At 38.4% G+C, this 72,089-nt stretch overlaps 2 protein-coding genes, 1 long non-coding RNA gene and 2 pseudogenes across 4 annotated transcripts; 3 read left to right on the top strand and 2 right to left on the bottom strand.

Moving 5' to 3' along the window:
* Positions 1-12,156: 12,156 nt before the first annotated feature.
* LOC101146458 (putative tripartite motif-containing protein 49B) lies at positions 12,157-50,147 on the bottom strand. 2 transcript variants are annotated; one of them, XM_031016354.2, is made up of 6 exons: positions 49,733-50,143; positions 49,372-49,467; positions 47,369-47,599; positions 14,381-14,403; positions 13,756-13,853; positions 12,157-12,638 (listed from the first exon to the last, which is right to left on the bottom strand). In XM_031016354.2, exons 1-6 carry the CDS (start codon positions 50,141-50,143, stop codon positions 12,157-12,159), a joined length of 1,341 nt encoding a protein of 446 aa, XP_030872214.2. The 2 variants fall into 2 exon arrangements, with proteins under 2 accessions (XP_030872214.2, XP_055210928.2); XM_055354953.2 differs by lacking the exons at positions 12,157-12,638; positions 13,756-13,853; positions 14,381-14,403 and adding exons at positions 43,659-44,332; positions 45,411-45,508; positions 46,634-46,656 and having other exon boundaries at positions 49,733-50,147.
* LOC115936245 (tripartite motif-containing protein 64C-like) lies at positions 22,532-28,092 on the top strand. Its single transcript, XM_055354954.2, is given in 7 exon segments — positions 22,532-22,943; positions 23,649-23,743; positions 24,442-24,672; positions 25,433-25,455; positions 26,408-26,505; positions 27,600-27,851; positions 27,854-28,092. Coding segments are annotated over 7 exon segments (1,350 nt in total).
* LOC129525299 (uncharacterized) lies at positions 25,245-26,722 on the bottom strand. The gene is made up of 3 exons (XR_008669489.1): positions 26,692-26,722; positions 25,539-25,626; positions 25,245-25,309 (listed from the first exon to the last, which is right to left on the bottom strand). It is a non-coding gene; the product is annotated as an uncharacterized lncRNA (long non-coding RNA).
* On the top strand, positions 31,644-33,535 carry LOC129525298 (ankyrin repeat domain-containing protein 33B-like; annotated as a pseudogene).
* Positions 50,148-65,829: 15,682 nt separating the features above from the next.
* Positions 65,830-71,516, top strand: LOC101146106 (putative tripartite motif-containing protein 64B; annotated as a pseudogene).
* Positions 71,517-72,089: the final 573 nt, after the last annotated feature.

Raw genomic sequence — 72,089 nt, 5'->3', positions numbered from 1 at the left:
GGGCCGGGAATGAATGCTTTCTAAGAACCATACTGCTTCTCCTTTTAAATATCAAGGATTTAATGACAATTATAAAACACTTCAGTTTTATTTGGTTAATTGTTCATCATATTTAAGCCTCAGTAAAAGTTTGGCTTCCTCCAGAAACTCCCTCCAGAATACCTGCCATTTTTCATTACAGAACTTGAAAACATGGCAGATCTGATGACTATTCTTTTTTTTTTTTTTTTTTTTAAGCAATTTTGTCTTGCCTGAAGTAATTCTTCTGGTACGTGATTTCTGGATTCACTCTCGAAATTCTCATAACTCTTTCACTAGTCTTTTTAGGATAATCTTCTATTCTAAGACTAAGCCTCACATAAGTAAAATTGTGTATAAATACATACAACATTAAATAAAACCGAATCTTAAATGGAGGGTGAATAAGGAGTGTAACAATGGGCCTTCAGGGGGAAAATATGCATCAGAAGGGAAAGAGAACAGAGCTAAGATATTGGTAGAAGTTGAAATTCTGAGAATGAGTTCTGAATATCTGAGAATAATATTTTTGAGAACTATTTTTAATTCTCAGTAGAGTATAGGAGGATGTAGCCTTTGAATGACATTAAAAATTCACTAGAAGTGTAAAGAATAATAGTCATAATATCACGTAAGTCACAAATGTCTCAAAACATAGATTAAAATGTTCCGAAATATTGGAATATAATTAAAGCCCATATTTGAGATAGAAGAGAAAATAAATAATAGCTTATATATCAAATTTATAATGTGAAAAAGACTTTTGGGAAGTTGTTCCATAATAAATGAAGATATAAATAACAATAATTAAAATTTACCAAAAAAAGCATTAAAATAACTGTGACAAACTTAAAAGAATGTAAAATTAAAAGTTATTAAATTTTTAATCTCAAAAATCATAAAAAAGTCATTTCATCAATGTCCTATGAAAATTAAAATAAAATAAACTTAGTAATGTAACAAATAAAAAGAGTAATTAAGAAAAAAGTAACTTTCACAAATGAAAGTTAAAAAAAAGAAAAAAGAATGGATTCCATACTTTGTGTTTAAGATCAGAACATCGTCTCAAATGGTTCAGAAATAAAAAATGTCAAACTTCCAAATATATTGTGGTGATTATAAATAACAAAAATAAATAAATATAAGATGTATTCTAACTCAGAAAAAAGGGAAATCACATAGAATTGACATTAGAAAAGAGGTGTGAAATATTCAGAATCTGAATTTAGGAAAAAAGAAGTACCATCTTCCCAATTGTAAAAGTTAGGGTGATGCGTGTAAAGCAGTGGAAATAAAAATACAGTTGTGTTTTTGTTGTTATGTGGCTGTTTTGTGAGCCAGGCAGGCATTTTTTTCAAATTGCCAGTTAAAGAGTGGCCCCCCGAAATACATGTCTAAGTCCTAACCCCTGAAACCTGTGAATATGGGCTTTCGAAAATAGGATCTTTGCAGATGTAGCTACCTTGGTAATCTCCCAACGAGATTAGTCTGGGTTTAGGGTGGGACCTAAGTCCAATGACTGGTATCCTTATAGAAGAAATAAAAGGAAGATCTGAGACACAGAGACAGCCATGTGGAGACAGAGGCAGAGACAGAGCTCACTAGAGCTATGCTGCCACAAGCCAATGAAAGCCAAGGATTCCCATCACCCACCAGAAGCTAGCAGAGAGGCAGGAGGTGGATTTCCCCTCAGAATTTCCAAAGGGAACCACTCTATCAACATGTTGATTTTAAATGTTAGGCATTCAGAAATGTGAGAGAGCAAATTATTGTTTTATCTGTGATAGTTTATTACAGCAGCCCCAGGAACCTAATATGCAAATGTTTTACATTTATTATTAATATCTTATTTTTCTCCTTAAAACTCTGTGAGCTCATTTTATGCTTGCTGTTCCATTACATATATGATGAAACTGTGACCAGGCATGGTGACTCATGCCTGTAATCCCAGCACTTTTGGAGCCTAAGATGGGAGGGTCGTTTGAACTCAGGAGTTTGAAACAAGCCTGGGCAACAAAGTGAGAGACCCCAGTCAAAAAAAACAAAAAACAAAAACAAAAAAAAAAAACAAGAAAGACAGACAGAAAGAAAGAAAGAAAAAGAAAGAAAGAAAAGAAAAAGAAAGAAAGGAAAGAAAGAGAAAGAAAAAAGAAAGAAAGAAAGAAAGAAAGAAAGAAAGAAAGAAAGAAAGAAAGAAAGAAAGAAAGAAAGAAGGAAGGAAGGGATGGAGGGAGGGAAGAAAGGAAGGAAGGAAGGAAGGAAGAAAGAAAGAAAGAAAGAAAGAAAGAAAGAAAGAAAGAAAGAAAGAAAGAAAGAGAAAAGGAAAGAAGGAAAGAAAGACAGAAAGAAAAGAAAGAAAGAAGGAAGGAAAGAAAGAAACTGGGAAAACTAAGAATTTATATAGGGCTAGGCACAGTGGCTCTTGCCTGTAATTTCAACATTTTTGGAGGCTGAAGCAGGAAGATTGCTTGAGTTCAGGAGTTCCAGACCAGACTGGGCAACATGGAGAGACCCCATGTCTACAAAAACATAAATTTAGCCAGGCCCACACTTGTAGTGCCGGTAGTCCCAACTACTCTGGAGGCTGAGGTGAGAGGATGGCTTGAGCACAGGAGGTCAAGACTTCAGTGAGCCTTGATTGTATCACTGCACTTCAGACTAGGCAACAGAGTGAGACTCTGTCTCAAAAAAATTGACCTTGTCAATGTTGTGTGATTTTCCCTTTTCTGTGTTATAATCCATCTAATTTTTATTTTTCATTTTTTATCATAATCACTTACGAAATGCTTAGAAGTTTAAGACATCATTTTATTCCTGAACCATTTGAGAGTAAGTTTTGATCTTAAACAAAATGTATGAACTCCTGTGACTTTATGAAGCTGCATGAATTGTTAATTTTTTAAATTTCTGTAACATAAAAGATAAATATTTGGCCAGGCACAGAGCCTCACGCCTGTAATCCCAGCACTTTGGGAGGCTGAGGCAGGCAGATCACGAGGTCAAGAGATCAAGACCATCCTGGCTGACATGGTGAAACCCCATCTCTACTAAAATACAAAAATTAGCTGGGCATGGTGGTGCACCCCTGTAGTCCCAGCTACTTGGGAGGCTGAGACAGGAGAATCCCTTGAACCTGGGAGGTGGAGGTTGCAGTGAGCCGAGATCACGCCACTGCACTCCAGCCTGGTGACAGAGTGAGACTGCATCTCAAAAAAGGAAAATAAAAATGAAATAAAATAAAATAAACTTTTATATAGTAGCTTCACAAAGTCACACGTATGATATTTATTATCAAATTATATTAAATATAATAAAAATATCAAAAAATAACAAGAGGCTTTAAAAAGAGGATTCAAACAACAAAATAGATTTTGTAAAATAAAAATACCATTACAGAAATAAAAACTTCAGTGGAATATTAGGAAAATAAAAAAGTGCCTTTGAGCACTTTAAAAACTTTGCAGATGACCAAGGCTGCATTCAACCTGAAGTCAGAGACAACATAGAAATTTTCATATTCTACAATAAAGGTTTCCAATTAAATTCTAGATATCATGCTATAGATAAAACTGTATAATATCTAGGACTTTCCCTCCAGCAGTTCACAATTTGTATAAACAAGGAACAAAAAATTAAAGGAAATACTCACCTGAATATTCTATAACTGGTCTGAACAGTGTTTGCAGGAAAGTTCATGCGTTTGGCTCGGGAGTTCTGTGTCCTCTGGGCTTTCTGGACAACAGATGTTATTTTCTGAGGTTTCCACAGTCTAGCAAATTCCAAATGCCTCTAAAATAATAAGACTTGCTTTTTGGATGCCAGTATATTATAGGATTCTTAAAGCCCCTCCCTGATTAGGTTTCTGCAGTACAAAGTATCAATAAAAGGATTTACCTTTCAACCGTTGATTAAATTAACTCCATTTGTAATCTCTGTAAATAACCCTCTACAAACACCCTCTAGTGCTGGTTTATATTGTCATTGATTTTTAAATAACACCCACGTGGAAAATTCATGTTTGATTTTTCTGGGGCAACAAGTCTACTTTCATTTCTGTTCCCACATCTGACAGTATTTTTATATGATATTTGAATATACACCATTCCATTCTTTGATAATTTCTGCCCTTTCTTCACTGAAATCTAGGATCTGCTACCATCTCACCTTCCTCCTGGACATGTAATTCCCTTCAGCACTGATCAATTCCTACCAGCCTTTAGACTTGGAGATCAAAATGCTAATGATGATGGTGGATGGTTTTGGAAAAAGAGAAGTAGAAGCTTGATGTCTGGCATCTCTGGCTGATTTAATTTTAAATTTAGGGAAACAAAATAGGTACTGCCTCCCAAAAAAATTCAGATAATTTTGTTTTTGATCAAATTCAAACTAATCAAAAAGATACCTTTATTTAAATGACAACTTATTTGAACAAATTTTAAAATTGTTATTTTTAATCAATATATAAAAATTGCACATATTTTTATAATGTACAATATAGTATTTTGATACATGTATAAATTGTGCATTGATCAAATTAGGGTTTGACAATATGAGGTTTCAGAATTTATAAAACAGGTTTCTGCCCTTTAAACATTTTATATCTAAAGTTGCCAATTAGTAATTAACTGAACGTATGAAATAACAAGATATTATTTGAAAAAGCCTAAATTAATAAAATGTTTAAATACATTTTTAGCTTTAAAATACAATAAATATAACTTATTTTGAAAAAAATTTTTAAAATTATAGACAAAGATGGATATAGACAAAAACATGTACAGAAAAATATCAGAAGGATTAAACTCCTTGGAGATTTTAATGGTAAAAACTTGCTGATATTATTTTTAAAAATTATCTTTTTTTCTTTATATTTTATGGTTGTTAATGAGAATAAACTTCTATTGAAAAAGAAGCCTTTACTCCTGTAAGAATATACTCTCAGACATGTATCTCTTATATTACTCACATAAATAATTATTTAGACATTGTAGTTACAATTAGTTTTATATGGTGGGGTTTAGGAATATCTATAATAATAAGCCCTGTGGATAATTCTGACACATGCTAGAGTTTGAGGATATAAGCTCAAACTGTCACCCATGTCGTGACTTAAAACTTGTCTTCTACTCTACACCACAACACACACATATATGTGCACAAGCAAATATATGCAAATAAAACATTGTGGTGAAATAAAATACCTTTTTTGTTTGTTTGTTCTGAGAAAAGCTCTAGTTCTGTTGCCCAGAATGGGATGCAGTGGAACAGTCATGGCTCACTGCAGCTTCAAACTCCAAGGTTCAAGTGATCCTCCCACCTCAGCCTCCCACGTAGCTGCAACCACAGACTTGTGCCACCATGCTGCTAATTTTTTGAAAAATTATTTTTATAGAAATAGAGTATCTGGGGCCGGACCCAGTGGCTCATGCCTGTAATCCCAGCACTTTGGGAGGCTGAGGCGGGCGGATCACTTGAGGCCTGGAGTTTGAGACCAACCTGGGCAACATGGTGAAACACCATCTCTACTAAAAATATGGAAAAAAAAAAAAAGTAGCTGGGCATCTTAGTGCGTGCCTTTAATTCCAGCTTCTCGAAAGGCTGAGGCATGAGAATTGCTTGAACCCTGGAGGCAGAGGTTGAAGTGAGCCCAGATCGCGCCACTGCACTCCAGCCTGGGCGACAGAGCAAGACTCCGTTTCAAAAAAAGGAAAAGAAAAGAAAAGAAATAGCTTATCTCAATGTTGTCCAGGCTCATCTTGAACTCCTGGATTCAAGCATTCCTCCTGCCCAGCCTCCCAAAGTGCTGAGATTAAAGGCATAAGGCCCTATGCCTGGCCTTGAAAGGAATTTTTATTCAATCTCATCCAGATGTTTTTGCTTTATTCTGGCGCTAGTCCTAAGAAAATTAAGAAGTCCTAAGAAAACTCTTCCCAACAGGTTAAAGATGCATTAGTTAGTTATTATGGCAATATATCCTGCATGAGTAATTTTGGTGATAAGCTTCTGTCTCATCATTTCTAGAAAAATATTTTATTTCTGTCATAACCTCTAATGCTTAGTAAAAAGGCTCTTACTTTGTGTGTTGATCTTCTTCTTGCAAATTAGACACTCAGTATTAGCTAGTATTTCATTGTTGAGGACCAGCCCTGTGCCCTGTATACATGAGAATTTTGTTTTCAGGGCTGCTACTTATCGTGGTAGCTGATGGCTGTGGTCTTTCTCTGTTCCTTGCTTCACTTCACTCCACAGTATCTCACACAGGACAAAAAGCAGAGCAAATATCTTCAGATCCTCTGATGCTAATTGAGGCGACTTTGCTTTTCAAGAAATACAAAATGTGGTTCAAAAGCATCCATCCAGATTGTATACAGAGTCTAGGGACCTCTCCAATATGACCTCATGCTTTAACAGAATCAGTTCAGGTTCTGGATATTTTTACAAACTCAAGTTAGCTTTAACTGCTCCAGTTCTCATAAACTCAGATACAAAATCATTCACTTTCTTTGATTTCAACAATAAGAATCACAAAACAAGATCTTGCATACAAGTACACCTCACTAAATTGGGGGGGTTGGTAAATAAATTAAATTAAATGTGATTATTATCTATTGCTATTCATATCTTTCCCCCTAACCATTTCCAATCTTGGTGCCCATCTCTCATCAGATGGTGCTTGGCCCTTCTTTGTGCAAATGCCTCTTCCTCTATTTCTTCAAAGGCAACATGCTGCTTCCTGTATGTAGGAATACTATCAACTTGTTGTTACTGTTGTCATTACTTCATAGTCACCTACTCAAATGTACAGCTTCTAAACTAAATATGCCAAGGAATTTTACTCAGTGAAGACAATTCCATGTGGAATTTAAGTCGTGTTTCTTTTTCCACACCTCAGAAAACTGTGGCTTAGAGAAAATGGGAACACATTAGACACATTAGATATGTTTTTTTTTTTTTTCAGATGGAGTCTCACTCTGTTGCCCAGGCTGGAGTGCACTGACGCAACCTCAGCTCACTGCAACCTCTGCCTCCCGGATTCAAGTGATTCTCCTGCCTCAGCCTCCCGAGTAGCTGGGATTACAGGCTAATTTTTGTGTTTTTAGTAGAGACGGGGTTTTGCTGTGTTGGCCAGGCTGGTCTTACTGCTGACCTCAGGTGATCCACTGCTCTCAACCTCTCAAAGTGCTGGGATTACAGGCGTGAGCCACCACGCCCGGCCTAGGTAAGTATTTTTGAGGGATTAGATGGTAATACCTGAAATATTTGGCTAGAGATGGTCTTTATACTGTTTTTACTTCTATCTCTCTGTCTGTTACTTGTATCCTATACTGACAATCAAGAATCCTTTTGATGGAAATTATTTTAATCTCTTAGCTGTTGCCTCTTTCTGCCTATAGAACATCTTGCACACCACTACCTGACCAGTTTTTATAACTCAGCATTCAAGTGAAGCTCCTATCATAGTCTAAACTCTTCCTTATGGTATCCTTGCTTTTCAATACTAATCTGAGATACTCCTGCTGCTTTTCTTCAGAACAAATAACTCTTATTAGCTTTATTTTGCCACACACAATTTTTTTCTTTTCTTTCTTTCTTTTTTTTTTTTTTTGAGACGTAGTCTTGCTCTGTCACCCAGGCTGGAGTGCAGTGGCGCGATCTCAGCTCACTGCAACCTCTGCCTCCCGGGTTCAAGCAATTCTCCTGCCTCAGCCTCCTGAGTGGCTGGGATTACAGGTGTGCACCATGCCCAGCTAATTTTTGTATTTTTAGTAGAAACGGGCTTTCATCATCTTGGTCAGGCTGGTCTCAAACTCCTGACCTCATGAATCACCCACCTCGGCCTCCCAAAGTGCTGGGATTACAGGCGTGAGGGACCATGTCTGGCATTCTTTTTTTTTTTTTTAAGATGGATTCTCACTCTGTCACCCAGGGTGAAGTGCAGTAGCACAATCTCAGCTCACTGCAGCCTGCACCTTCTGGGTTCAAGCAAGTCTCCTGCCTCAGTGTCTCAACTAGCTGGGATTACAGGTGCCCACCACCATGTCTGGATAATTTTTGTAATTTTGGTAGAGACAGGCTTTCACCATGTTGGCCAGGCTTGTCTTAAACTCCTAACCCCAAGTTATCTGCCCGCCTCAGCCTCCCAACATGTAATTTTCTTTTTTTAACTACATGGGTAAACACATCTTAGTTTCTTCCTGGTCTCAAGTTCCTCAATGTTACCTTTATGCTATCACTTTCCCACAATTTCATCACAGACAATGATCTCTTCTCATTTTGTATACTCTTCCTTTTACAATTTCATCTAATCTCTCTGGTTTGAACTACACACATGCTATGTCTCCACATCAGTTTTTAACTTTTAATTTTATTTCTTTTTTCTTTTTTTGGCATTTTTACTTTTATATGTGGATTCTTTTTTTTTTGTTTTAATTATACTTTAAGTTTTAGGGTACATGTGCACATTGTGCAGGTTAGTTACATATGTATACATGTGCCATTCTGGTGCGCTGCACCCACTAACTCGTCATCTAGCATTAGGTATATCTCCAAATGCTATCCCTCCCCCCTCCCCCCACCCCACCACAGTCCCCAGAGTGTGATATTCCCCTTCCTGTGTCCATGTGATCTCATTGTTCAATTCCCACCTATGAGTGAGAATATGCGGTGTTTGGTTTTTTGTTCTTGCGATAGTTTACTGAGAATGATGGTTTCCAATTTCATCCATGTCCCTACAAAGGACATGAACTCATCATTTTTTATGGCTGCATAGTATTCCATGGTGTATATGTGCCTTTATTTCTGTGAAGAATTTAACTTCTGTCCCACAAAATGTGACAAGGCAAATGGATCAATAAACTCTTCAGGAGGTGAGGAGTCCTAGATTTCTGATATAACTGGCAAGGCTCCCAGTAGTTTCACCTTAATTTTATTTCTCAATTTTAGGAATGTCCCAGATGATAATAATTCTAATAGAAGTTATCAAAACAGAAGAATGTAACAAGTTTTTGGTTTAATGGCTAAGAAAATTTACCAAACTAATACGCACCTTCCCTTCTTCCAAAATTAAAGTAATATCTTAAATGTCTACAGTAGCTAATACCAACTGTATGTACAAGTAAATCTAAGCTAAATACGATTAGCTATAAAATTTTATTTGAATAAGTGACAAACAAAATTGGTAACAAGATAATATTGAGAGTGTAATACCAGTTGCTTATAGAAATTTTTAGTGTCAATAGAGAAAGCTCAGAAACTTTAGGTGAAAATAAAAAGGAGAATTGGGTTGAAAGCCCAGAAGGCAAAATTCTATAATCTGAGATCAGTTGGAGAGACACAAATCATCAGAAGGTGATAGACTTTTCCTGTTCCCTAGGAAAGTGCTGCAAATAAGTGTGTAGGAGGAGAAGAGAGAAAGTTAACTAAGGAGTCTAGGTAGTACAGACAGAAAGAATAAGGAAGCATTGCTAATAAGCGTTTTCATAATTTGTATGATCACCTTGAGTTAGTGATCAATTTAAGAGATTAAAAGACACATAAGAGCCTTCTTGCCATATGACCCTTAATTAGCCAGTTGCTGAATGGGGAAACACTGGACACTTCGACAGTGGTGAAAAGCAGAGTTTACTTATTCCTGAATACCCATTCCCGGTTCTAAATAAAAGCAACTCTTTAGTAAAGGATCCCCTGATTTTCATTGAACACAAGCTCTTGGGCATTTCTTCTGCTGTGCTGTCATTTAATTTTCTTTTTCTTCTAAATCAAAGAAAAGAAGAAAAAGAAAGAAAAGGCCAGACACGGGTGGCACATGCCTCTAATCCCAGTGCTTTGGGCAGTTGAGGAGGGTGGGTTGCTTGAGGTCAGGAATTTGAGACCAAAAAAAGAAAAGACCAGACACAGAGGCACATGCCTCTAATCCTAGTGCTTTGGGCAGTTCAGGCGGGAGAGCTGCTTGAGGTCAGGAGTTCGAGACCACCATGGGCAACATAGCGAGACCTTGTCTGTAGCAAAAGAAATAAAAATAAAATAAAATAAAGGAAATAAAAATAAACATTTTAGTGTGTATTCAGCATTTCCGGATACATCTTGCAGTTCAGTGTGCTGTATACCTAAGCTTGAAGCAATAGGATAGGAACAGAAGTACTGAGGAAAACGCCAGGTCATTTCCTTACATTCAGGTCCTCTTGCTCAGGATGTTTTTTCAGCTTTCTCACTGAACAGGAGATGGCAACAGATTGCACTTTCTTGCACATAGAGAGGAAATCCAGTTGATGAAAGTGTCAATCTTCGTTTTGATTACCTCCTCTATTTGGATAAGTACGTGAGAAAAACATAGCCTCCCATTTATTTAAAATTGGAATCTTGCTGCTCAACATTACCAGAGCCTGCAATCTGTGGGATCAGTCGAATATGGGTATTCAGCATGATGTGTCAGAAGAAAATTGCTTCTCGCATGATTGAATGCCTAAGGAGTAACTTTATATATGCCTCATATTTGAGTAAAGAAGAAATTTCTTTCTCAGATCCCACTCCTGATGGAAAACTGTTTGCAACAGAGTACTGTGGCACTGGTCAGTTTCTGGTGTATAATTTTATAAATTGACAGAATAGCATGTAAAACAAATTCTTGCCTACACAACTAGAAGACATCTATTGAGGAAAATGGATTGGTTGCTGACTTTAACCAGGAACTAGGGCCATTTTTGTTACAATGAACTCAAGACTAGCAACAACCATATATTTGTTCCATTTTCATAAAATTGGAAATAATGCAGTAATAGCTTATTGTTTTGTTTTTAAAGAAGATATTTTATCTTTTGCAGAAATTTATGATTGATGTATTTTATCTATAGTTATTTAGACATGTTTACATGCAGCAGATAATTGTTCATAGCGGACTGAAAACTAATGCAAGGATTATGCTCTCAGCAATGAGGATATTGTGAAGTTCTCAAAATGGAAATATACCAGTGTAGCTTCGTACTGTATTTTTTATATTGATCTGCTGATACCAGTTATAGGCTTAAAGATTGTATTTTCACAGAGTGGAAATGAGTTTTTTTTAGTTATTGTTCAAGGAGGGTGCAACATTAAGTGTTTTGGAATTCGAAGCTATTTTTTTTTTTTTTTTGAGATGGAGTCTCGCTGTGTCACCAGACTGGAGTGCAGTGGCACGATCTCAGCTCACTGCAGCCTCTGCCTCCCAGGTTCACACGTTTTTCCTGCCTCAGCCTCCTGAGTTGCTGGGACTCTAGGTTAACAATGAGAATTCACAATCCGTGTGAATGGGAAGTATAAACACGTTTTAAACTAGACAGTCTGCTCATTTGTTTATTTTTCCCTGGGTGATGCTGTTTGCTTTATTAAACAGCTACAGAATTCAATGTGGGTTAAACCCTTTTGGTTCCTGCTCAGACATTGCTAGCAATTTCTCAGAGAAGCAATAGGCTGTACCATTTAGCTTATATCTGTAGATGGATATTCTATCTAGGTTTTTATGTGTGTTCATTGCTAGCAACTTCTCAGAGAAGCAATAGGCTGTACCATTTAGCTTATATCTGTAGATGGATATTCTATCTAGGTTTTTATGTGTGTTCTAATGTTCACACAATGATAAAATCGCCTAGTAATGCCTTTCTCAGAATGTGTTTTTGTTGCCATAGGATGCACGACTGTTAAATTCCTATTCTGGCCCAAAGATTCAGTGAAAACTTCTGTGTAAAATAAATTTTTCCGCCTAAAGTGATGAGGTGTAGAATTTACTGTATTAATAGGAGAGAGCTCTCACACTTACAAGTGCATTGTACAAAATCCTGTCTGTCCATGATGTGCAAATTTTGTTCCTGCATGGGATCATTAAGTGGGAATCATACACCCAAATATTTCCAGAATTCCATCCAATAAATTCACAAACACTTGAAAATCACAATACATATTTTAGGTAATGAGCCATAAGAGATTATTTTAATTGTAAGAAAATGTACAAAAATGTTTTGCATTTTACATATCTTCTATTTAATACCAATAAAATGAAGTGACACTAAAGTAGAAAAAAGCCTGAACAGTATGATTTCTTTGCATCAACAGTGAAGGGCTCCCTTGTATATGGAGTTCCCGAACAGTCAGGTTTCTTAATCCTGGTCATCTGTGGCCAGTGTAAAAGAAAGTCCTGACAGGAAAATTTAAGGAGCCAGCCAGGTAACTCCATATGAGGGAACTCTTTGTGACATTCAAAAAACTCACACTTCCACTTTCAAAATCAAGAAACACACCAACCCGGCCCAGAGGTTTCTCTACATAGTGAGGAAACATTGGGGAGGTGGTCAAGAGACTGAAATGATTATCCATCTTCACACATAAAAGAAGAAATATGTCCTTAGATTTAACCATTGTACTATTTTTCCTTATCCAGGAGTCCTTACAGACTCCCAGAGCCCAGTCCCAAGAGTTGTCCACATCCAGCTCCCAGTAGTGTTTGCCAGAGGAGAAGTCCCAGGCTCCCCATGCAGCAAAATTGTCAGATCTGTCAGAATTCAAAGATCCATGTCTAAACATCAAACTTCTCACATCCTCAAACAGTCTGATATTGTAATTGGTTACTTCCCAAGTGAAGAAAGTTTCCACTGTAGAAAAAAGAGAATGTTCCAGTGAAAAGCAGTTTATAAATTCTTATGTTCAGATAAGAAAGAGATTCTCACTAGAAAACACAGGTCAAGATTAGAAAGAAACTTCTGCCTGGAAAAATGTTGGAATCAAAGGGTGTTAGGATACCTGCACAAGTAAATGGCTCAACTTCAATGATCACAATTTCTATAAACTCAAAAAGTATAAAGGGGAGGAAGGTCATGTCTATGTCTAGTTAGCGACCTTTCATAACAACTGAAAAACTGGAAGCTCTTGCACTGCAGCCAAGTCCACAGCAATAAAATTAACCTCCATTGCCTCTTCTCTGTCAGGGCAGAGCAGGAGGCTGGGGACCGGAGATGAGGTGGGGATCCATTCTTAGACCCAAATAAAAAAGTTATCACTTTCCAGAAATATTATATAATCTTCCACTTAAACTAGCAAATTCATACTTAAAGAGAAAATCTGAATCTGCCTTCTGAAAAGTGCAGATTCCTTGCAAGAATTATCTGACTTTCATGCCAGATTCAGGCACAGACTTCTTTTATTTGCTGGATTTATCATGATCTATCCTGGAGTTCTATCTAAGGCCTCATCAACCACCAAAACACGTTCCTATTGTTCACAGATTCTCAGTGTTTGCATTGTTATATAAGTTACTCATGTATGCTTTAGTTGATTAAAATGCACATGATTAAAATTATAAATGCTATGAAACTTCACCTGAAATGTATTTTAAAAAACACTGTCACTCAAATCAGTCATTAACTACACTGAATTTGAAATTGAAATGTCCTGAATTAATTCAGTTCTGTATACTTCATGTAATAATTGTATACATGAAATTGTATCACGGTTGAACCATACATGAATGGTTCTACATCCTAAAGAGCCCCTCTGCATATTTTACTTTTCCAAGAAATTTGTTATATGGCTGATTCCACCATCTTTTATTTAGTTTTGTCTGTTTGATAATAGTGAAACTATAAATATAAATACCTATTCACAGACTATTCTCTTCTTCTAGATGAAAAATCATTACACTGGGAAGGCTGCCCATAGAAAACCATAATTGAAGGCATTGCATGTTGATTCCACCAACAGGGCCACACTCACCTCGGAAGTGGTTGAGCCTGTCCACCGGTCCTGTGATGGGCCCTATAGTGAGCTCTGGATTCACAGGCTGGGGCATGTGCAGCAGCACGGATTCACTCCTGCAAGGAAGTAGGTTGAGTTGGTTAAGTTTCTGACGTCTGTGTTTAAGAAATAGATTCCAACAGAAAATGCTTCATTCAAACCCACTTCTGATATTGTAATGTACCTCCACAATCCTAGGATGGGTTTGTGGCCCTTAGGGAATCTTTCTAACTCTTCACTCCATTTCTAACCTACTGCCACTGAAAGATAAATGCCTCTCTCCCTATCTGTCACCAAATAGTTGATCTCTAATTATGATTCTGAATCCTAAAAAGAGGCAATTATATTCTAGCAACTTCTGCATTGAACTCTTCAAAACATAACCCCCTGAGTCAGTTGGAAAAGTAAGAAAATTTAATGTCTGATAAAAGGCATAGGTAACATTCAACATACCACACAAACACATAAGTACACACACATACACACACAATCACACTGACACATTATGGTGTTAGTAAATTATGTTTTCCCTTTGTTGGAAACAACTTGATGTTTTTCATAGCATGCCTTGTGCTCCAGCTTGCATTGATGGCCAATAACATACCTTGCCACCATGTCTCCCAAATCCTGTAGAGAGAAAGAGAGAGAGAGAGAAAAAAAAAACAAACGACTTATTTAGAAAGTTGTTATTCTTGTTGGGTGAGTTGGCTCACACCTGTAATCCCAGCACTTTGGGAGGCCAAGGTGGGTGGATCACCTGAGGTCAGGATTTCCAGACTAGCCTGGACAACATGGCAAATCCCCATCCCTATTAAAAATACAAAAAAATTAGCCAGGTGTGGTGGTGCATGCTTTTAGTCTCAGCTACTAGGGAGGCTGAGGCAGGAGAATAGCTTGAACCAAGGAGGCAGAAGTTGCAGTGAGCTGAGATTGGGCCACTGGACTTCAGCCTGGTTGACAGAAGACTCTGTCTCAAAACAGACAAACAAAGAATCAAAGAAACAAACAAGTTGTTATTCTGCCCATCTGCTCTTTAGGTTTTGAAAACTTCAGAATTACCACATACTATCGCTGCAACACTTTTAAAATGTGTTCTCATCTCTAACACTTATACCAGTAAGACCTATTGACAGAATCTATTTCTGACAAAGTAATGATGGCAGGGCTTCATCTGAATGCATTTATTCTACTGCTCATGGAAAGGAGTGTCATGCCATATTAGACACATGAGAACATTCTCTGTCTAGTTACCAGTGGCTCCAGATCTTCATGCAGTTATGGAAACCCATGTTGCAGATTCTGGAGAAGCAGCTCAGACCTCATGCAGACAAGTGTTCTTCAAGAACCACCTTGACTATGCAAAGACTATCAGGCCCAGCAACAGTCTGAGCTGGATGAGAGATGGAGCAAAGCTCCCAGGAGCAGCAGAAGCTGTAAGGGAGGGAAAAGGGAAGGAAGAAACCCTAGATTTCAGGATATCCCCTTTACATCTGTGAGAATATCAGCACCCACAAGGCCACCATTCCTTTGTCTGACTCCTCTTGGATCCAGGAGTTTTCCTGAGTTAAGCCATCCAGGGATAGGACAGGAGATGCCATTTGGCTCTAGGAGCAGAGGAGAGAAACTCAGCAGGAAGAGTGTCTCTATGGGAGGAAAATTCAGTTGAGCACATTTGTAGGGTCACAGGGATGGATATGGGTAGAGTCTAGTGTACATGTTTAGAAGCCACAGTTCCCCCACATCTTCTGATTCTAACAAGTACACAGAGCCAATAAAATGAAGGAGGGGGTGGGTCAAGGGAATTCAGGGACAAGGGGAATGAGGGATGATTAGTTGCAGGAGGATGCTGTCGAGGTCAATAGGCAGACGTTCTCCCCTCCTCTGATACTGAGAAACAAGTAATGAAGCTTAAAAGTGTTGCTTGTGCTCTGCGCCAAAGGCAGCAGAGCACTTGTCTCTGGTCTCCATATACACTTGACATATTTACTTTCAGTATTCTGAGTAAGATTTTGATTCATTTCACACTGAATAACACTCACCTACCATGCTTAAATTACCATACATATTATGAGACTTTATTGATCATAAATAAGTTACTCTCAACCTTGAGATCTGGCTTCAATTTTCTGTATTCTCATTCCTTCTCCTTTATATCAGAAGCTTCATAATAGACAATGGGGGCAAACATGGTGTGGAGAAATAATCAGTTTATATTTAGATATTTTTAATGTAGTTATCGCTTCCTAAAAAGCTAGGAAAAAGCTGAAATACATGAAATAGCCACGCACCTTCGTTTCTAGCCTCCTTTAGGTATCTGCCCAAATATATTCTATACTATGTCTTGTCTGATCATGATATTAAAAATTCAATTTTGGGCCGGGTGCGGTGGCTCACGCCTGTAATCCCAGCACTTTGGGAGGCCGAGGCGGGCAGATCACGAGGTCAGGAGATCGAGACCATCCTGGCTAACACAGTGAAACCCTATCTCTACTAATAATACAAAAAAAAATTAGCTGGGCGTGGTGGTGAGCGCCTGTAGTCCCAGCTACTCGGGAGGCTGAGGCAGGAGAATGGCGTGAACCTGGGAAGCAGAGCTTGCAGTGAGCCAAGATTGCGCCACTGCACTCCAGCCTGGGTGACAGAGCGAGACTCTGTCTCAAAAACAAAACAAAAATCAATTTTTGTCTATTAGTCTTTATTTTCCTTTCCTGCTGTATTTTTCTCTAAAGCACTTATCACAATGCGTCACTCTATCAATTTTGTTTTCTTTTCGAAACAGGGTCTTGCTCTGTCATCCAGGCTTAAGCGTGGTGCAATACCAGCTCAATGCAGCCTTGACTTCCCAGGTTCAAGAAATCCTCTCACCTAAGCCAGTGTCTGAGAATACAGGGACATGCCACAACCCCAGCTAATTTTGTTTATCTTTTCTTAGAGAAAAGAGCTCTCACTTTGTTGGTGAGGCTGGTCTTGAACTGCTAAGCACAAGTGATCCTCCTGCTTCAGAATCCTGAAGTGCTGGTATTACAGGCCAGAGCCACTGTGCCAGCTTCACTTTTTGAATGTTGTATTTTGACTTATTGACTTGTGTTTCTCACCCCGCAACCTCATTAGTTCTTTAGGTGCAAGAAAATCTGTCTCATTTGTTCATTTCTGCATTGGCTTAGAATGTTTATTAAGACATAGTAGGCACTTGATATTTTGAAGAAAAAAGTATTGTAAGTACTATCCTTAAGGATATCACCTTTAAAGAATCAAGATGACTTATAATATAAATAATTAAGCCCATGATATCTCTCTCACACAGAGCCAATTTCTTTCTTAGTGCTTAGGAGTGTCTTTAATATTATTTGTTTTACTTTTCCATCAGGAAATCTTTACTTCTTTCAGAATGTATATGTAATTTCATTTCATCTCTTCTCTTCACAGTATTCATTTTATGTTTGAATCAGTAAATGATCAATACAGCCATGCATCTAGGCCCCATCTTGAACTACCCTATGCTACGTTTTCTGCTACATCTCTAAGCACTACCTCTCTCATCATATATGTGTTAATCACATATGTGAAGTATGTGGAAATCCAATAGTACAATGGTTTATCTAGTATATAGTTTCCAGCACCCCCGCCCCAATTTACCTGTCTGAAATTCCAAGAAATTTCCTATTAAATTTTTTTATGTAATGTAGTTTAATTTTATTTAGAAAATCAGAGAATATAGTTTTAAAGCTTTTGACCTATATATACTGTTGACCCTTGAATGACATTGGTTGGAACTATGTGAGTCACTTATAATTGGAGTTTCTTCTGCTTCTGACACCCCTGAGACAGCAAGACCAACCCCTCCTCTTTCTCCTCCTTCTCTGATTACTCAACATGAAAATGATGAGGATGAAAACCCTTATAATGATCCATTTCCACTAATTATATTTAGTATTCCGTTGATGAATATTAAATGTATTTTTCTTTTTATTTTCTTAATATTTTATTTCCTTTAGCTAACTTTAGTGTAAAAATACAGTATACATATATAAAATATGCGTTAATCAACTGTGAATATTATCATTAAGGCTTCTAGTCAACATTAAGCTATTGATAGCTAAGTTTTGAGGAAGACAAACTTTATACGCTGATTTCTGACTACACGGGATCTTGACACCCCAACCACCATGGTGTTCAAGGGTCAACTCTAAGTTTATTAAATATCATTCAAATAATCTGAGAATCTCTTTGTGAACATTCAAAGACTTTATCTTTCTGTGAAACCCTGTGTTTATCTCATGCACTAATTATGGCATTTCATAATGATAGTGTATTTTATCATGCTTATTGATATTTTATATCATTTCCCAGGAAATAAAATTTTTAGCTGAATATTTTGATATTAGCAAGAAATCCTAACAAAAAGTTTGCTTCCATGTTGAAATGATTAGATGGAACCCTTTTGCTATTGTTCTGCTGCTCACAGTAGCATAACAATTGACACCTTGGTTGTGCCCATTGCTCTGTCTGGTACACTGAAGCATACGCTCTCCATGGATTTCTGATAATATTGTGAATTGTATTAATCTTTTTGAAAGTAATAGTTATATATTGCTAAAGTGTCCAAGAACTGTCACAAAGTTCTATATTTTGTCATAGTATTTTCATTTCTTGAATTATTTCTTAAGAAAAAGTCTCCAATTTGGAAAAGAAAAACTGGTTTGAAAAAGACTTGAAGTCTAAAATGATAATAGTGGATCACCTGAGGTCAGGAGTTCGAGTCCAGCCTGGCCAACTTGGTGAAACCTTATCTCTACTAAAAATACCAAAATTAGCCAGTCACGGTGGCAGACACCTGTAATCCCAGCTACTCGGAAGGCTGAGGCAGGAGAATCACTTGAACCTCGGAGGCACAGGTTGCAGTGAGCTGAGATCATGCCATTGCACTCCAGCCTGGGTGACAGAGGGAGACTGCATCTCAAAAAAGAAGTAATAATAATTATTATTATTGTGTAAATAATTATTATATACTTTTAAAAATATGAATACATAACATTGTTATAGTTATGTACATATATATGTAAAGCATCACTTTTAAAATTATTCAAAAATGTGGATGAATAAAAAATAGATTTTATTTTCATATAAAACAATCATTAGGAAATAGTCATAAAATAGATTGTAAGACATAAAATAGCCATAAAATAGACTATAAGACAAACAGGCTGATACAACTAATTCTATCAACCGTTATATATACAATTATGTGAAACACAATTGAGTTCCTTGCTATACTTTTTTAAACAAGAAAGTTACACAGCACAGACGTGTTGATAATCCCAGTTAATGTTTTATCTTCAAACGTATTCAGATAAATAACGGCTAGGCACATAAGCAACTATAATTTTAAAACAGAGTGAGAAACAAAATTTTAAAGTTAGCATGTGGCCCAGTGCAGTGGCTCACGCTTGTAATCCCAGCACTTTGGGAGGCCAAGGTGGGCAGATCAGATGAAGTCAGGAGTTCGAGACCAGCTTAAGCAATATGGTGAAACCCTGTCTCTACTAAAAATACAAAATTAGCTGGGCTTAGTGGCAGGTGCCTGTAATCCCAGCTACTTGGGAGGCTGAGGCAGGAGAATCACTTGAACTCGAGAGGCAGAGGTTGCAGTGAGCTAAGATCGAGCCATGGCACTCCAGCCTGGGCGACAGAGCGAGATACTGTCTCAAAAGAAAAAGAAAAGTTAGCAAGTGATAATATTTAATGAAATAATTGTAGTATTTAAAATATTTCTTTTTTTTTTTTTCTTTTGAGACAGAGTCGTGCTCTGTCACCCAGGCTGGAGTGCAGTGGTGCTATCTTGGCTCAGTGTAAACTCTGCCTCCCAGGTTCAAGTGATTCTCATGCCTCAGCCTCCCAAGTAGCTGGGATTACTAGCGCCTGCCACCAAACTCGGCTAAGTTTTTGTATTTTTAGTACAGATGGAGTTTCACTATCTTGGCCTGGCTGGTCTTGAACTCCTGACCTCGTGATCCACCCTCCTGGGCCTCCCACAATGCTGGGATTACAGGCATGAGCCACCTCGCCCAGCTACTTAAAATATTGCTTTGAATAAACTGTGTTAAGTCAACTTTCTTGCATCTCATTCCAAACCTGTCTGTTGAGCTTTGAGCCCTCAAGTCTGGGTTTCAGTACTTTATAAACCTAATCAGCCAATTTACCCATTTCTATGCAATCTAATCAATCTCAGGAAGTGGGTGTGGTCTTTCGTGGGCCCATACACTTTAAAAGGATGCTTGTCCATAGATTTCTCTCTCCTTCAGTGTGGACTCCCTGGATTTGTGGCTGCTGGGCTTTGAAGAGCCAGCAATTACTTCTAATCTGGATATCTACAGAGATTCTAGACTGAGACTATTCATACTAGCCTTGTGAGTATAAAATTTGCAGTAACTCATCATGCTCAATTTTTCTCTTAAAAATACTTTAAATTTACCTGGCAGCATGCTTGGGTCTTTTCTAAGCAAACAAGTAACTGTCTTAGTGATTTTACAGAAAATCAATATAAAGTATCTTCAATTTGTAAGATATGGTTTGTGTTCCCTTGCTATTTGATTCTTTCTATGTGACTGTTTTCTGTATTGATAGATTTTTCTTAAGTGTGAAAAGATATATTTCCATAGTTTCATGCAATGAAAGAACCCATAAAATACCTAAAATGTTCACTAGAATGTGGGCATGTAGTAATGGTTGTAACGTACACCAAAGTGAATGTTAAAAATATTGAATTACTTTGAAAATTCTTGTTGCAAAGTTCTTATTTGCTGTGTCTTCAAAATATGCAGTTTGCAGTCTAGATTTGAAAGCTGTTGAAAATAGATGTAATCGGCCGGGCATGATGGCTCATGTTTGCAGCGTAGCACTTTGAGAGGCCAAGGCAAGCAGATCGCTTGAGGTCTGGAGTTAGACACCAGCCTGGCCAACATGGTGAAACCAGGTCTCTACTAAAAATACAAAAAAATTATCCTGGTATGGTGGCAGGTGCCTGTAATACCAGCTACTCGGGAGGCCTCGGCTGGAGAGTTGCTCGAACCTGGGAGGCGGAGGTTGCAGTAAGCTGAAATCCCGCCACTGCACTCCAGCCTGAAGTCAGAGCGAGACTGCATCTCAACAACAACAACAACAACAACAACAACCAAAAAAAAAAAAAGATAGAAAGAAAGAAAGAAAATAGATCAATAGATCTAATCAACTGGCAAGAGCTCCCAAGAGGCTGCAACTTCTAAGTCACTAAGGGGAAAGGTGAATTGGTGGCCATGCTTCCATTAACTGCATTCCTGGATTTTCTAGTATTGAGTGGAAAACCTAATACATATCTTCACTTTTTTTGTTATTTTAGAAGATAATTAATTGCTGATTAATTCCTGTTAATTATTATGTTGAAATATTGGCTGTTTCAGAATGTGAAAGTGTTCTCTCTAATCATCTGAATTGACAATGGGAAAAAACTTTCCTAAATTAAATATAATAGATATTAATTACATTTAATGTATTGAAAGGAAGAGTTTTGATATTAAAGTTAAAAGGACAAATTTAATGATTGATAATTTTAGGAGTTGACAGTCCACTCTGATTACTCAATCTTAGATAAAAGCTACTTTATTTATAATTGTCTGAGCAAACTTCATAGGTGAGTTTGGAGGCAGGGAGTATAGAATAATACCATAGATACTAAGTGTGTTTTGTATATTATCATCATGGAATCATTGAGAGAGATAGAATGACAGAGACAGGATGACATTCAGAATGTGCTTCTTCGTTAATTAGCTTATGTAAGTGACTCAGAAATCATCTCAGCTTTTACCCTCCACCCAGGTTTTAAGCTTGTCTAAGTAACTGGGAATGATTGAGAGCACGGATTGTTTAACAAAAATGCCATGAGGACTCTCGTCTCATTTTCTCATTTGAATCACAGTTTTTCATATCCATGTTTCATACCCGTGGATTCAACTAATCTCAGATAAAAAATATTTACAGGAAGAAAAAAGCAGCTGTACTGAACATGTACTTTTTTTTCTTTTTTTTTGAGACAGAGTCTCATTCTATCACCCATGCTGGAGTGCAGTGGCGCGATCTCAGCTCACTGCAACCTCCACCTCCTGAGTTCAAGTGATTCTCCTGCGTCAGCCTCCCGAATAGCTGGGACTACAGGCATGTGCCACCACGCCCTGTTAATTTTTTGTATTTTTAGTAGAAATGGGGTTTCACCGTGTTAGCCAGGATGGTCTTGATCTGATCTCGTGATCCGCCCGCCTCGGCCTCCCGAAGTGCTGGGATTACAGGCATGAGTGACCGCACCCTGCCAAACTTGTACATATTTTTAATCTTCTTGCTGTTCCTAAACAGTATGGCATTACAAGTATTTACACAGCATTTACATTGTATTAGGCATTCAAAGTAATCTAGAGATAAAGTATTCAGGAGATGGGTTTAGGTTACATGCAAATCCCACACCATTTACTAATAAGAGACTTGAACATCTTAGGTTCTCAGGGAGTCCTGGACCGAATCTTCAACGGCTATTGAGGGAAAACTTTATAAATCCAGCATGTTTGCATTTACTCTGTCTCAGTTTGTGCTGGAGCTAACTTATTAGACATATTGGACAGAGCTCAGGTAGAAAGGAAAATTGTCCACTGGGCTTTTTTTCCTTTTCATCGGGGCAAATAAAAATAAGAGAAAGAAATTCTTACTTTTTTTTTTTTTAATTTCCAGAAACATGGATTCAGACACCCTGCGAGTCTTCCAGAATGAGCTCATTTGCTGCATTTGCGTGAACTACTTCATAGACCCGGTCACCACTGACTGTGGGCACAGCTTTTGCAGGCCCTGCCTCTGCCTCTGCTCAGAAGAAGGCAGAGCACCAATGTGCTGCCCTTTGTGCAGAAAAATCTCAGAGAAGCCCAACTTCAACACCAATGTGGCACTCAAAAAGCTGGCTTCCCTAGCCAGGCAGACCAGACCTCAGAACATCAACAGCTCAGACAATATCTGTGTGCTCCATGAGGAGACTAAGGAGCTCTTCTGTGAGGCTGACAAGAGATTGCTCTGTGGGCCCTGCTCTGAGTCATCAGAGCACATGGCTCACAGCCACAGCCCAATAGGATGGGCTGCTGAGGAATGCAGGGTACGTGATGCCTCTAAGGCAGTTTGAATTATACAGAATATCAAATAAGAATGATGAGGGTCTCGTGGTGGCGGGCGCCTATAGTCCCAGCTACTCGGGAGGCTGAGGCAGGAGAATGGCGTGAACCTGGGAGGCGGAGCTTGCAGTGAGCCGAGATTGCGCCACTGCACTCCAGCCTGGGTGACAAAGCGAGACTCCGTCTCAAAAAAAAAAAAAAAAAAAAGAATGATGAGGGTCTGTGATAATGATGGTGATGAGAATGCAGATAGTGGAGGTGGTGATTATTCCATGTCAATCATAACACATAAATGTGTCCTTTCAATGTTGCTGACTAATTTGGCACTCTAATCATAGCTGTGTTGAGACTTCACTAAAGGAGGTTTCCTTAGAAACATTGTTCAAACATATAGGATGGAGCTGTGGAGCTGGTGGCCAGCACCAAGAACACTTATCAAAGTCAGGTTATGTAAAACCCAGTTTCTCAGAAAATTGATGATATTATCTGAAAGGTCCCTTAAAACTCTCTATTATGTTTCTATCACTTTTCACATCCAAATTATTAGAACCATATTTGTTTAACTTGGAAAAATCTGACCACTCCACTCTAACTTAATTTATGTTTCTTTCAATTACGGCCTTTTTTTTTTATTGATAAGGGGATGAGATCTACTGTCTTCATCATTGCTAAGCTCCTTGCTTCTTTTGCAAGAGAAACTTATAAAGGAAATGGACTATTTATGGAAAATCAATCGAGAGACACAAAACAATCTAAATCAGGAAACTAGCAAATTTTGTTCATTAGTGGTTAAGAATGAAAATGTTTCCTTTGTTTTTATGCAAATAAACACAAAGTTGGCTTATACTTTTTAGCTAAATTCAAACTACCAGTTAAAAGATAGTGATTTCACCTCAAGAAAATGTAGTGATTTCAATTGATATAATAGGAATTGCAAACAGAGAAGCCCACACAAGCTAGCCAAATTAATTCTAGTATATTGGATAAACGGCATGATGTGTATTCTAGTTCAAATTTGAAGGTTGGCATAAACCTTTTCAGACACTGCAGATGAGACAACCTTTCACTGAGATTGGGTGTCAGGAAGACAAAAGAAATAGAATAGTATCTAGAGTAAAAATATAGTAAAAGTAAAAAAATACTGCATAATATGGTGCATGGCTAAATGTTTTTTTAACATTTAGGCAAATTAGACATGGAAAAATCCTAAAAGAGATTAATAGAGGAAATAATTGACTCAGTAAGAACTGTGAAGAAGCATTACAGTGACGGAAACCAGGAGTCTTTATATTGGTTTGATTTAAAAAGGGAGAGAGAATAGGAACATTGAAAAAGGTGGACAGAAAAAGATAGCAAATATTCAAGACTCTTTGCAAGAGTGAAGCAGAAAGTTTATAAATTGCTTGATTACACCCAGCATATAATTATTTGAAGTTTTCTATTGAGAGTGAGAACATGTAATCCTTTTAACCAAACGTCTCTGCAGGACTATGTGTCATTAAGGAATGTGATAATCACTATTCAGTATCAAAAGATGCATATATTTCTCGATAAGGAGGAGCAACGGCATCTGCAGGCACTGGGAAGAGAAGCAAAAGAGCTTTTCCAACAACTAGAAGACAGTCAAGTAAGAATGACCCAACATTTAGAAGGGATGAAAGACATGTACAGAGAGCTGTGGGAGACATGCCACATGCCTGACGTGGAGCTGCTCCAGGTGAGGAGGGAGGGTCCATCCTCAGAGACAGGAAGCCTTTGCTGGACAATGCTGCCAGGACATGCAAATATCACCAGCATATGTCACTGCTCTAAGCTAAGTGACACATGCTGTGTGACTTCCACCATTACATTTTTCCAGTCATTTATTACTGCATACTTTGGTAATCTTTGGGAAATTTTTGCCATTTTAGTAGATAACATATAACAAAGTTCTCTTCAATATAATTTGGAGTACTATCCACAAGAGAGATCATCTAAGATCATTAGAACTCTAGGCCAGGGGAAGGTTAGTAATATCCATGTATATGCCCTAGTTCCTCCTCTCACTCTCCTCACAGCAGTGATTTGCTGAAGACATTGAGGGGTTTCCCCTTGCCTGGGCAAGGTTTGTCAAAGCTGCTCATCAATGTCCATGTACTCTGTTTCTCATATGGTTCTCTGTTTTGTTTTAATAGTTGTCATGTGTGGTCAGACTTTCCTTGGAAATAAGATTAGGAAATTAATGAGACTGGAAACCTAGGTATCTTTGCTTTACTCCACCGTCTCTTGCTGAGCTCATTTCTTCTTAATGCCCACTGATGAAGCTTTCCATTGTTTAGTTGAGGTTCTGTTATTAACATAGCCTTGAATGATTCCTTAGAGGGGAATAAAAAGATATACATTATTAAAACACCAAAACAGAAAGAAACAAGAGTATGAGAAAAGATGCAGAAGGAAAAATCTCTCATAATTAACATTACATTTTATTTTTTTTGCAGGATGTGGGAAATATATCGGCAAGGTGAGTTTACACTAAAAAAATGCTATTTCTGAAAAATTTGTTCTCTTGTGAATGAAGGGGATGTATACATTTTGAGTACTAACATCATTCTCAGTGGCTATTTCTGATTTTGTTTCAAAAGAGGGCCTGAGGTCTTCTTCTCTTTGGTCTGGAAAGTTTCCATCTTAAAATCTGTATGAATTAAAATATACGTAAAAACAATTTGCCATTAGGAAGTTTGTTCTCCTAATCCATCCTTCCTGTCCAGCCCTACCCCACAGATCTTAATACAAAATTACTCTGAGGAATCATAGAGGTGTCTTCTACTCTAGAGGGGTGGGAGGTTAAAAAAAAAAAAAAAGACAGATCGAGGAGAGAGATTCCCTAAGGATGGGCTGAGGCGGGATGTTTTGTTCCTAAAAGCATCAATGACCCGGGCCTGCTCCATCGCCATACACCCAGTTCTAGGAAAGACCTCAGGAAAATGGTTGCCTCGGGACCCTCAGCAGCAGGGTTCTCAGGCTGGAATTAGACTCCTTTGTTTTGCACAAAAGATTAAAGCCTTTTGTCTCAGCGAACATTCTCTATTAGACACTGACTAGCATTAGTGACAACTGCAGCCTGAGGTCCCAAAGGTTTTTGTCTGAGTTTTCTGCTCTCTGAAATATTTCCAGAATTTCTGCATACCCTCAGGGGGTGTGATGGGCAGAGGGAGGCAATGACTTTTAATGACTTTAGAAGTTGTATAATGTCTGAGAATAACATATCTGGAGAAATTGGGTTTTTATGCAAGTAAAATTTAAAAAAAATTAACATCCTTATGGCCCCTAGAGTGTGGAGTAAAATGTACATCCAGTTAACCAAAACTGGCAGAATTCTGAGGAAACATCTTATATGAAAATATGATATCTTCATATGACTGTATGATTAGCTCTGGTCCTGGAAATATAACTGAGGCCATTTTTTTTTGCAGAACTGATTTGGCACAGATGCCAAAGCCCCAGACAGTGAACCCAGAGCTCACTTCATGGTGCATAACTGGAGTCCTAGACATGCTCAACAACTTCAGAGGCAAGAGCCGGCTGCTTGGCAGTCCAGCCTCAAATTATTTCCTTATTGGGTCCCTTGGTTGAGGCTTCTCCCATTTACGTTTTATTAGTTTTGACATGTAGGTAATACATAGTTTTCCAAAACATTTGCATCTTCTCTACCTGCATAGTAATATTACAATGATCAAAACTCAATTTCCTGACTTACAGTTTGATGAAAATGTAAAGCAAGATACATACTTTATCTGCAGAATAAGAGGACAAAGAATATTCAGGTCATGTAGTTACGAAGACACTAGTTCTCATGGTGGCATCAGTATTTCGTGTTTATTCAATTTAATTCAATCTTGAAGGCTTAGATTTGGCATAATGGTTTTTAATTATTTCTATTCTTTGTGCATTTACATACATTCTATAAGTAATTTTTATTATTTACAAAATCAGAACATTTTGATCAACAAAGAAAATGACTAAAATATCCATAATGAGGACAATTCTAATGCCATCAGAAACATCTCTAAGTGAAAGGTGAGGGATCTGTGAACATGGCCTAACAATGTTAGGCCCATTCTAGAGAGCAAGTCTAGGTGGCAGAGGGCAGGAACACAGAGTAGATTGAATCAGGGGCTAAACAGATAATGTAAAGCCACAGTATTCTTTTCAGAAACTTATAAACTTTACATGTGTTAATTTCTACCAAATTTTTGATGTTTGAGACTATAACAGGCATAACTTACATTCCAATAAATACTCACATCACAGCAAATTGATGTCTACCTGTTGATTATCTTAAAGACAAATAATACAAGAAGATTTTTCTATTGAAAAAAACATTTTAGATATGTTCTGAAACAAACTATGAAGAGATAGACATTAAATCATTACTTTGCCCAGTGATATGATCACATTTTTTCTCTATTATTTAAGGAATAATACATAATTGTATACGCTGTAGAGGTATAATAACATTTCATCTTCATGGATGCATGGGGCTGAACTCTCTTGGTTTCCTTTTTTCTGTATTTCCTTGGAAGAAGAGCAAATGAAGTGAATAATTGGGCCACAGAGCCTCTGTCCCTCATAGCACTCACTAATATAATATTTTTTCCTTGTCAGTGGATAACGCTCTGAGCACGGAAATGACTCCTTGCTATATAAGCCTTTCTGAGGATGTGAGACGTGTGATATTTGGAGATGACCATCGCAGTGCACCCATGGATCCCCAGGGAGTGGAGAGCTTTGCTGTGTGATGTGCGCAAGCATTCACCTCCGGCAAGCATTACTGGGAAGTGGATGTGACCAACTCCTCCAACTGGATTCTGGGAGTCTGTCGAGATTCCAGGACAGCAGATACCAATATCATTATTGATTTGACAAAACATTTTTTTCAATTTCTTCAAAGACAAGCAATCACTATAGTCTCTCCACCAACTCTCCACCTTTAATCCAGTATGTGCAAAGGCCTCTGGGTTGGGTTGGGGTGTTTCTGGATTATGATAATGGATCTGTGAGTTTTTTTGATGTTTCTAAAGGTTCTCTTATCTATGGTTTTCTTCCTTCCTCCTTCTCTTCCCCTCTGAGGCCTTTCTTTTGCTTTGGTTGTACATGAAAAGTTGGCTTCATGATGATTTATTGTGAGCTCCCATATATGAGGCAAATAGTGTCCTAAGACCCTATGTTTGAGAGCCTGTGAGCTCATTGTAACTTCATGGAATGTAATTACTTTATGGTTATAAATGGGATAACCACCTTGAATGTGTACATTCATTCATTAAGTTATTTTAATTAATAACTTATTGTGGAATCTTTACTAGAACATCAATAATGGCTTTTTTTGTACAAGTTTTGTTGAGGTTCATTCACTTACTGTGAAAGTCATGTTCTAATGTATTTAATTCAGAGATTGTTAGTATATCACACTTGAGCAGCCATCAGAACTCTCTACTGCCTGTACACTTTTATCACTTCCAGAAGAATCCCAATACCCATTAACATTTATTCTCCACTCACCCTCCCCCATTCCTTCAGAACACTTAATCTACTTTTTGTGTTTTTGCATTCAGGTAAACAAAATCATACAGTATAAGTTCTTTTTTAAATCTGATTTATTTTTCAGAGAGTATGTTTTCAGTTTGTACACACTGTAAACCATTTGTCTTACTTGTATATTTGAACCAGGCTGGGGTAGAAAAATGAACTGGTGGATATCTTACCTTACAAAGAATAAAGAAGTGTGCTTATTTTCTTTCTAAGTCTGACCAAGTTAAGTTGACCTCACAGACTTTATTATTTCTCAACATCCTAGTTATTAATCGCATTTCAGCTGATACAACAGTTTTTCAGTGCTGGGTTGCTCTGCTATTACATCTTCTCGAGTATATTATATCAGATTATAACATTCAGAAAACTCTTATACTTATTACTACCAGATTGAAAATTCCAAGGTGGCAATGGCAGTATTTGTCTTCTTTGCTAATATATTACCATTATCGAATGTGATTTTTAGAATAGATTACACAATAAATAAAATGAATAAATGGATAAGTAGAGGAGTTAATATGTATAAATATTATTCTAACATTAAGAAACTTTTCCAAAATGTAAGTAACAAAATAGGATAGAACATACTAATGAGTATCTATCAAAAGATAAGAAATAAATTGATTTTCGTATTGATATCAAAGATAGTACTATTATGTCAGGGTTTAAAATAATTGTAGCATAATTTTTATAGGGTTGATTTCAATTGTCTTAGGTTTTTTAATATAAACCATTGAAAAATGAAGGTTCCTATATAAGATGATGGGGAACAGGAGCAGGACTTAGAGTAGTGGAGACTGGACTTAAACTGACATATAAATTTAATTACTAAGCATAAAGTGGTATAAACCTTCTTACGCAGTAGAAAGAACAAAATTAGTTTACACTTTAAATAAGAATCCAGATGATACAGAATGGAAAATTCTATAATAGAATGTAATAGCTATGTCTCCCAGGGCACCGGCTTATCTTCTCTAACAAAGACCACAAATTTGAAATGATTCAGAAGGTGCATTTCTCTAACATGTTTGTACCAATATAGGAGTTGGTCAAGAAGAAGACTGGCATCTTCAACAAGTGAATTTTATCTCTGTGTGCAGGAAACTCCCATTTATTGCCATGTCCCATGCAGCAGGAAAGCCGGAAGAAAAGTAGGAGGGACAAGAGTATTTGGCTTTAAGGAAATCACCTGGTGTTTTTCACAATGCATTTATTCCCATCCTATAGGTTCAAAATTAGGCGGATAGCACACCAAGTTGTAAGATATATCTGGGAATGCTGTTTACACTCAAATCCATATTTATTCTTATCATTTGATTCAGAAAACAAATTAAATGACTGGCACAACTGAAAATAACCCAAGAGATTTGTTCAATGAAACAAAGCTGAACCTCAACCAAATAGATAAGCTGCTGCCTAAGATTAGCACCATTTCTTAGTATTCAAGAATGAGTAAACCCTGCTTTTTACCACTGTCGAGGTGTCCAGTGTTGTCCTTTTTAGAGCCTGGTTAGCTGAGGGTTAGATGGCAAGAAACATCATACTTGTATTTTAGTCCCTTAAATGAATGATTTAGATAGGAATGATTCTCCAAATTTTGAAAACACTTATCAGAAATGTTCTCTTATTCCTTCACTCTATACCATGTAGACTATAATAAACCGTCTCTCTTCTGCCTTCACACATTTCATGCAGAACATTAGGGGTTAGCAGAGAGAAAGCTTATCACCAGCTTCTTTTGGACTCGCTGCTTTTTTCCAAGCGATCTGAGATGATAAAATTATTCACCTTAGGGCTCCAACCCAGCACTCCTTTTTTGATTTTCACCTATGTTTTGTGAGCTTTTCTGTTGATGCTAGAACTCTATGCAACAGTCAATGCCTCATAATTTAATTACATTATTTGTTCCTAGTTTTCAAGGAAAAATTTATTCCTGACATTCTTTTAATTTAGCTCAGATTCACTTTGCAGAAAGACAGAATTAGCTACTTTATGATCATTTAGTATTTGACTCTGATTTTGGAAGATGAAAAAGTTTTTGTGTCTATTTACCATGTTTTCTCAACCATTTAACCAAGATAATCTTATTCTATTGATTCTCCTAGAGATACTTAATTCATTTATTCTCTTCACCTGTCAGAATTTATGTTAGAATATCACCAAGAATTACTTACAATTGAAATAAATCAGAGAGACCACTAAGAACATTGTCAATCATTAATCCAGAAATCTTGAACTTTCTGAGTTTTTTATCCCTAAAAGAAGTTATTTATCAATAGCCTGGTTACAGAATTTTTACGGAGGCTGAGGCAGGATAATCACTTGAACCAAGGAGGCAAAGATAGCAATGAATGGAGATCATGCCACTGCACTCTAGCCTCGGTGACAGACTGAGTGAGACTCTGCCTCAGTGAATAAATAAATAAATAAATAAATAAATAAAATCATCTCTTGAATGGAGGGTGAAAAAGGAGTATAACACGAGGACTTGGGGGAAAAATATGCATTAGAAGGGAAGGAGAACATACTTAACATGCCAGTGGAAGATGAAATTCTAAATATCTGAGAATATTTTTGAGAACTATGTTTAATTCTCACTATAGAAAGATGTACCCTTGGAATGACGTTAAAAATTCACTAGAAGAGTGAAGAATAATAGTTAAAATGTCACATAAGTAACAAGAGTCTCAAAACATAAAGTGTTCTAAAAGTTTAAAGTCCGTATTTGAGATAGAGGAGAGAATAAATAATAGTTCATTAAGTAGACTTTATTATGTGAAAAGACTTTTCTAAAAGTCTTCTATAATAATTGAAGATATAAATTACAATAATTAAAATTTACAAAAGAATAAAAGCATTAAAATAAATTGTGACAATTTTAAAAAAGAGTAAAGTTGAAAATTATTTAATTTTTAATCCCAATAATCCGAAAGCGATTTTATCAATGTCCTAAGAAAATTAAAATAAAAACAAACTTAATAATGCAAAAGAAGGGAGGTTTCCGCCGGGCTGGGGGCGGGAGCTAGGGCTTTTCTGGGGACTCAGTAGTGAGAAGCAGGGACCTTGGCGGGCCCCAGGCTTTCCCGGACAGTGCCGCGATCCCCCGCCCACGCCTCCGGCATGGTGCTGCTGGCTGGGACTCGGCCGCAGGGTGGCGGGGCGCGCTGCATGATCCCGCCACCGCCATCCCCACTCTTAGGCGCACAGGTCGAGGAGGACCGCGCTGAATTCAAAGAGTTCCAGGACTTCTCCAGTCTGCCCGACACTCGCAGCGTCGCCTCTGACGACTCTTTGTACCCTTTCCAGGACGAGGAGGAGCACGGCGTCGAGGGCGTGGAGAGCGTACCGGAGGAGGGCGTCCTGGAGGCGTGGGGCAGCTGCGGACGCTGGTGCGGTGTGGGGTGAGCTTTAAGAAGGCGCAGGAGACTGACCACAATGGCTGGACCGGCCTTAATGTCGCCTGATACCACGACTTTGTGGATATACCGTGGTGGCCTTAGCTGAGTACCCCCACATTGATGTCAACTGGCAGGACAGGGAGGGGAATGCAGCCCTAATCATAGCTGCACAGGCAGGAACTGCCCCTGGCCCCATGGGCACAGTTGCCTTAGACACTGGCTCTCAGCCTTGCCCTTCCTGCGTCAGCATCACCTGGGCTGGTTCATTTGAGCTTTAACACAGATCTGGTGGAAACAGGCTGCCAGGCCCTGCCCCTGGAGTCTTTCTTTGAATAGGCCTGGGGTGGGGCCCAAGAATGAGCAGAAGAACAGGTTTCCTGGTGAGGCTGATGCCGCTGGCCCAGGGATCCCACGTTGAGGACGGAGGACTTTGAGTTTTCATGCCTGATGATGGCCAGGAACCCTTCTCAGTAGGCATTGAAGACCAGCAGAGTCCCAGACCCCAGGAGAGATGTCGTCAGACGGACACAAGCATCACGGAATTAAAGTGAAAATGAAGAAAGGAGCTGAGCATCTGTTTCATGACTTCCCTGCGTTGTTTTACTAAAGAGGCTGTTCTGGCCCAGTCAGGGCACGCTATCATCACCAACTACTTGTTGAACTATGTCCTGGGTCTTGACCTTGAAGGAGGGATGCGTTTGGGTTGAAAGCCGCCATGCAGGGTCGAACCGATCACATCGGAGCCCTGAGCTAGCAGGGGCGGGTGTCCACACGAGGGTCCCTGCCGTGGGATGTCGTCAGAGGAGTGGCCACTTACACGTCCGCCTCATGCAGAGGCTCCTGGAGCGCCCCTGCCAGGAGCGGTTGGGGGAAAAGTACCAGCTTGAGCTGCCTCCGCTCCACGAGAGGGCGCAGAAGCCCGAGGGCTCCAAAAACTGCCTGCAGAGGGTCAGGGACTGCGAGCTGTCCGCGCTGATGCCGCGCGCCGTGCGTGGCCCAGAGGACCGGGGCGCCCTGGACCACATGGTCAGGATGACCACGAGCCTCTAACAGCACCGCCGTGGCCTTCGCGTGCCAGACCGTGTGCCCCGAGAGCACCCTGTGCGTGGGGAAGAGGCGGCTGGCGGTGCAGGAAATCCTGGCGACTCAGGAAATTCTGGCGGCGTGGCGTGGGGTCGGTGGGGGCGGCAGGCGCAGGTGGCGGGCGAAACGGAGGGCGCAGAGCAGCACAAGCGGCCTGGCCTAGAGGCGGCGGGCTCCCGTGAGGAATCCCCAAGAGCCGGCCTCCCACCTGCCCCGCTGCCAGGGTCCTGGGGCTCTGCCGACCCCTCCCCGCGGAAGGCCAGCCTCCTGCCCCTGCAGCGCCTGCGGCGGAGCAGCTTGTGGCCAGGCATGGTGGTGCCCCGGGTCCGCCTCAGCAAGGCACCCGCGCCCACCTTCCAGCCCAAGAGGCCAGCGCGGAAGGGCAGCACCAAGAACAGCGGCCACCTGCGGATACCCAAGTGGCCTAACAAGGTGGCCAAGGAGGAGAAACCGGAGGCGGAGGAGGCCGAGAGGAAGCGCCAGGCCAAGGTGCAGGAGAAGCGCCCGCTGCCCTGGAAGAAGAGGACGTGAGAGTCCGCGGGTGCTTGACACGGGGTTTGAGGGCCAGGCAAGGCCGCGGGGCTGGGCACCATGGCAGCTCCCGGGACCACCGGGCCGCGTGTATTTCCGCGCTGTCTCTCTAGGATGCTCCCAGGAAGGGGCTGGGGGAGCCACATCGATTCGCCTGACACCAGCCACCCTAGTAATCAGTACACCTAGCGGGCGTGTTGCCTAAAAGGCTCCCTTTAGAGAACCTCAATTAAGATGTTTTTAAAGATCAATTTATTAGGCCGGGCGCGGTGGCTCACGCCTGTAATCCCAGCACTTTGGGAGGCCAAGGCAGGCGGATCTCCTGAGGTTGGGAGTTTGAGACTAGCGTGACCAACATGGAGAAACCCCCTCTCTACTAAAAATACAAAATTAGCCGAGCATGGTGGCACAACTACTCGGGAGGCTGAGGCAGGAGAATCGCTTGAACCCTGGAGGCAGAGGTGGCAGGCAGCCAAGATCGAGCCATTGCACTCCGGCCTGGGCAACGAGAGCCAAACTCTGTCTCAATTTAAAAAAATCAATTTATTAAAGGGTATTTTCTGTGTAATTTTGTATTTTTAATCGTTATCGAATTTGCCAAGTTTTACAAGTGATAGGACCCCTTGTATCCAAGGCAGTTTTAATACACTTGCCTGAAGACCTTTTATTTAAAATACTGTTCCTAGCAATAAATATTTATGATATCTGTAGGAGTTTACACAGAAATCATGGGATTCTCTCCTTTTGGGCTGTTTGCTTTGGTCTTTTCTTCTCATCATGGGTGCACGTGCACACTGGATGTTTTTATTAATTAGATTAAGTGATGCTGGATATTTCTATTTGTTGGAGGGATTGACTCGTTCAGCCACATGATCAAGTGAGACAGAGAGATCAGATTTTATTGTATCTTTTTAAAAAGTGTTATCCATACAGTCATATATTGGGGAAAAACATTTATCGTCAAATTATAAAACAATGCAAAGATAAGCATGTATGCATTGCTAGAATTAAACTCATTTTAAGCAAGGAGTTTTAGATAAACTGGATACAAAATCTTTAACATATTAAAAAAAGATATGAGACAAACGTGTCATTTGATAAAATGGGGGAAATATAATAAATGATTACCAGAAATACAAAATTAAGCCATATATGCGCTCAAGTAAATCGAATCCAGGCATCCTTAAAATGTAATAAAGGATGCAACAAGAGTAAGGAGCCCAGAATGATGCAAATTAAAGGAATGGGGAGGAGGTGATGTTTACAACAAGCAAAGGGAATGCAGTGGGAAGCAAACTTGTTTTAGGCAAATTCTCCTGGAGTGGACCAGACAGCCCTCTCTTCCAGACTCAGTTCCAAAGAGTCCCTTATGTGGGTATGTCTTTTATTTTTCCTTTGAGGACTGCACTTGGTGTTTAGTTCAACCTCATGTGGACCTCATGGAATTTCCAAGACGTGGGGCCTTGGCATTGTGGCACCTTCCTGCTACACATACCTAATTCACAGCATTACCAAGTCACCATGAGCCCTACCCTCACCTCTGTCAGCTGAGGACCCAGCCAGGCAGTGCCACATGGTCTCCCAGGCACACTTCTCCAAGCTGGCTATCCCTGCTGCGAAAATTCTAAAGGCACTGGTCCAGGGAGATGAGCCCTGGGCCTGTCCTAAAGCTCCATAGGTGACTGCACTGCAGCCCACATGGAGAGCTGCAGCTCTAACACAGGGATTTTGAGAGGCCTCAGTCACCTTTAAGTGGCCACTTTGTGGAGCTCCCACAAAGGGCTCCACCTTCCCAAGAACGTCTAATTGTCGTTGGAATAGCCAGGGTTAGGCAGCTTCTGCTCTGGTTGATGTGGCATCTGGCCCTTGTTGGGTTGCCAGGCATTCCTTCCTGTTTCCGCCATGGGAAGTTAAAAATCATTTAAAAATCAAACTTGGGTTCCAAGGTGGCCGAATAGGAACAGCTCCAGTCTACAGCTCCCAGCATGAGCGACGCAGAAGATGGGTGATTACTACATTTCCAATGGAGGTACTGGATTCATCTCACTGGGGCTTGTCAGACAGTGGGTGCAGGACAGTGGGTGCAGCCCACCCAGCATGAGCTAAAGGAGGATGAGGCATCGCCTCACCCAGGAAGTTTGAGGGGTCAGGGAATTCCCTTTCCTAGCCAAGGGAAGCTGTAAAAGATGGCACCTGGAAAATCGGGTCACTCCCACCCTAATACTGCGCTTTTCCAATGGTCTTAGCAAATGGCACACCAGGAGATTATATCCTGCATCTGGTTCAGAGGGTCCCACGCCAACAGAGCCTCACTCATTGCTAGCACAACAGTCTGAGATCAAACTGCAAGGCAGCAGTGAGGCTGGGGGAGGGGCACCTGCCATTTCTGAGGCTTGAGTAGGTAAACAAAGCGGCCATGGAAGCTTAAACTGGGTGGAGCCCACTGCAGCTCAAGGAGGCCTGCCTGCCTCTGTAGACTCCACCTGTGGGGGCAGGGCATAGCTGAAGAAAAGGCAGCAGAAATCTCTGCAGACTTAAATGTCCCTGTCTGACAGCTTTGAAGAGAGTAGTGGTTCTCCCAGCACAGAGTTTGAGATCTGAGAACGGACAGACTGCCTCCTCAAGTTGGTCCCTGAGTAGCCTAACCAGGAGGCACCCCCCAGTAGGGGCAGACTGACACCTCACACGGCCACTTACCCCTCTGAGACAAAGCTTCTAGAGGAAAGATCAGGCAGCAACATTTGCTGTTCAGCAATATTCACTGTTCTGCAGCCTCTGCTGCTGATACCCAGGCAAACAGCGTCTGGAGTGGACCTCCAGCAAACTCCAACAGACCTGCAGCTGAGGGTCCTGACTGTTAGAAGGAAAACTAACAAACAGAAAGAACATCCACACCAAAACCCCATCTATACATCACCAGCATCAAAGCCCAAAGGTAGATAAAACCACAAAGATGGGGAAAAAACAGAGCATAAAAACTGAAAATTCTAAAAATCAGAGCACCTCTCCCCCTCCAAAGGAATGCAGGTCCTCACCAGCAATGGAACAAAGCTGGATGGAGAATGATTTTGACAAGTTGAGAGAAGAAGTCTTCAGACGATCAAACTTCTCCAAGCTAAAGGAGGAAGTTCAAATCCATTGCAAAGAAGCTCAAAACCTTGAAAAAAGAGTAGATGAATGGCTAACTAGAATAACCAATGTAGAGAAGTCCTTAAATGACCTGATGGAGGTGAAAACCATGGCAGGAGAACTACGTGATGAATGCACAATCTTCAGTAGCCAATTCGATCAACTGGAAGAAAGGGTATCAGTGATTGAAGAACAAATGAATGAAATGAAGTGAGAATAGAAGTTTAGAGAGAAAAGAGTAAAAAGAAGTGAACAAAGCCTCCAAGAAATATGGGACAATGTGAAAAGACCAAATCTATGTCTGATTGGTGATGAAAGTGATGGGGAGTATGGAACCGAGTTGGAAAACACTCTGCAGGATATTATCCAGGAGAACTTCCCCAACCTAGCAAGGCAGGCCAACATTCAAATTCAGGAAATACAGAGAATACCACAAAGATACTCCTCAAGAAGAGCAACTCCAAGATACATAATTGTCAGATTCACCAAAGTTGAAATGAAGGAAAAAATGTTACAGGCAACCAGACAGAAAGGTCAGGTTACCCACAAAGGGAAGCCCATCAGACTAACAGCAGAACTCTCGGCAGAAACTCTACAAGCCAGAAGTGAGTGGCGGCCAATATTCAACATTCTTAAAGAAAAGAATTTTCAGCCCCGAATATCATATCCAGCCAAACTAAGCTTCATAAGTGAAGGAGAAATAAAATCCTGTATAGACAAGCAAATGCTGAGAGATTTTGTCACCACCAAGCCTGCCCTACAAGAGCTCCTGAAGGAAGCACTAAACATGGAAAGGAAGAACCAGTACCAGCCATTGCAAAAACATGCCAAATTGTAAAGACCATCGATGCTAGGAAGAAACTGCATCAACTAATGAGCAAAATAACCAGCTAACATCATAATGACAGGATCAAATTCACACATAATAATATTAACCTTAAATGTAAATGGGCTAAATGCTCCAATTAAAAGACACAGACTGGCAAATTGGATAAAGAGTCAAGACCCATCAGTGTGCTGCATTCAGGAAACCCATCTCACGTGCAGAGACACACATAGGCTCAAAATAAAAGGATGGAGGAAGATCTACCAAGCAAATGGAAAACAAAAAAAGGCAGGGGTTGCAATCCTAGTCTCTGATAAAACAGACTTTAAACCAACAAAGATCAAAAGAGACAAAGAAGGCCATTACATAATGGTAAAGGGATCAATTCAACAAGAGGAGCTAACTATCTTAAATATATATGCACCCAATACAGGAGCACCCAGATTCATAAAGCAAGTCCTGAGAGACCTACAAAGAGACTTAGACTCCCACACAATAATAATGGGAGACTTTAACACCCCACTGTTAACATTAGACTGATCAATGAGACAGAAAATTAACAAGGATATCCAGGAATTGAACTCAGCTCTGCACCACGTGGACCTAATAGACATCTACAGAACTCTCCACCCCAAATCAACAGAATATACATTCTTCTCAGCACCACATCACACTTATTCCAAAATTGACCACATAGTTGGAAGTAAAGCACTCCTCAGCAAATGTAAAAGAACAGAAATTGTAACAAACTGTCTCTCAGACCTCAGTGCAATCAAACTAGAACTCAGGATTAAGAAACTCACTCAAAACTGCTCAACTACATGGAAACTGAACAACCTGCTCCTGAATGACTACTGGGTACGTAACGAAATGAAGGCAGAAATAAAGATGTTCTTTGAAACCAACGAGAACAAAGACACAACATACCGGAATCTCTGGGACACATTTAAAGCAGTGTGTAGAGGGAAATTTATAGCACTAAATGCCCACAAGAGAAAGCAGGAAAGATCTAAAATTGACACCCTAACATCACAATTAAAAGAACTAGAGAAGCAAGAGCAAACACATTCAAAAGCTACCAGAAGGCAAGAAATAACTACGATCAGAGCAGAAGTGAAGGAGATAGAGACACAATGAAACCTTCAAAAAGTCAGTGAATCCAGGAGCTGGTTTTTTGAAAACATCAACAAAATTGATAGACTGCTAGCAAGACTAATAAAGAAGAAAAGAGAGAAGAATCCAATAGACGCAATAAAAAATGAGAAAGGGGATATCACCACTGATCCCACAGAAATACAAACTACCATCAGTGAATACTATAAACACCTCCACGCAAATAAACTAGAAAATCTAGAAGAAATGGATAAATTCCTGGACACATACACTCTCCCAAGACTAAACCAGGAAGAAGTTGAATCCCTGAATAGACCAATAACAGGCTCTGAAATTAAGGCAATAATTATGAGCCTACAAACCAAATAAAGTCCAGGTCCAGACGGATTCACAGCCGACTTCTACTAGAGGTACAAGGAGGAGCTGATACAATTCCTTCTGAAACTATTCCAATCAATAGAAAAAGAGGGAATCCTCCCTAACTCATTTTATGAGGCCAGCATCATCCTGATACCAAAGCCTGGCAGAGACACAACAAAAAAAGAGAATTTTAGACCAATATCCCTGATGAACATTGATGCAAAAATCCTCAATAAAATACTGACAAACAGAATCCAGAAGCACATCAAAAAGCTTATCTGCCAAGAGCAAGTGGGCTTCATCCCTGGGATCCAAGGCTGGTTCAACATATGCAAATCAATAAATGTACTCCAGCATATAAACAGAACCAAAGACAAAAACCACATGATTATCTCAATAGATGCAGAAAAGGCCTTTGACAAAATTCAACAGCCATTCATGCTAAAAACTCTCAATAAATTAGGTATTGATGGGACATATCTCAAAATAATAAGAGCTATTTATGACAGACCCACAGCCAATATCATACTGAATGGGCAAAAACTGGAAGCATGCCCTTAGAAAACTGGCACAAGACAGGGATGCCCTTTCTCACCGCTCCTATCCAACACAGTATTGGAAGTTCTGGCCAGGGCAATCAGGCAAGAGAAAGAAATAAAGGGTATTCGATTAGGAAAAGAGGAAGTCAAATTGTCCCTGTTTGCAGATGACATGATTGTATGTTTAGAAAACCCCATCGTCTCAGCCCAAAATCTCCTTAAGCTGATAAGCAACTTCAGCAAAGTCACAGGGTACAAAATCAATGTGCAAAAATCACAAGCATTCTTATACACCAGTAACAGAGAAACAGAGAGCCAAATCATGAGTGAACTTCCATTCACAGTTGCTTCAAAGAGAATAAAATACCTAGGAATCCAACTTAAAGAGACGTGAAGGACCTCTTCAAGGAGAACTGCAAACCACTGCTCAATGAAATAAAAGAGGATACAAACAAATGGAAGAACATACCATGCTCAGGGATAGGAAGAATCAATATCATGAAAATGGCTATACTGCCCAAGGTAATTTATAGATTCAGTGCCATCCCCATCAAGCTACAAATGACTTTCTTCACAGAATTGGAAAAAACTACTTTAAAATTCATATGGAACCAAAAAAGAGCCCTCACGGCCAAGTCAATCCTAAGCTAAAAGAACAAAGCTGGAGGCATCACACTACCTGACTTCAAACTATACTACAAGGCTACAGTAACCAAAACAGCATCAGACTGGTACCGAAACAGAGACATAGACCAATGGAATAGAACAGAGCCCTCAGAAATAATGCCACATATCTACAACCATCTGATCTTTGAGAAATCTGACAAAAACGAGAAATGGGGAAAGGATTCCCTATTTAATAAATGGTGCTGGGAAAACTGGCTAGCCATATGTAGAAAGCTGAAACTGGATCCCTTCCTTACACTTTATACAAAAATTAATTCAAGATGGATCAAAGACTTAAATGTTAGACCTAAAACCATAAAAACCCTAGAATTAAACCTAGGCAATACCATTGAGGACATAGGCATGGGCAAGAACTTCATGTCTAAAACACCAAAAGCAATGGCAATAAAAACCAAAATTGACCAATGGGATCTAATTAAACTAAAAAGCTCCTGCACAGCAAAAGAAACCATCATCAGAGTGAACAGGCAACCTACAGAATGGGAGAAAATTTTTGCAATCTATTCATCTGACAAAGGGCTAATATCCAGAATCTACAAAGAACTCACACAAATTTACAAGAAAAAAACAAACAACCCCATCAAAAAGTGGGCAAAGGAGATGAACAGATACTTCTCAAAAGAAGACATTTATGCAGCCAACAGACACATGAAAAAATGTTCTTCATCACTGGCCATCAGAGAAATGCAAATCAAAACCACAATGAGATACCATCTCACACCAGTTAGATTGGCGATCGTTAAAAAGTCAGGAAACAACAGGTGCTGGAGAGGATGTGGAGAAGCAGGAACACTTTTACACTGTTGGCGGGACTGTAAACTAGTTCAACCGTTGTGGAAGACAGTGTGGCGATTCCTCAAGGATCTAGAACTAGAAATACCATTTGACCCAGCCATCCCATTACTGGGTATATACCCAAAGGATTATGAATCATGCTGCTATATATAAAAACACATGCACACGTATGTTTATTGTGGCACTATTCACAATAGCAAAGACTTGGAACCAACCAAAATGTCCAAAAATAAGAGCCTGGATTAAGAAAATGTGGCACATATACAACATGGAATACTATGCAGCTATAAAAAAAGGATGAGTTCGTGTCCTTTGTAGGGACATGGATGAAGCTGGAAACCATCATTCTCAGCAAACTATCACAAGGACAAAAAAACGAACAGTGCATGTTCTCACTCATAGGTGGGAATTGAACAATGAGATCACTTGGACACAGGAAGGGGAACATCACACATAGGGGCCTGTTATGGGGTGGGGGGAGGGGGAGGGATAGCATTAGGAGATATACCTAATGTAAATGAGGAGTTAATGGGTGCAGCACACCAACATGGCACATGTATACATATGTAACAAACCTGCACGTTGTGCACATGTACCCTAGAACTTAAAGTATAATAAAAAAAAATCAAACTTTCCAGAGAAGACATCTCCAGAGAAGACACACTGAATATGCACCTGCTAGGCTTCAGGCACCCAATAATTACTGCTTACCTAGATATCCGCAAATCTTCTAGACATAAGATTATTCATAGCAGATTGTGGTGTGTATCACATTTGTAATGAAGCACTTTATCCTCACTTACTCTAATAAAAATACTTTAAACTTACTTCCCAAGGCACTTTTGTCTGGTCTAAGCAAACATGTAGTTATCCCAGCTTTCTCAGTTATTTTAAATAAATCAATATTTAAAATACCTATAATTAGCACATTTATAATATATTGGTTTGTGTTATATCAAGTAATTATAGTTTGTTTTATTATGAGACAGACTGTCATTCTGTCACAGGCTGGACTGCGGGGCACCACCATGGCTCACTGCAGCCTGGATCTTCTGGGCACGAGCCATCCTGCTGCATCAGCCCCCTGAGTAGCTGGGACTATAGCATGTGCCATCATGCCAGGCTGATTTCTAAAGGAATGTTTAGTAGACGTGAGGTCTCACTATGTTGCCTCCACTGGTCTGGAACTCCTGGCCACAAGCCATTCTCACACCTTGGTCTCCCCAAGTGCTGGGATTGGAGGTGTGTGCCACCATGCCTGGGCTCCTTTTTTATTCTACTACCTTATGCATTATTTGACATTTTGGGTCTTAAAAGTTATAATTCCACAGCGTTCATGTAATTATGGAACCCATAAAGAGCTTACAATTACCAATATATTATATACATGGAAAAGTCTTTTCTTAACTTCAATTTTATTGTTTAAATTGGCATATGTTTATTAACTTGTTTCTGAGATTCATCAGCTTTGTTGCGTTCAGTGAGTTATTTATTGTTTTATAGGATTATTTTGCATAAATACACCAAATTTATTTAGCTATTCTACAGTTGAAGAATATTTTGGGTCTAATTTGGAGCTACTATAAAAATTGATGCAGTGAACAATATTGTGTATGTTGAAGTATATGTAGGCAATCAGTTGACTATATTTTAGAATTAGAATATCTAGCCCATAAGAAATGCTAATAGTCAGTTTCCCAAAAGGGATTTCCATTTACATCTCTCCAGCCATGAATAAATTTCATTTATTCTGTATCTTTGACAACACACAATATTGTGTGTCTTTAAATTTTGGTATTTTTTTATGGGGGTCTGTGGTACAACTGGTGGATTAATTCTTACTTTTGTAAGACTAATGAAAGTGAGCACTTTTTTATGTTTGGCTAGTTATTTATGTATCCAATTCTGTAAAGTGTCTGTTCATATATTTTAGCCAATCTTCTATTGAGTTCACTGTCTTTTATTTATTACAATTTAAGTATTCATCATATACATGTATTATATTTTACTTTATGTATGTTGGGGTGAATATCTTTTTCCACTACTAGTTTGCATAATGTTTTTTGAAACACAGAAGTCATCATTATCAATATAAATGAACTAATTGTTTTAATTATTAATTTGTGCCCTGGTTAAGAAATCCTTATGAGAACCTTGTATCAGGTTCCCCTTCCTTTCAGGACCTCAAACTATCTGGAAATGACTGTGTATGGTTTGAGGTAGGAGTCAATATTTAGTTACTTTAAAAAAAATTCAATTAATCCAGCATTGGTCTGATCACATTGTGTATTTCAATGTAGACAGGCACACTAATAATGAAGGATTATTCATATCTGTGGTGAGAATTGCAAAATAAAGCCCAGCATAGAAGTTCAAATAATATTACCTCAAAGGATAGATTAATACAATGAAACCTGATGGATAAGTGTAGTATAGTTAGATAAAGAGGAAGAAAAACATTTCCCAGTTATCACTGAGACTTCACTCCAAGTTTTTTGCATGAAGCAAAAGATCCTGTCTTCCATTGATTTTTACTTTATTCAGACATGTCTGTCATCTATTATTTCACTCAGTGACAGTCAGAAATAAAGAAAAAAAGAATATACTGTATGCCATGATCATGAATAATGATTTTTCAAAAATTATATAATAAAGAACCAATACATATACTTTTAGCGTTTTCAGCATATTTAATAGTAACACAATAAATGAGTTTTGATAACATTAGAAGGCAATTCAAGATATAAAATAGAGCCTATTTGTCCTGTATGTTAAGGCACAAGGAAGAGGACTTCCTGGGATAAAGGGGTTCCCACAGCATGTGAACACATTTCTGATTTGTCTCTGGTCAGAAGTGAATACAGCAAAAGATAGGCCTGAGAGGAGGTGAGAAAGAGCAATTAGGGATGGTGTATATTAGGGAGCTTTGATTAACATCAACAAAGCTCACAGTCTTAGCCTCACAATCCAGGAATAATCCTACTCGGCTGGTAGGTCTTGGGATATATTGCAGCATAAGTGGGGAGGTGGTAAAGAGACTGCGTTGAATGTCATTCTTAACACACCCAAGAAGAAAGAGTCCCTCCTCTCCATCTATCTTCTCATTCTGATTCTTCTCTTTCCAATACTTATTACAGACACCAAAAGCCCAATTCCAGGAGTCCCCTACATGGACCTCCCAGTAATATTTGCCCGAGGTGAAAGTCTGAGCACCCCATGCAAGAAAACTTCTAGGTGTTGCAGTGAAATAGGGTACATCTTGATGGTCACATCCAATACACATGCTTCTCAAAATTTCATATAGAAAGATATCACTGTTGGCTTCTTCATGATGCAGAGTAATATGCACTGCAAAAAAAAAAGAGAAAACATGCATAGACGTGTAAATAAGAAAAAAATAATTGTTCTATCAAGAAGTTACTTTACCAGCAAATGTAAAGTCATAAAAAGTTTTGCTTGTAACTTCTAGTAAAGTATAGAGATGGTTAATATTATATACAATACAAACAAAACCCTAACCACAGATATTATGTTTTTTTGAAAACTTACATATTGAGAGCCAAATGTGAGACCAACTTCTTTCAATCCAGTTTTCAAAGTAAAATTTACACATTGTATGCCCTAAATGCAATGCTGTTATCAAGATCATTATTTAGAAATGTTTCTTATTCTTAAAAACTAGTGCTATCATTTTGGAAAGAATGTGAATGTGAAGATTTTCACTTAAGAACTGCTCTAGATATCTGGATAAAAATCCATATTTACACGTTATAAGTGATAATTTAAAGCAGATCTCTGCAAAATCTTTGACCAGTCTCTCTGCTGTCCTCCATGCTAGCTCTGGGCTGAAGCTGGATTTTAGACTTAACATGTAGCTCTTCATATTGCAATTAAACTGAACTTATTTTCATTTGTAATTTTACTTATATTCACAAAATGATTTCTTCCTCTTAGCTTTACCTATTAATTCAAATGTTTCCAATATATGAATAATATATACACATTAAAAAAATACAAAACCCCCAAGAATCTCCAGAAAACTATATTCCCCCAAAGAACAGTTCTTAACAGTTCAAATGAATACACTAAAGAAATGTACAATTTTGTATTTAACATTAAATAATTCACCATTCTGAGCATTATTTCATTTGCTCCTTTTTTAAATTTTCTACACTACTCCTTCTTCCCGTTATATAATTCAGTACATATTATGCAAGAAAGTATTTCTTTTTCACTATCTTTCAAACTTAATGCTATAAATCTGACTGTAAATACAGACACGGATACCAAAGGGTTGCATGGTTATATTGTTCACTTATGTCTTAAAAGAAGTAAAATATTTGATAAAATATGAAATATTACCTATGTGATCCTAACAATAATAATATTTAGATAGTGGGAGTGCTGCCTGTGGGTGGAGACTTACCTCGGAATTGGTTGAGCCTGTCCCTCAGTCCAGTGATGGGCCCTGCACTGAGCTCTGGATTCAGAGGCTGGGGCATGTGCAGCAGCACGGACTCACTCCTGCAAGGAAAAACCTGCAGTTACAACATCTACAGCCATAAAATAAATAAAAATCACTATTTGTATGTAAAAGACATTTCATGAGAATCCTTTGAATCTACACATTTGATAATTCAAAAATTATTCCTTCCTTTTGCAAATTAATTCTTTACAGTTTCTAAATTTTAAAGCATGATGGAAGAATCTAAGCCAGAATTCAATCTGATCCTTCTTTTTTTTGCCCCAAATGTGTAAGGTTCCTTAGCTTTATGGCCTTGAGAATATTTAGAAACGAAATTCTGAGTTCCACTTCTTGGCAGACTCCCCTGACATCTTTGTCTGAAATAGCGGGGTTCTGGGGAGACTGATGCATCCACTGCTTCCTTCTCAAGATAAAGAATGGAAACTTGTTCTCTCCCCTTTTAGCAAAGAACTTCCCTAGAGACTTATACAGTTCTAACACTCCACAGTTTTTTTCAATCTATTTTTCAGAACTGTTAACTGATATGTATATATGTATAAAAAACAAAACATCAACACTTTTTCACTGCTAAAATACTTCCTCCTCTTCTCTCCTGCTTCCTCTGGTGACTTTCTCACCATCCACAAAACAAAACTCTTATCTTTCTCCTGTGCAGGCTTTCAAGCAATAAAACAAAATCAGGGGCCGGGCGCGGTGGTTCACGCCTGTAATCCCAGCACTTTGGGAGGCCGAGGCGGGCGGATCAAGGGGTCAGGAGATAGAGACCATCCTGGCTAACATGGTGAAACCCCGTCTCTACTAAAAATACAAAAAATTAGCCGGGTGTGGTGGCAGGCGCCTGTAGTCCCGGGTACTCGGAGGCGGAGCTTGCAGTGAGCCGAGATCGCGCTATTGCACTCCAGCCTGGGCGACAGAGCCAGACACCGTCTCAAAAAAAAAAAAAAAAAAAAAAAAATCAGGAATCAAATTGTTTGTTTTAGTTCACTCTTCTTTTATTCATTTATTTACTTCGTGGCCTTGTCTTTTAAGGTGTGGGAACGAAAGTAGATGCAAAAAAAAGTGGTATCAATATCTTAATTATTTATGCCATGACTTTAATAGAGCCTGCTTTGATAGTCGTGGAATCTTAAAGAACATATGCTAAAATCTAGGTACACACTCACCTGTGTAATATGTCTCCAAAAGCCTGAAAAAAAAAAAAGAAGAAAGATTTAGTGCATTTCACAAGATGCATCTTTCACTAAGTTCACTGTGAGATTTGTACTCAGTTTCTGAAGATATTATTCCCCTACCATCTTCTCTTCTGGAAAGCATTTTCTATTTCTTCTGTAATGAAAAACCCAGTCAGTTGTATTGTTATTAATTAACGTCCTGGGAAAGTGTGAGTCTTGAAGACATTCTCTAAACAAGTGAAGGGAGAAGAGGCCCAGAAGGTCTATGCTCTGTGGTAACCATGAAAAACCTACTCAGTCATCTTTAACTGAACCTGTTACCCAAATGAGTGGACTCCAAAATAATGTTAATGCAAACCTAGGTTCCCAAAACTTCCGATCTTGCCATGTTTACAAATTATCCTAAATGTAAATGAATCACTCACTATTCTATACATGTTTAACAACCCAAAGTATATTATTGAATTAGATGGGGAATATTTCTTGGGGCTGTTACCTTGACCATTCCACAAAGTTTTGTGGCTGGTGGATAAAGTAGGAGGGACCTTTGGCCTGGTAGAATCCCTTAGTGGGGCTATACTCTCCCAACAAAGTAGCATTAGTTATATGAATGTGTTTTTGGAAACACATCATGGAAATAAAATTAGGGAGATGGATTTCAGCCATGAGGAAAATACTTATACATGTGAATATTCAAAAACCTGAAACCACATGGCGAGTTTGTACCTGAAGTAGCTCCACATCTGGTTTATGGCACATTTCATTCAGCTCCTCATACATTCCTCTTAAAATCTCCCTCCTATGAGCCATTTTGGCTTTACTTAAATGAAGTCGATGAAAAATATCTTTCCCCTTCTTTTTCAGCATCTCCAAATTATGTTTTTCTTCTTCATGGTGAAATGCAGCCATCTTCTCATACTCAGCTCTAATTGCTTCTAGCCTTAAATTCATATAATCCTGCAGTGATAATGGGTTAGTCAAAAGAGAAATGTATATATCCATCTCCTATTAAATCTCACTGATTCCTTTTGTCTCTCGAACGTCCAATAGTTCAAACCTCTGTCTTGCCAGTTCTTAGAATCTACAAATTTTGTTCCTTTCCTTTTTTCTGCATAAAGATCAACATAGCTGTATCTGACCAATTACATTAAATTTATTCAAGATAATGTGTTTTCTAAGATAGTTGAAAATAAAAAAACACAAATTGAATTTCGCTATTCCAACCCATATTTATGGAAAAGTAAGAAGAGTTCATGCTTAAGAGTTGGAGTATAGGGCTATAGTTACTAGAAAGGAAACAATTATTTCTATTTCTGAGATATGCAACAAGTTGCTTAAACTCATTATATGTAAAATGACCTTAGACTAGCATGTCCAGCTAAGTGCATTTTTCCCAGCAAAACCTATCCTAATAAGGCTGCATTTATGATTTGGCCATCTTTGTCTCCCTGAATTCATTTCCTTCTATTCTTTTTCTAAGTCATCCCAATCTGAAACATAGACTTCTTTGTGGTTCCTCCGGCCTCCAAATACACACAAACTCAAAATTACTGCATATGCTATTCTCTCCAACTAGAATTACATATATATGTATACAAACACACACACATACATACATACATACATACATATATATATATATACACACAACCACACACAAATACATACATATACACACTCATGGTCCACATATATATCCACACACACATTTGTGTTCCCCCTCCTCTTCAAAACTTTGTTTCAATTTGAATTTTTCAGTGACTCTTTTTTCTGACCACCCTATTTAAAACTCAAACACTAATCTCCAGTTTCTGGCCTCTATTGTCCTTTTCTACTTCCCTGCTTGATTATTCTCCAACAAAAAACCTACCACACTCAAATACATCATGTATTGCATATATTTGTGTATTGACCATTTGACTCTCTTATTTGGATTGTATGATTTGTGAGGACAAAGGTGCTTCCTTTCTTCTTTACTAGTATGTTTTCTAATTTAATATTCAACATAGACTAGGTTCTCATGAAATACTTTTCAACAAACTAATATTAGCTATCATTCCCTCAAAATATACATCCACAAAGAGAAAATTATTTTTAATGTTTTTCTGAAGTCCTCAGAGTTCTCCTTATATTTAGATACTAGTTCCCATATTTCTGGCATGTTTACATGTCTCCCTCAAGACACAAATCCGTATTTCTCACTGCTTTTCTCATCGTATGTCATGTATTTTTCAATATTAATTAGTTGAGATTCTTAATTTCATGGTTTCCCTAGATTTGCCCTGTCACTTTTTCTGCCTCAAATTTTCCATACAATTCCAAATACTACTTGCACACTAGCATTCAGATTAATGCTGACCGACACTCAGAAGTTTCAGTTGAGCATTCCATGACTGCCAAATAACCCTTTTGCCTAGTATTTATCCAACCAGCAAATATAGAATGCTGTGAGATGGCCCAGTTTCTTGGATCTGTTGGTGTATAACTATAGGTTTGTATGAAACAAACCAGCATGCTTTGGGTGACATCAGTAGTTTTCTTAGAAATCCTACCTAACAGGCATACTATTCTATATAAAAATGAGGCCACTTTTTCTCAATGTTTTCTCTCACTTTTTTTTTTTCACTGAATCCCAGAAACATTACAGTTTGATATCAAGTTCCTATTTTAAGAGTCACCCATTTGCCCACCATAAGTTCCTGGAGAAGGTAGAGTAGTACAGGACTAACCTTCCAGCATCTGGTTCTGGTGGTTTCTACATTCAGGTTTCTGTGATTTTCACAAGCTTTTTCCCACAAAGACTGCATTTTCTGTAAAAGCTTCTCCTGCAAAAGAGCCATAAATTGAAGCACCAGTGCAGACCATGACATAGGGAGGGGCCCCAGAATGAGAGACAAATAAACCCCTAGTAAATGGCATTTCCTTTGTTTCCCTTCATGTTTGTCAAAGCCCAGAGGTTGGAAGCTAAGAAAGCCCAAACAGAGCTGCTTAAAGGGACTCAGAGTTTGTTTTATCCAATCTCCAAGAAAATAGACCCACAGGAATTTTATGCATCCTTTACAGAAATCGATCTTCAGAGCCATCACTTACCCGGTGTTCCTCAGCAGCCGACTCAATGGGACAGTGTCTGTGATCCTGGTGCTCCTGAGAGCTGGAGCACAGCAAACAGAGCAGGCTCCTGTCCACTTCACAGAACATCTTCTTTGTCTCCCTGTGAGTGCCACACATTTGCTCCTCAGAGCTCAGGAATAGCCAGAGACTGACTTTTCTGGCAAGAGAAGCCATCTTCTTCAAATGAATGTTGGTTTTGAGGTTTATCTGCCCTGTTGACTTTGTGCATTCAGAGCACTGGACAAGAAATGGGCTGTCTTCCCAGTTGAGGTAGAAACAAGGCCTGCAAAAGCTGTGCCCACAGTCTATGATGACCGGGTCTATGAAGTAGTTCATGCAGATGGGGCAGATGAGTTCCCTCTGAAAGACCTGTAAGATTCCAGAATTCATGTTTCTGAGGAACAAAGAGAAACATGTCATTTTGGGGCCTGGGTTGATGAAAAGCTTCTAAACATGTGGAGATATGTGATAATTATATTTTCTTCTCTTGACAGTGTTCATTAAAGTACAACAAACTATTTCTTCTGTTACAAACTTAAAAATTTACACATAGAGGGAGTCTCCTGGCTTTATAACAGATATTACTAACTAGAGCACTCACAGTCCCTTCTACTCCTAGTTCCTGTCTGTAGCATAATACGAACCTGTTCAACTACCCATTTTCTGAATGTAGATCTGGAAATTGGGTTTTGATTCTAAGTGGTCACAATAAATCATAGTTGTCCCTATTCTTTCAATAACTGATGAATGACTATGAAAGAGTGGGAAAAAACTACCTGGGCCAAAGAAATATGAGAAGATGGTTCTATGACATATTTTTATAGAGGGTCACAAAAGCTAGGCAGCAAACCACCATGGCACAAGTTTACCTACATAACAAGCCTGCAAGTCCTGCAGTTATCCCAGGACTTAAAATTAAATTAAATTAAAAACAAAGACCCAAATCAAAATAAAATTTTAAAAAAAAGCCAACCAACCAAATAAACAAAGAAAAAGACTGCAATTAAACCAATCAAGGTTCACTAGTAGGGAAAAGAAAAATTATTAAAGATATTGGGTCTTTTTATTTTCTTGCGGATTAAATTAACTTCCCCTAGGGCTGTGCAAACTCTGAACTAACATATAGGAGGTTTTTGTTAAACTCAGAGAGGTGTAATTATATTTCCATGGTGTGATGGTGAATTTTAGGTGTCAGTCTGACTGGATTAACCAATACCTAGGGAACTAGTGAAGCATTGTTTGTGGGTGAGTCTGTGAAGGTGTTTCTAGAGGAGAGAGACATGTGAGTTGGTGAGCTGAGTGGGAGCCTCATCTCTCAATGTGTGTGGGCACCATCCAATCAGCTGACACCTCAGATATAAAGAAAAAGGCAGAAAAAAGGCAACTTCCTCCGTCTCTCTCCTGAAACTTGTTCTGAAGCTTTCAGACTTAAGCTTAGCCAGGATACCGGTATTCTTAGGACACCAGCTTAGAGAGCCTATATTGGAACTCTCTAGACTCCATAATCAAGCAAATTAATTTTCCTGATGAATTCTGTCCCATGTAGAATCATGTATAGCTTGTGGGCAGATGTATGTTCTGAGAAATGTGTCAGGTATTTTTAGTTTTTTTTGTTTTTTTTTGTTTTTTTTTGAGACAGATTATCCTTCTGTCACGCAGGCTGAAATGCAGTGGCATGATCTCGGCTCACTGTAACCTCCTCCTCCAGGTTCAGAGTGATTCTCCTGCATCAGGTTCCCAAGTACCTGGGATTACAGGAACGTGACACTAGGCCTGGCTAATTTTTGTATTTTTTTAGTAGAGATGGGGTTTTGCCATCTTGGCCAGGCTGCACTTGAACTTCTGGCCTCAAGTTATCTGCCCGCCTTGGCTTTCCAAAGTGCTGGGATTATAGGCACGTGCCACAGTGCCCAGCCAGGCGGTTTTATTGTTTTAATATGATAGAATATACCACACAAATCTAGATGGTATAGCCTACTACACACCTATGGTATACACTATAGCCTATTGTTCCTACAATAGGCTACAAACCTGTACAGTATGTTCTGTACTGCATACTGTAGGCAACTGTAACACAATGATAACTATTTGTGTATCTAAACATAATTGAATACAGAAAAGGTACAGTAAACATATTGGTATTATAATCTTATGGGACCACCATATGTGGTTTGTGGCTGACTCAAATGGCCCATGAATGTATCTGCACACATATACATATACATCCTATGGTTCTGTCTGGAGAACTCTGACTAATATAAAAACTATAATCTTTGTTTTGGCAATTTTAAGTCCTTTAGCATAAAGCAGCATAAAGCTGCTAGTTTGATATCACTTCTGAATTTAAGTGAAAGCAGTGAAAAATCTTAGAATTGCAAATATTTTCCAGAACTCATCTAAGACATTTTAAGAAATTTTTCACAGTTTAATAAGATTGAGATTCAAGTGAGATGACAATCACAATCACATACCAAATTAGGTCTTATAAATTTACTTGTTCGAAAAATTGTGTTTTGATTTCTAAAGTAGGATATTTTGGGGAGCTTTCTCATTGTTTTAGTTTCACTATTTTGCATCGCTCATCATTACCTTACTAATTTAAAGTCACGTCTAAAACCTGAATGTTATGAAAGCAAATAACTTCATCATTCATTAATGTCTTCTCAATTCAATTTGACAATATTAATACACTCATTATATACATATACACACACACCTATGTGTACATATATGTATCAACTCCATATATTCATTATGAATACATATCTGTTGCAGCAAACACTAGATATTTTAAGTTTTTCAGAACTATATTAAACAATCATAGAAAGCACAAAATAATAACAATTAGTATCCTTATAATTCATAAAATCTATAGTAAGAACATGAGTTACAAATGGTATCACTGTGTAGATTTAAGATAATGAGATATTTTTAACACTCTAATTTATTATTGTGTAAAGGAAAGATGATATAATTTTACAATATGTTTCACTCACCCCTGAGTTCTTTTAATGGTTCCCACAACGATTTTTCCAAAAATAATTTTGTTAAGTTCACCTCAAGGTCAGAAGCTCATTCACTACAGTACTGAATTTCAGAGGTCACCAAAATGCAGTTCTAAGTGCAGTCCTTCTCCTTCAGAAAAAACTGAGCTTGTCTCTTCTGTGTCCTTTTATAAGAATGTGTGAAGACCACACCCACCTCTTTATGGGTATTTAGAGCATTCAGAAAGGTGGAGACAAAGATGATTAGGTTTATGCAGTATTTAGAACACACCTTTGCAGCTCTGATTAAATTATCATCACACTTGCATTCTGAACACCAGTGCCTGAATGAATCATATGTAACATCAATCCTGTCAGAGCATACATAGGCTAGAAATTAACTAAGATGCATTTTATACTGTTTATTGAGTTTCTTCCATGATACAGGCATTCCTCTAAGTGCACATTTATTTATTCTAGAGAAAGGGTCTCCTTCTGGAGTTCAGTAGCATAATCATAGCTCCCTGCAGCCTTGAATTCCAAGTAATCCTCCTGCTTCAGCCTTCCAAGTAGCTAAGACTTTAGGCTCACACTGTATCACCTGGCTAATTTTTTTTGTTGAAATTTTTGGTAAAGTCAGTGTATGACTCTGTAGCCCATGCTGTTCTCCAACTCCTGGCTTCAAGTGGTCCTCTGGTCTCGGCCTTCCAAAGTGCTAAGAGTATAGGTATAAACCACCTCATCCAGCTTAAATGCTGCTTTAGTACATTTATAGGATATTTCCAGAGAAGTCCAATGGAAGATAAAACTTTCCTTTTTGTTTTCTGTTTTCTACCACTTTAAGAGAAATCACTGATTAACCAAATAAACCCACTAACCTGGGGTCTCTCACTGAATTTACAAAACTTCACCAGTTTCATGGGTGAAAGATGAGTTATTATTTTAACGTTTTTCTCCATATAGTGCATGATGTCCTACAATGACTAGGAGTGTACCATGGGAATTATTTTGGGGATTACACATAACTTTTAGGATATAGGCAAATTCACAAATACAGAATCCAAATGATAGAGATGGACTATATTTTTCTTTCTATACAAAATCTTTTTGTTGTTATATGAAAATTATTTTTTTAAAAAGAGATTTCAGAAGGGACTACTCAAATATCTTCTGATAGAGGAATTCTTTGCCAATGGTCCAGAAGACTTATGGTCAAGACTGTCAAAACAGTGAAGACAAATCTATCAGACCCAGTTCTGTCCAGGTTCAAAGACAAAAGCAGAACCCATAAGATATATGTATAGTTAGGGAGATTCACATATGAATTAAGTGCAAAGACTTGGCTTACCCAATTGTGGGGGCTGCTTAAGCAAATGTGAGATCCTGGGTACAGTCCATCAGGAAAAGAAATCCCCCGCTGGCTAGATCCCAGTGGTCATGAATCAAAGCTTTGGTTTAAAGTCAATAGGGGGCAACTGGAAGATTAGAGTCCCATTTGCCATTTAAAATGTTGTTCAAGGAATGCCTATGTGTTTCTTTAAAGGACTTTCACTGATGAAGTCAGGCTTACTTGGGTACACTTCCTAGTCACAGGATTAGGACCTTTGCTTGCATCTGCAAAATGCCTTTCCAGCAGGTCCTAAGTTAAGTGTTTCATTGAAGAATAATAAGGTATGTCTATGCCACAAAATGGCTACTGCCCTCATTTTCGTCTTTGTACATACATGTACTCAAGTTGACACATCATAAAATCATCCAGAGTTTATATTTCATTAAATACAAGGAATTGAACAATAGATTTTCTTGTTCTATTGTCAGTTTACTGTCCAAGACCACCAACTGACTGGCCACCCTGTATGCACATTCTGTACCTCAATAAATCTAAGTAATTAACCAAAGTGTCCACACAGAAGTAAGATCTGCGCTAGTTGTGTGGGGGGGCCCTGTTGACTCAGTCCTGGACTCCAGAGTGGGAAACTTGTGAAACCCTCGGTCATAGACTGGATCCTGCGGACATTCTCTGCTTAAATTCTGGAGCTCCGTGGCGGGGCCCTGGTACTCCATTACAAGGTCTGATGATGCTGTGTATCAGGAAGGAATTAAGGCAAGGAGAGAAAGGAAGGTAGGTAGCTTCTGATTTTATTTCAACCACTTTTTGCACCACATCATTCACTTATTCAAACACTCAGCTTTAAGCAGTTGAAGCCTAGAGCACTGGAAATTGGGAGCTTTCAATTACAGACCTTCCTCTGTCTACTGTGGCATTATCAAGGAAACAACCTATTTTCCTACTTGAGTCTCAGACCATGAAACAAACATAAGAAAGTAATTCTCTTTAGAGCTGGCATTTTGTAGGTTCCAAAAGTCCTACCCAATCCAGAAGAGAGAGTAGAGGTGGGTATACGCAAGAACAATCTGTGATGTGGATAAAGGACACTCCAGCCAATTTGGAATATTTCCTTATTTCCCAGTGCTTCTCCTTTTAATAAAAAAGATACTTTTTTGTACATGAGACTGTTTTCATTCTAGCGTCTGAAACCTACCTCTACCACAAAGTTTTCTGTTGAATTACACATCTATTTTTGAGAATCTGGTAATAGACTCTTTTTTTCATCTGGGTTCTAAAACTCATTGGAAAATCTTTGTATGAAAGTTGGTGATCTATTTCTGCTTCCTTAACATATGTAGAAATCTGACTTTATTTAATTCTGGAAATTTTTAAATTTTTATAAAAATGCCATTCTATGATAAACACCATTTAAAACCTAGGTATTATAACTCCTTTGACATTTTGTTTGTTTTATTTGCATACATGGAGAGAATTCTGCATATTTTTTCCCATGCTAACAAAATTTATTAATTTCCCAAAAAGTTATATTTTGCTTTCTGGATCCTGAATGTCCAGGGCTATCTTTTCTTTAACACACTTTTTTTGGCATTTCTTCTCAATTGTTTTACCCATTTATTGTCTATTTTTCTACAAACCCCAGTCATTTTCTCTTGAAACCTCTTATCTATTTGAGTGGAGAGAAATATGTTAGAAAAAGGAAGGGGACAATGTGAAACATGGTCTATGATGTACCAGTTACTGTGCTGTCTCCATGCACACATTGTTCCTAATCTCCACAGAAAATATGCAGTATGTGTAGCATTGTCCCAACTTTACATATGAACGCATAAAAGGTAAGCTTTTTTTTTTTTTTTTTTTTTGTTGAGACCGAGTCTCGCTCTGTCGCCCAGGCTGGAGTGCAGTGGCGGCGTGATCTTGGCTCACCGCAAGCTCCACCTCCCGGGTTCAATCCATTCTCCTGCCTCAGCCTCCCGAGTAGCTGGGACTACAGGCGCCTGCCACCATGCCCGGCTAATTTTTTTGTATTTTTAGTAGAGACGGGATTACACTGTGTTAGCCAGGATGGTCTCAATCTCCTGACCTTGTGATCCGCCTGCCTCAGCCTTCCAAAGTGCTGGGATTACAGGCGTGAGCCACCGCGCCCGGTCATAAGCAATCTTTTTATGGTCCTGTTTCCTGTATGGAATGGATTCAGGGATCAAGCCCATGTCGTCAACTCCATAAATCCTCAAATCTCTCAATGTATTTTCTCACTTAGAGCCACAGAAACACATATGATTCCTTCTGTGCTTGTGTGTTCAGGTGAGGTTCAGCCTACATTCTGAAGTTTCTTCCTCTGATGAATGAAACATTCAGTTCTTGAATATTGCTACATTATCATTAGGCTGTAAAAATCAGAATCAAATAGGTTTTCTTCCTTGATAAAATAAGGGAGGCAACAATTACAAACAGCACCCTAGGTTTTAGATTTCAATCATGTTTTTCCTTTTCTATTCTTTTTTCTTTTCTTAGAGACAGGGTCTCACTCTGTCACTCAGACTATAGTGCAGTTGCTGGATCATAGCTACTGCAGCCTCAACCTCCTAGGCTCAAGTGATCCTCAACCTCAGCCTCCTGAGTAGCTCTGACTACAGGCAGACACCCCCACTTCAGGTTACTTTTTAAATTGTTTGTGGAGATATGGTCTTCTTATGCTGTTCTGGCTGGTCTCAAACTCCTGGACTCAATCCTCCTGCTTCAACCTTCCAAGGCACTGGGATTACAGGTGTAAGCCACTTTTCCCAGCCTCAAAGCATTTTCATAGCAAAGAGTTAACAGAACATTTTCTTCTCCAGATTCAGTGGACTCAAGATTCCTATATTTTATTCTTCCCATATGTGGCTGTGTATCCTGTTCGCAGACATTACATTGCCAAATTTGTTTTCCATTCATCTTTCCTAGCACAGTATAGAAAAATGAGTACTGTGGAGTAGAGTTTTCACATTCTTTCCTGAACCCTGCCAGTTCTAATGGTGCTCATAGACTTAGCCATTTCCCTTCACTGGAATCCATTTTTGTTTATAAACAACAGTAAGTGTTGTTTATAAAATTTCCAAGGAACAGAGCAGAATGTAAGGTTAGCATATCTTGTGGTTTTACCTACCCTAAGCCCAAAGGATCATGAGTACTACATATAGAAATCTTTCCTCCTTACCCCTGTCACATTCTACTTGGATGCTGTGGAGAAATAAACCCAGTGTATCCCCTTCTGCTATACAAAATAATACTATTTGGCTTAAACTGATGTTTGTAAAATTTCATCCACAGATTTCAGTCACATTTTCAAATAAATCCATTATAAAACCATGTAATACAAGTTGACTGTTTGTTATTCACAATGTTAGGGCCAGAAGAATTTCAGGTTTTGGATATTTGTGGATTACAGAATATTTGCATATACATAATAAGATATCTTGTGTATCAACCCAAGTGTAAACACAAAATTTATGTTTCATATACACCTTATACAGATAGGCTAAAGATAATTTTAGACAATATTTTAAATAATTTTATTCATGAAGCAAAGTTTGTGTACACATGCCATTTTATTACCCTTTGTGAGTGCTCTTGTTTGGGGGCATCTAGGTGGACACAGAAAGATATATTGCAACTGAAGGGGCTGGGAGAGTCTTTTGTTCACTGAGGATATGTTTTGACTGTAACTTCTCATATGAGGTCACGTGTGGGATATTTCACTTTTGGTGACATTTCACAGCTCAAAACATTTGCGATTTTGGAGTATTTTGGATTTTTAGATATTTTGATTAGTGGTGCTCAACCTGTATGTTATTTCATCTTTTTTTTCTCCAGGTAGGAATGGAAAATGCATTTTTGTTTTTACTTGTATTGCACATTTTTTTCCAACTCAAATTCATTATGCATATTGTTAGATGTCTTCAAATTTTGGTGAAAAGTCTCAAGTTATATCAATTACTATTTTCAAAAATTTTTTGTAATAAGTAGATTAAATACCATGATAATCCACAGTTAAAAAAAAACATAAATTCATGTGCTTGTATTCCAGTTGGGTTTTTTTCCAAACGATGAGCATTAATGAAATACTATGCCTTAAAACCTTTTTCTAAATGTATTTGAGAATATTGTTTGAAAGTAAAAAATTGAAAAAGACTGAACATACCATAATAAATGACATTTGTGCTTAAGAAATGTGCATAATAAATGACATTTGTGCTGTCTTTTTCAGAGATTATTTATAAAATAAAAATACACATTTCTAACCTCATCTCAGTTAAGAGCTTGTTACTGATGTGCTACTTATGATGTTGAATGTTGTTAGGCTAACAGGATGCACTGGTAATAGGACCCTGTCAAGCTGAACTTTCCCGATTTAAATGCTATCTCACCATTCCTGTGCAGTATGTTTTTATTAGAATTCTAGCAGTATGTATTTTATATTGTGACCTAAATAACAAGCACACACAAAAATGATTTCACACTGTGTATGCCGATGTATTTTAAAGTCTATGAAAAATATTGTAGGTATCGGCAAGTAGAACAGTGCTTCAAACATAGAAAGGGACCAATTAATGCTAAGTAAATGTTATTAGTTACTTAAAGAACTTTGTATTATGTAAATACATCCAAATCAATTATTATTTGGATGGTAATATGATAGCAAACCTAGATGCAGATTTAAGAAGAATATTGAGCAAGAATGGGTTAGGAGGGTGTGAGGAGTAGGCCACAGAGAAAGTTAATACCTATAATTTGCTGAGTCAGAGTTGAAAGCACCTATAGGCTAAGTAGATACCTCCCATTCTGACCCATTTCAGCAAAATATTTGAATCTTCCATGTTTTTCATAGTTCTGGGAGTTTAGAAAATGCTTTAGAGAAGTGAATGAGCCACTATATTTTATATTCATTTATTTATTGTGTTTGGTGATTTGAGAATTTCTCTAAGTCACCAGAGATAGAGCTTCAGAATATTAATCTCAGGATACAAATCTATTTTTCAATTTTATACCCATACATAACCCATTCTCCAAAGGTGAGCCCTCTGTTAAGTGATAGTAAATTATCTTCAATGTCATTTAAGTTCACCAGTTTCTTGTGAAATGTTTTTAACTTTAAAAAGTTTAAAAACACAAAAAGCCATTCTTTAAAACTAAATATGTATAAATCAAGTTCTTAAAAATCAATCTAGTCTGGGCGTGGTGGCTCAGTCCCAACACTTTGGGAAGCCGAGGTGGGCGGATCCCTTGAGGTCAGGAGTTCGAGACAAGTCTGACCAACATGGCAAAACCCTATATCTAATAAAAATACAAAAATTAGGCTGGCATAGTTGCACAGACCTGTAGTCCCAGCTACTCAGGAGGCTGTGGCAGGAGAATCACCTGAACCTGGGAGGCAGAGGATGCAGTGAACTCAGACAGTGCCACTGCAATTCAGCCTGGGCAACAGAGCGAGACTACATTTCAAAATAAATACATAAATAAATAAAGTCTTCTACTCTTTAAAAATCATGGAAAATCTAGTATTGTAGATAAAAGTAGAAAACAAAATAGTTCTTCATATATTTTAGGTTTTAATAAGGAGTCATTAAAAGATAATTATAAAGTCACTTTATGTGGACTTAAAAAGGTAACATCAGGCCGCTGTGGCAGCTCATGCCTGTAATCCCAGCACTTTGGGAGGCCAAGGCGGGTGGATTACCTGAGGTCAGGAGTTCGAGACCAGCCTGGCAAACATGGTGAAACCCCCTCTCTACTAAAAATACAAAAATTAACTGCGCATGGTGGCAGGCACCTGTAATCCCAGCAGGAGATTTGCTTGAACCCCTGGGGTGGAGGTTGCAGTGAGCCGAGATCCTGCCACTTCACTCCCGCCTGGGTGAAAGAGCCAGACTCCATCTCAAAAGAAAAAAAAAAAAGTAACATTGTATAATGACATCAGACAACTGATTTAGTTATCTAACATTGCAATGTATTTGTAGAAGTTTTTTTTAAATTTTAATCGATAAAGCAATTATACAGTTAAATAGAGCCAATGGAAAGGACTAGGTTTTGCCTTTGAAACTGCAGAAACCTAATCTTCTATTAAGGATGTATCCATGCATAGTTTAAATTTTTAAAAAAATACATAAATAAAAGAAATGTAGTGAAGTGTTTTAAGAAAAGTTTCTAACTTTGGAAATTCTACACAACGTACATGTAACAAACTTCAGTCTTTCACATTATTAAAAAAAATAAAAACCCTCAGCGTTGGCCATTAGGATGCCAAGACATATCCAGTGAATCCTCAATTATAAAGCATCTAGCCCGGCTCACTTTGAAAACTTTTCTTCTAAAATTGTCTTCCTGGGGCCTTTAATACTTGACTCTAATTTATAGTTCTAGAAACTATTGAGTTTAGAGAAAGTAAATTCCAATCTACCCTTTTTTAAAAAACCTAAGTAGGCTTAGGACTTTCTTCCTAAAATGTATGAACATTATTGTTCAAGCCTGTCATCGCAGCACATTGAGAGGTGGACACAGGAAAGGAGTTTGAGAAAAGCCTAGGCAACATTGCGAAAACTCGTCTCTCCAAAAAAATAAAAATTAGCGGAGCATGGTGGGATGAACCTGTAGTCCCTGGTACAGGGGAAGCTGGGGTGGGAAGATTGCTATAGCCAGGGGGGTTGACACTGCAGCTAGACAGGATCCAGCGACTGCACTCCAGCCTGGGTGACAAAGCCAGACCCTGTCTCAAAAAAAAAAATATAAAATATCTCACTAATATTTGTAATGTTTATTATGTTGAAAACATTTTGGATATATTGGGTTATAATGTTTTATTAAAATTAATTTCAATTGGTTCTAATTGTTTTAAATATCATTAGAAAAATGCATTCCCTCCCCTCTCCATTATAGTTTCCCTGAAAATACATGCACTAAAGAAAAACAATGAAGAAAGTATGTTTAAGTAAGTAATATTCGAAATACAAAACAAAAAAACTTTTGAAATGTATTTAAGACAATGCTTACAAAACAATGTATATCATTAAATGCATCTGTTATTAACAAAGAAAGGTCTGTCGCAAACAGCCAGAAAATTAAAGCAAATTCCCATTGAAAAACTAAAAAAAATTAGAGAAATTGCAGAAAATTGATTAAAAAGCATGCAAAAGATAAATCAACAAATTCAAAAGTAGGCCCTTTAAATAGATACATTAAATTAATAAATTCCCAATGAGATTCATTTAAACAATGGAGAGGGGGAGTTCAAATCAAGAATAAACAGGCAAACTCATGGGTCATCCAGATATCAATAAGCCAGTATGAATATTTTAGGAACAATTTATACCTATACATTTGACAATTTTGATGACATGCGAAAATTTCTTGAAAAACACAGCTGACTAAAACAGACGGAAGAGAACATAGAAAAATGAAAGATATGATTTGGATTCTTAAAATTCCGTGTATTATTTAAAAAACAAAACTCACAAAGAAAACTCCAGGGATCTCTTTCAGCGAAATTTTCAAAGCATTTTAGAAAGAAATAACACACTTTTAGACAAATTCTTCTAGAGAACAGAGAAAAAAGCAACACTTTCTAACTTATAACTTTGTTTTTCTTTCATTTTTTTCTTTCCTTTATTTAGACAAGTTCTCCCTCTGTCACTCAGACCAAAGTGCAGTGCATGATCATAGCTCATTGCAGCCTCAAACACCTAGGCTCAAGTGATCCTCCTGCCTGGTCCTCCTGATTAGCTGGAACTACATGTGCTTGCTTCCAGGCCTGGGTAAAAACAATTTTTTTTTAGAGACAGGTGTCACCCTATGCTGCCTGGGGAAACCTGGAATTCCTAGAGTCAAGTGACCCTTTTGCCCAGCTGTCCAACTAGCTGGAATTACAGACAGGAGTCACCAAACTCTATTCAAAATTAGTTTTCTGTATGTACTTTGTTAAAGATAATTATACACATAATTATTGTTTAAATAATTATTTATGACATTGCATCATATTTTTATATAAATATACATGCTGTACATCTTCTACATGTCCATACATATACACTGATGTAAAGTATCTAATTTAAAATTATTCACATGGCATAAAATCAAAAAAACACATTTTATTTTTGCATAAATTCACCATTGAAAGTAGTCATAAAATAGGGAAGAGAACAAAAAAATTAGACAAGTAAATTCACCAACTGTTGTATATAAAGTCATAGTATTTAAAACACAACTAAGTGCCTAGGTGCACTTTTTTATGAGAGCTCCATAGATGGGTTAGTTATTTCATTTAATATTTTAGAGTTGTACATATTCAGATAACTAATGACTGGAGACTTATTTAGCAATGATATATTTTAAAACTAGACTGACACTTCACTGGCTTCCCATAATTTCTAGATAACAAACTCATCTTTTCCATGTTCTGATGCCTGTACCTCCCTCTGCAGCCTCATCTCCCATCAGATCACTCTCATTCTTGTCACTCTAGCTCCAATGGCCTGGAGCTCAACTGTACCAGGCTTCCTCCATCCAGGAAGCTTTTGCATCTGCTGCTGTCACTGCAAAGAAAGTTTCTCTCTATCTCTCTTTACCAAGTTAATGTATTCCTATTCCTCAAATCTCAATGCTTTCACATCTTCATAAAAGCCTTGTGTAAGCTTGCATTCAGCACCTCCCTCCTACTACCGACCCTCAAAACATGTACTGCTCATTTATTGAGCTTATAGTTCTAATTGTATATTTACTTGTGTGATTCTTTAATTATGATACATCTCATTCACTAGTCTGGATGTTCTAGCAGGACTGAAATTGTCTATTATAGTTTAATATAATTTATTTCTAATACCTAGTTCATTGTCATTGGTATTTGTTTGTTGAAGAATAAATAAAAAAATCTTTAATGGAAATATAGATGATACATTTCAGTTTAAAATAATAAAGCAATTGTTTTTAATTGTGAGGGCATTGTTTGTGAAATAAAACATTACTTAATGAAATAATTGTTTCAGTTGTAATGTCTGTGAACAACCTACGTCAGGTTAAGATTCTTGCATCTCACTCCAAAATCCTCTACCTTCTGTTGGGCTATAATCCCCTAGGCATGATTGTCTGTACTTTATAAATCCGATTACCCCATGTTACACCCCTCCCCAACGTTACACCCTTCTGTGTAACCTAATCTTCCATTTCCACTTCTTTCTCCAGACAGTAGCCAATCCCAGGAAGTGGGAGTGTTCTTAGGTGAGTCTAATCACTTAAAAAGCAGAGTTGTCCAGGGAAGACTTCTCCAGAGAAGTCAGACTGAATTTGTGGAGGCTGGGCTTTGGTGAGCTCAGTGTTGCTGCTGACCTGGATATTCACGAATCTTCTAGACTTGAGACAATACATCGCAGATTCTGGTGTGTATGACATTTGTAGTGAAGCCCTTCATGCTTAATTTTTCTTATAAAAATACTTTAAACTCACCGGCCAGGACATTTACATCTTTTCTAAGCAAACAAGTACCTTACCCAGTTATTTGAAATAACATCATTGTTTAAAATATCTGTAATTAGAGCATTTATAATATATTGGCTTGTGTTATATCAAGTTATTTGACTGGGTTTTTTTTTTTTTTTTTTTTTTGACATAGAGTCTCACTCTGTCACCTAGGCTGGACTGAAATGGCACTATCATGGCTCACTGCACCTTGGACCTCCTGGGCTCAAGCAATCCTGCTGCCACAGTCTCCTGAGTAGCTGAGACTACAAGCATGTGCCATCACCCCAGCATTATTTTTAAAAGAATTTTTAGTAGAGATAAGATGTCAATAAGATGCGCAGGCTGGTCTAGAACTGCTGACCCGAATCCATCCTCATACCTTGGCCTCCTCAATGCCAGGATTAGAGGCACACAGCACTATGCCTAGCCCCCATTTTGTATTATATTACCTTATGCATTATTTGGCATGTTATGTCTTAGCAGCTACAATTCCACCGTATTTGTGTAATTATGGAATCCAAAAAGAGCTTACAATTTTCAATATGTTACATATACGGAATAGTCTTTTTCCACTTCAATTTTATTTTGTAAATTGGCATATGTTAATTGTCTGTTCAGATCATTTGCCTGTTTTTTAATTGGGTTGTTTGGGTTTTTTTTTTCTTTTTAATTTGCTATTGAGTTATTTGATTTCCTTGTATATTCAGGGTATCAATCTCCTGTCCAGTGAATAGTTGGTAAATATTTTTTCTCATTCTGTCAGTTGTCTTTTCACTGCATTGATTGTTTCCTTTGCTGTGCAGAAGCTTTGCAGTTTAATATAATTCCAGTTGTTGATTTTTGCTTTTGTGGACTAGGCTTTTGTGATTTTATTCATACAATTTTTTCTCTGATTAATGTTCTGGAGCATTTCTCCTATGTTTTCTTCTAGTAGATTTGTTCTTTCAGGTTTTACATTAAAGTTTTCAGTCTATTTTGAGTTGATTTTGGCATAGGATGAGAGGCGAGGGTATAATTTTATTCCCTGCATGTAAATATCCAGTTTTGCCAGCAGTGTTGATTGAAAAGACTGTCCTTTCCCCAGTAAATACTGTTGCTACCTTTGTCAAAATTCAGTTGGCTGTAGAGAGGTGTAACAGTTTCTGGGTTCTCTGATCTGTTCCGCTGGTTTACTTGTCTACTTTGACACCAGTACCATGCTGCTTTGCTTACTGTAGCTTTGTAGTATACTACATGTCGTCAGTGTAAGTGTTAAATGCGTAGGATTAATTGGAAAACCCTTGTTGTAAAGGTCATGTTTGTAGTCCTTTTCAAATCTTCAATGAGCAGACTGGATTTGAAAAGTGTTCAAATAGATCCCATCAACTGGTAAAGACTCCCAGGAAGTAGGGACTTCGATCACTGTGGAGAAACACAGGGAATAAAGATAAATTGGTGGTCATGCTTCCATTAATTACACCTCTGGATTCTTTAAAGAAAAAATTCGAGTGTTTACTTTCTTTTTTGGTTTAAGTAAAAATTGATTAATTGTTGCTGAGTACTTTCATAGCTTGCGTAGTCACCATTTCAAAATACGAAGATACTCTGATGGTCTGAAGTCATTCTGAGCAAAAACATTGTCTTGAATAAGAAATAACAATTTTTCGTTGTATTTATGTAAAGGTTGAATTTTGAGATTAACATTAGAAGCATAAGTTCAGCTGTTTATAGTCACAGGAGTTGAGTGTTGAAGCCCATAATGATTAAACTAAACACACTTAGATTAAACTTAACCAATTTTTAATTGTCTTTAGAAAAGTACATCTGTTAGTTGGGTGCCAGAGAGTGAGACTAAGTATCCCTGTATAAGTTCCACTCAAGGGGTCATGGAGGAAAAGAAAGAGAGAGAGAGAGAGAGAGAGAGAGAGAGGGAGATGGGTTTGTATGGGTTTCTGGAACAATCAGCTAATAGAAGTAACTGTGAAGTTATCTTAATTGTTCCCCTCTACCCCAATATTAAGCTTGCCTAAGTAACTTATAATTGAGAACATTGCTTGTTTTAAACTAAAATGATGCTTGTCTCATTTTTCCACTTGTGTTATAGTATAAACCCAGCCTGCCTGTATTTACCACATCTAGGTCTGTACTGGGCTTAAGTTAACGGGTAGATTGAACAGAGCTGAAGCAGACAAGAAGAACTAGCCATGGGCCCTTCCCCCTCCATGTGGTCAAAAAATAATTTTCTCATTTAAATTTTTCTGTTTTAAATTTCCAGAAACATGGATTCAGACACACTGCAAACCTTCCAGAGGGAGCTCTGTTGCTTTATCTGCAGGAACTGCTTAACGGACGCAGTCACCATTGACTGTGGGCATAGCTTTTGCAGGCCCTGCCTTTATCTACGCTGGGAGGAAGGCCAAGCTCCAACGGTCTGTCCTGTGTGGGGGAAAATCCCCCAGAAGACTGACTTCAACACCAATATTGTTCGCAAGAAGTTGGCTTCTCTTGCAAGGCAGCGCAGACCTCACAACATCAACAGCTCAGAGAAGCAGATCTGTGTGCTACATGAAGAGGAAAAGGGGCTCTTCTGTGAGGCAGAGGAGAGACTCCTCTGTGGGCCCTGCTCTGAGTCACCAGAGCATGAGGCTTATGGCCACAGCCCAATAGGATGGGCTGCTGAGGAGTGCAGGGTAAGTGACGCCTCCAATGCAACTGGGAATCCACATGATCCTAAATGAGAGAGAAAATGAGAGCTTATGATAATAAAGGTGGAGAGAATGGAGATGGTGAGGTTCTGAATTTTCAATATAAATCTCTAGATATAAATGTGTCCTAGGAACACGGTTTGCTTTTGCTGCAAGCTTGACTTCTCCAGAGCCAGGATATATGAAATCCAATTTCTTAAAAAATTGATTAGCTGTTGGGTCTCCTCAAACTCTCTACTATATGTTTCTGTTACCTCTGATATTCCACATATTAGAATCAAATTAGGTTAACTTGTAAAAACTCTGACCACTTCAGGGGAACTCAAATTTACCATTCTCTCAACAACAGGCTTTTCTCATAAAAAGGGAATAACATATCCAGTAACATCTTATCTGCTACTAAAGGTCATGTCTATTTTGCAGGAGAAACTTCTGAAGAAAATGGAGGAGCACTCAAGAAATGCAAAACAATCTAAATCAGGAAATTAGCAAAATCCATTCATTAACGGTAGGGATAAAAAGGTTTTATATTTTTAATGTAGATTGGCACAATGCTAGCTTAGACTTCTTAGCTGAATTCTGTTTACCAGTTAGAAAATAGCAGTGTCCTCTTCCCAGAAAAAAACAAAACAGTGATTTCAAATGATATATCAGCAATTATCATTATACAGGCCAACAGGAGCTGGTGCAAAAAATACTAGTATGTACATGTATATGAAATAAACAGGGCATGATAGTTATTCCTCATGTAACCTTGAGGGTTTAGATAAAACTTCCAAGACACTGAGAATAGGATAGCACTGAGTTGTTTAAAGCATTGTATTCACATCGAGTAGTTTAAGGTTTTGCTGTGAAGGTGAGGAGAGAAATAGAGAAATTAGTGGGGGAAAAAAAACCTGAAGTAATTTCTTTAAAAACTCGGTGGTAGAGTGTATACTGAAATATTTAAAAATGTTTAGAAGAATCAGGCAAAGGAACAAGAGAAAATTAAGAAGAACCAGGTAAAAAAGACAATAATTAATGAAGTAAGAATCCTGTAGAAGCATCACAGGCAGGGATCTTGAGTCCTTTTGAGGTACTGATTTATACAGGAAGGGAGACTAGGAGGAACATGAAGAAAGGATGGGTAGAGGAGACTAGCAAATCTTCAAGAATCTTTTCAAGTATGAGACGCAGAGCTTATGAGTTTACTGCTTGCATATCCTAGGAGAATAACAGTTGAAGTGTTAAGTGTGTTGTTGAGAGTGAGGAGATGCAATTCTTTTAACTGAGTACCTCTGCAGGACTATGTGGCCCTCAGGAAAGGGATGATCAGATATCAATATCAGAAGTTGCACCAATTTCTCCTGGAGGAGGAGCAACGCCATCTGGAGACAATGGACACAGAAGCAGAAGAGATTGTTCGACAACTCCAAAACAGTGAAGTAAGAATAACCCAACATATAAAAAAGATGAAAAACATGTACAGAGAGCTGTGGGAGATGTGCCACATGCCTGATGTGAAGCTGCTCCAGGTGAGGAGGGAGGGTTCATCATCCAGAGTCAGGAAGACTTTGTTGGGCAATGCTGCCAGGACATTCATATGCTACCTGCAAATGTAACTACTCTTAGATAAGTGACACATGCTCCTTGACTCTGCCATTGCATTTGTCCAGTGACCTATTTTTGCACATTCTGGTAATCTTTGGGAGATTTTTGCCATTTTGGTAGATCACATAGGACAAAATCCTCTTCAGTATAATCAGGAGTACTAGCCACAAAGAAATGTTATCCAAAATAAACCAAATGCTAGGCCAGGAAAATATTAGCTTTGTTAATAAAACTCAATTTAAGTTCCCTAGTACATCCTCACTTCTTGGGATTAAGCCTGGGAGATGAGTGACACTGAGAACTAGATAGCCGTGTACATCACTCCATAGTCTTATTCTCAGCTCCTTCATTCCTAGTGCCCACTGAGGAAGACCACCATGGTTCAGTTGAGGTTCTGTTATTAACACAGCCTTGGGTGGTTCCTTAGAGGTGTATCAATAAACCTACCTTGTTAACCCAGAAAAACAACAAAGAATACTAGGGAAAGTAGGACAGAATTCTCATGATTAAGTACTTGTGTTTTTCTTTGCAGGACTTGGAAAACATACTGGAATGGTGAGTTACACTAATGAACTTTGATTGCTGAGAAAGTCCTTCCCTTATTGATAAAGTCAATGTACCCTTGAAAGTCAATGTGCCATTGAAAAAGGTGGGGATTAAGTTCACTAACCACCTTCATGCAATTGCACATAGTTGAAAACCCAACTTTTCTGACTTTTCCAAAACCAAACTACGAATGACCTTTTATTGACTGGAAGCCTGTTGATACCGTAAACAGTCGATTAACATATATTGTATGTTATATGTATTATATGCTGTATCCTAACAATAAAGTAAACTGGAGAAAAAAATATAGAAAATTATAAGGAAGAGAAAATATATTTATTACTCATTAAGAAGTTGATCACCATAAGGGTCTTCATCTTCAATGTCTTCACATTGAGTAGGCTGAAGAGGAGGAGGAAGAGAAGACAGTGTCTCAGCAGTGGCAGAGGCAGAAACAAAAGAAATGGAGTGCGAGGCAGGAGAGGCAGGCAAGCTAGGTGAAACTTTCATTGAAAAAAATCCACTTATAAGTGGACCCCCAAATTTCAAACCCTTGTTACTTAAGGGTCAACTACATGTTTTGAGGTATCTAGCATTGATCTGTGGCTATGTTCCATTTTGGTTTCAAGGGAGAACCTGAGACCTTAAGCTTCTTTGTCTCAGAAGTTTCCTTCTTATCTGGCTGAATGAATTTGTATCTAAAAACAGTGTGCCATTCTGGATTTTCTTCTACCCACTCACCCCATCTTCTCCAGCCCTGCCCCAGCAAATCTTAAGAAGATTACTCTGAGTTATCACAAAGGAGTCTCCTATTCTGGAGAGGCAAGAGGTGAAAAAGAGAGGAAGGAGGGAAATGCCCTAAGGACAGGAAAGGGAGGGAGGATTTGTTCCCAGGGATATCAATAGCCAGGCCCTGCTCCCTCTCTGCATTCCCATTGTAGGCAGAATCTAAGAGGGGAATGGCTGCCTCAGGATCCTCAGCGCCAGAGCTGACAGGCTGAAAATAGACTCCTTTGGTTTGAACAAAAGTTCAAAACCTTTAGTGTCAGCGGGCATTCCCTGTAAGACCCTGACTGCATCACTGATGACAACTACTGACTGAGGTCCCAAAGGCTTTGGCTGAGTTTTCTTCTCTCAGCAAGAATCCCAGGATATCTGTATACTTTGAAGAGGCCGGAGGGGGAGAGGGAGGACATGACACTCAGTACTTTTAAATTAGGATCGTGTATGAGAGAATGCAGAAATTGGACTTTAACATGTTAAATTTAGATAAAAGTAACATTGCTATATCCTCAATACAGTTGAATAAAATGTATACTGAATTTAACAAAAAAGGGAGATTTCTCAAGAAATATCTTGGATGAAAATCTGAAACATTTGTATGACTGTGTGATTATCCCTGTGCCTGAAAGTGTAACTGAGGTTGTTCTTTGCAGGACAGAGTTGGTGCAAATGGAAAAGCCCCAGCCAGTGAACCCAGAACTCACTTCCTGGCACATCACTGGAGTGCTAGATAAGCTCAACAAATTCAGAGGTAAGAGCCAGCTGCTTGGCAGTACAGCCTCAACTTCTGTTTAGTGGATTCCTTGGTTGAGCCATTTCCCATTTTAGTTTTAATTTCTGTGAATTTATCATATATTGTAGAAATAATATTTATCATAAAAATTAGAAAGCTTTGACCAACCAAATAACTAAAACTTCCATAAACAGAACAACTTTACTGCTGTAAGATACCTTTTGCAACAACTGGAAGCTGAGAGTTCTGTGAAAATGGTCCAAACAGGTAAAGCAGCCATTAGACAACAGAGGGCTAAAACCAGGATTAGACTGAATGAAACAGTGGCTGACCAGGTCATGTAAAAGCAGAACATGATCATTATTTTCAGAAACTTCTAAAGTGCACATGTATGGAAGTCCATCAAATTTTGACATTTAAAAATGAAGGAAGTGAGGCTGGGCACAGTGGCTCATTCCTGTAATCCTCCAAGGCTGAGGCGGGCATATCACCTGAGGTCAACGGCTGGAAACCAGCCTGGCCAACATGGCAAAACCCCATCTATACTAAAAATACAAAAATTATCTGGGCATGGTGGCACATGCCTGTAATCCCAGCTACTCGGGAGGCTGAGGAAGCAGAATCGCTTGAACCCAGGAGGCTGCAGTGAGCCCAGATCGCACCACTGCACTCCAGCCTGGGCAGCAGAGTGAGACTCTTGTCTCGAAAAAAAAAAAAAAAGTAACAGGCACATTTTATATCCCATTAAATAAGAGCATCATAGCAGAGTGAAGTCTATTTGTTAATTATATTGAATACAAACAATGCAAGTGGCATTTTCTACTAAATAAAGAATGTTACATATCTCTTGAAACAAATCATGCAAAGCCAGACATTAAATCATTGATTCGCACAATTAATGATATGTTTGTTTATTTGTTTTTCTGTGTGATTTTAAGTATTCTCCTGTGCCGTAGAAGTCATAATAACCGTTGATCTTCATAGATGACAGTCTCCAGAGTCTTTTTGCTCCCTGTATTCTGTCACTTACAGGAGGTACAAATAAAGCCAATACCTGGGCAGATTACATCTGACCCCCATGTAACTCCTTGATCTGATTTTTGTTCTTCTTTCAGTGGATGATCCTCTGAGTAAGGAAAAGGCGAATCACTATATGAGCCTTTCTGAGGATGTGAGAAATGTGATATTTGGAGATGACCATGATGGTGCACCCGGGGAGTCCCAGAGAGCAGAGAACTTTGCAACATGGGGAGCTCAGGCCTTCTCCTCTGGCAGGCATTACTGGGAAGTGGATGTAACCCACTCCTCCAACTGGATTCTGGGAGTCTGTAAAGATTCCAGGACAGCAAACGCAAATCACTTTCCCGCTTTTGAGGAAGCATTTTGTCTATTTTCTTCAAAGAGAAACAACCTTTATAGCCTCTCCAACATCTTTCTTCCCTTAACTCACTATGTGCAAAGACCTTTGGGTCGGGTCGGGGTCTTTCTGGATTATGACAACACAGTTGTGAGCTTTTATGATGTTTCAAAAGGTTCCCTCATATACAGCTTTTTCCCTTCCTCTTTGTCTTCCCTTTTGACACCTTCCTTTTGTTTTGGTTCCCCATGAAAGTCAGGTTTCATTATGATTTCTTAGTGAAAAATCTTCCAATCTCGAGACCTTCTCATGTGAGACAATAGGACAATGTATGAGCATCTTTGCACTGTAACTTGAGGAAACAAAATTATTATCTGGGTATGAAATGGGATAACCACATTGACATTATACATTTGTTTCCTAAATTTTACTTTAACAAGGAGTTGTGAAAAACCATAACTGTCTGATTCCTGGACATTTTGTATACTCCGAAATGAAACCCAGAACTCTTTATCATGACTCTTTATTCATTGCACCTTCCCCACCCACTCGACTCACAATCCCTTTCGTACTTTAGATCTTTGTGGATTTGTGTATTGCAGACCCTTTATGCAAAGCAAATAATACAAAATATGGTCTGGATCATCAGTTACTAAAAATGGCTGATTTTTGTAAATGTGTAAAATATGTTAGTTATAAGAGTGAACTGTACTGTCTAACTGACATATATGCTCAATTATAGTTCTTGGTTTCAATGGCCCTTGCATGCATTCCAAAGTAGCATCATAAAATGTAAACTTAGACTGGAAAAGCTTTGAAGAAGTT

This window comes from Gorilla gorilla, chromosome 9 (assembly GCF_029281585.2).
Source record: "Gorilla gorilla gorilla isolate KB3781 chromosome 9, NHGRI_mGorGor1-v2.1_pri, whole genome shotgun sequence".
Lineage (NCBI taxonomy): Eukaryota > Metazoa > Chordata > Mammalia > Primates > Hominidae > Gorilla > Gorilla gorilla.
This window is presented reverse-complemented; position numbering and strand designations above follow the sequence as displayed.

Excerpts from the sequence above, each read along its gene's own strand:
- LOC101146458 (XM_055354953.2), bottom strand. The coding sequence starts at position 50,143 with ATGAATTCTGGAATCTTACAGGTCTTTCAGAGGGAACTCATCTGCCCC. Across the intron at positions 49,468-49,732 it reads CGGCTGCTGAGGAACACCGG|GAGAAGCTTTTACAGAAAAT; the intron begins GTAAGTGATGGC and ends GCTCTTTTGCAG. Across the intron at positions 45,509-46,633 it reads TTTGGAGACATATTACACAG|GAGTGAGTCCGTGCTGCTGC; the intron begins GTGAGTGTGTAC and ends TTTTCCTTGCAG.